The sequence below is a fragment of the Aristolochia californica genome, unplaced genomic scaffold (genome assembly GCF_029961685.1).
Source record: "Aristolochia californica isolate CCGP_79_NKW_82.1479 unplaced genomic scaffold, dmAriCali1.0.hap1 SCAF_3, whole genome shotgun sequence".
Classification (NCBI taxonomy): domain Eukaryota; kingdom Viridiplantae; phylum Streptophyta; class Magnoliopsida; order Piperales; family Aristolochiaceae; genus Aristolochia; species Aristolochia californica.
In genome coordinates this window covers 465,341-524,335 of record NW_027181992.1, presented here as the reverse complement: position 1 = coordinate 524,335, position 58,995 = coordinate 465,341, and the positions used below count along the sequence as shown (strand labels likewise).

The 58,995-nt window shown below is 39.3% G+C and overlaps 5 protein-coding genes across 6 annotated transcripts; 2 read left to right on the top strand and 3 right to left on the bottom strand.

Annotated features, from left to right (window-relative positions):
• Nucleotides 1-2,683: 2,683 nt before the first annotated feature.
• Nucleotides 2,684-26,669, bottom strand: LOC137960007 (uncharacterized). Of its 2 annotated transcripts, none has more exons than XM_068807449.1 (8): nucleotides 26,244-26,669; nucleotides 17,002-17,113; nucleotides 15,928-16,175; nucleotides 7,007-7,174; nucleotides 6,744-6,900; nucleotides 4,997-5,136; nucleotides 4,830-4,865; nucleotides 2,684-3,772 (listed from the first exon to the last, which is right to left on the bottom strand). In XM_068807449.1, the coding sequence occupies exons 2-8, from the start codon at nucleotides 17,075-17,077 to the stop codon at nucleotides 2,927-2,929; spliced, it is 1,671 nt and encodes a 556-aa protein (XP_068663550.1). In that variant the 5' UTR covers nucleotides 17,078-17,113; nucleotides 26,244-26,669; the 3' UTR covers nucleotides 2,684-2,926. The 2 variants fall into 2 exon arrangements, with proteins under 2 accessions (XP_068663550.1, XP_068663549.1); XM_068807448.1 differs by lacking the exon at nucleotides 26,244-26,669 and adding an exon at nucleotides 22,928-22,973.
• Nucleotides 26,670-29,502: 2,833 nt separating this feature from the next.
• Nucleotides 29,503-43,078, top strand: LOC137960374 (uncharacterized). The gene is made up of 6 exons (XM_068807979.1): nucleotides 29,503-29,778; nucleotides 30,436-30,606; nucleotides 37,491-37,706; nucleotides 38,617-38,706; nucleotides 39,022-39,141; nucleotides 42,751-43,078. The coding sequence occupies exons 1-6, from the start codon at nucleotides 29,605-29,607 to the stop codon at nucleotides 42,793-42,795; spliced, it is 816 nt and encodes a 271-aa protein (XP_068664080.1). The 5' UTR covers nucleotides 29,503-29,604; the 3' UTR covers nucleotides 42,796-43,078.
• A 775-nt stretch (nucleotides 43,079-43,853) lies between these two features.
• LOC137960496 (probable lysophospholipase BODYGUARD 4) lies at nucleotides 43,854-45,659 on the bottom strand. The gene is made up of 4 exons (XM_068808132.1): nucleotides 45,244-45,659; nucleotides 44,748-45,097; nucleotides 44,437-44,633; nucleotides 43,854-44,343 (listed from the first exon to the last, which is right to left on the bottom strand). Exons 1-4 carry the CDS (start codon nucleotides 45,656-45,658, stop codon nucleotides 44,004-44,006), a joined length of 1,302 nt encoding a protein of 433 aa, XP_068664233.1. The 5' UTR covers nucleotide 45,659; the 3' UTR covers nucleotides 43,854-44,003.
• Nucleotides 45,660-46,497: 838 nt separating this feature from the next.
• On the top strand, nucleotides 46,498-51,457 carry LOC137960351 (zinc finger protein VAR3, chloroplastic). The gene is made up of 5 exons (XM_068807946.1): nucleotides 46,498-47,120; nucleotides 47,368-47,485; nucleotides 48,775-49,055; nucleotides 49,276-49,374; nucleotides 49,466-51,457. Exons 1-5 carry the CDS (start codon nucleotides 46,675-46,677, stop codon nucleotides 51,255-51,257), a joined length of 2,736 nt encoding a protein of 911 aa, XP_068664047.1. The 5' UTR covers nucleotides 46,498-46,674; the 3' UTR covers nucleotides 51,258-51,457.
• Nucleotides 51,458-56,054: 4,597 nt separating this feature from the next.
• On the bottom strand, nucleotides 56,055-58,780 carry LOC137960005 (transcription factor MYB52-like). Its single transcript, XM_068807446.1, has 3 exons — nucleotides 57,834-58,780; nucleotides 56,849-57,283; nucleotides 56,055-56,551 (listed from the first exon to the last, which is right to left on the bottom strand). Exons 1-3 carry the CDS (start codon nucleotides 58,222-58,224, stop codon nucleotides 56,283-56,285), a joined length of 1,095 nt encoding a protein of 364 aa, XP_068663547.1. The 5' UTR covers nucleotides 58,225-58,780; the 3' UTR covers nucleotides 56,055-56,282.
• Between the last annotated feature and the right edge of the window lie 215 nt (nucleotides 58,781-58,995).

The following is a 58,995-nucleotide window of genomic DNA, read 5'->3' as shown; positions in this document are numbered from 1 at the left end:
AACCATTAGCCATCTTAAGAAACGAATATAGAAACCAATGTTTGCCTTCCTTGTAGCCCCTTGTTCTGTTCTTCCCGCACTTCGTATCAACTATGGGGATTCATGTTTGTTTTCTGGACGGCCGGAGAGCTTTCACCATTTGTTATCTGAGGTCCCACGGCTTCCCTTCGAAGCAAAGCAGTGTAAACACAAGATAAAATAATTTTACAGGATACCATCATTGCAGTTTATCTTCTGGAAAGGTTGCAACCGAAAGAAGATTTTGGAGCATTTGTGTTGGAGTTTCTGGGTGGTAAGATTCACCTCAAAACTCATTTTTCTTCATATTTGCTCGTTTATAATAGTTATGTCAGGTCATTACAGAAATATCACTGGTTACTGTGGAGATGAACACGGTTGTAAATCATCTTTATATCTGTCGTAACTCAACATTTTTTAAGAGATTCCCAAAGTCATTTGTTTCCATGTATGCAATGCAGATTTGCCAGACTGGAAGCCTCACAATCGTCCAGATTCTTCAACTTCGACAGAAATATGAACTCCATTTTCACATCTAATGTCTTATACGTCACAATTCTGGATCTCTTTGTGGTCCAATTTCCCGTCCTCTAGTGAAGTTGGGAAGAAATTACTTTGCCACTGCTTCTCATGAATGCCCAACTGAGATCCAACAAATATTACCGGAAATAGGTTCATTACTCAGAGATTAGGTGCTTTTGATGTAGTTCCTTTTGTGCTTTTAAAAAAAGATCAACGTTCAAGCTGCATGCGAATGGAGTACTGAAGACAGACAGCTAAAATTTGTCCACTTGGGGTAGACTCTGGTTAATAAAACTACAGAAAACAGACGCCAGTATACTGGTGACGGAGACATGATCAAGACGATCGATTAGGGGTTACCAACAGATCTTCAATTAGGACGGTGATTTTGTATCTATGATCATAGCAATACCGGAGGTAGCAAGCCACAGATTTATCTTCAAACCTAGTGTTTAAAGCAGAACTTAGGCCTTGGAAGCGATCGACCACTGTCCGCACCCAGTCTTCCTTCTTTCTTTTCTTCGGTTCAACTCGCGGAGCGACAATCTCAGTTCGATTGGCACCGTTCTTTATCATTCTTTCAAACAGATTGATCCGGTCCCGAACAGACAACCGTCTTTCGGTCTCCGGCAGACAGAGCGGGTCTTTTGCTTCGTCACCGATGGGCTGACCGGAAACAGCTGGCTTGCGTTGGACAGTGAGTGCTTGTTGTTGATGGGATTCACCGTCTATGGCTTCCCATGATGGGTTCGTCAAGTCGAATCGCTGTAGATGTGGTAGAAAGATTAATTTGTTGCTATCTTTCCTGCATGAATAAAAAACGCTCAGATGAAAAGAATTATTTAAAGAATTGAGAAATGAAGAGGATAACCATTTATTCATTTATTACTTCGTATCAATTACAATTAGGGCACTCACCGAGCTGATTTAGCTGCCGCCGGTAAAAAGGTCTGACCAGTTTGGAGCAGAATAGAGTCGTTCGATCCTCCCTTTGCAGAAAAGCGGGAGTTATGGTTTTTCAGTATTAAGATACGACCGTTTAGTGTAATCCCACCTGAAATATTATAAAAAAAAAAGAAGAAAATCAAAGAAAACATGAAATTTTGAGATTGAGAAAATTGAATACGAACTGAATCCGCCAAACTCTCACCTGAAACAGCAACAACATATCCAACGAGAACACCGTAAGAAAATGTGACAAGGCAGACAGTGAAGAAGCTGGCAGGCATCATTTCCGAGTACTTCTCTCCAGTGCAGTCCACCGACAAGGGATCGTTTCTCGTGTACGAATTGCGAAATGCAAGAGAAAGAGTAACGACTAGGAGGACGAAGGCGACGTAGATAGTGCACATCCGACGGAGCTGCTGCATCTTCTTCGAGGCTATTGGAGAACTTTCTTGCAAGATTTGCAAGTGGTTAGGGAGACCACTGTGATCATTTATTTCGAGTGGGAAGAGAAGAATTTGAATTCCCCGGTGAGAGAATTCCTGCCTTCCGTCACGGCCAGTATTGAATCAGGAGATTTTAATGGAAATGTCTTAAGATTTTGAAATAAAAACATCCGTTTGCATGTCAAGCATTAAAGAAGACCGTTATTACCCGCCTTGTTCGTTTTGACTGTTGACTTTACATTTGCAATTCCTGCGGAGATTCAGTCCGGTTCCGTTGGGGGGGATAGTTTTTTCTCAAAAATAAAAAATTTAAAAAGTACAGGTTTCCTGATTTAAAGGATTTTTATTTTATTTATTTTTATAATGCGAAGTGTTTTCTTGTTAACTACCAGCACAAATTAGGTATCACGATTAAGACTAAATGAATATTTTAATATGCTAACACAGCGAAACCTACGCTAGGGTTTGATACGGGTTATGTGGGGTTGCAGGCTTGCAGGAGAGGAGCATTTAAAAAAACTCCTTGGTCAGTCGTCTAGAGTCATCATTGGAAGACGAAGAACGAATGGTTAAGAACCAGGTTCCAAAATGATACCCGGGATACTCATTCCCACTCCTCACGAATACGTAAATCCCCTAGATTTGATGGCAGATCTATCCAGTTAAGAGACGTGAACTTGTTCCAAAGAGAAAAGAAAACAAAGAGCTCCACAATGTATCCTGTTTTCTGGGATAATTGGCAACCAACAAGCTCCTCCAAGCAACCAAGGCCCCACCAACTGAAAACTGGTATGATATAGATACATGGAATAAGTTAAAATCGGAAACAGGGAGCAATTTTGTGCATCAGTTTTTCCGAGTAATACTCGAGTACTCGGCTACGCTTCACTGACCAAAGTTCACCAAATTAACTAGAATCTAAACGAAAATTAAAAAGATGAAGACAAATGTTACAAAAAGCTACTAATTTACAAAGTCCCATTCCTCTCATTGGCTCATTGGCGAGGAACTGGAGGGGTAGTTGGCGCATGATTCTGCCCATAAAATCCCATTCCTGGAGGCGGCTGGTAGAACCCTGTTGTGACTGAATGTTGCTGCTGTTGTAGCTGTGACTGAGTAGCTGGCCTTAGTAAGCCTATGAGCATATTACTAGGTGGAGGCGGCGGAGGTGGGAGGCTGCTGCCACTGCTTGTGTTGAATGCATACGGTGTTACACCGACCATCAAACCATTTGATTGCACAAACTGTTGTACGTGAGGTGGGCCAGGTGGCAAAGGTGGTGGTGGTGGTTGAAATGGTGGCTGTGGCTGATTGTTTTGTAGCATAGAATTCAAGTAGGTGCTGCTTGTTATTTCAGACACAGGCATGGGCTTTTCAAGCTTGGGTCGCTTCTCTGGTGGGAATACGGACAAAGTGGTTGAGAAGGGGCTAGATTTTGACCCCCCACTGCTCAACGAAGAAGCAGCAGCAGCAGCTTCTTCTGCAGCAAGAGACGACAGGACAGATGAGAGCATCTGAGCTGAGGATGTAGATGCAGCAAGCTTTGCAGCCATAGCAGCTGCTGCTGCTTTCTTATGCTGTTCATCTGTTATTGAGGTTGCAATTGTAAAAGATGTGGTTGTTTGAGGATGTGGTGATTGAGGGGCAGTGCTTGACTGGACTGGAGTTGGGTTAGGCTCTGGAGCAGATGCAGAATCTGAAGGTGGGGTAGAGGCAGCAGCAGCAATGGAAGTAGAAGTAGGGGTAGGGTTAGAACCAACACCAAGGCCAGAGATGAGAATGGAAGATGAAGAAAGCCTCTGTCGCATGCTTGTTGCTAATTCAGTCTGCACTTGAGCAATCTGCCAAACAAACACAATCAGCAAACACAAAATAGTCCCATGGAGAAAAAAAAAAAAAAAAACACCCATGCAGAACTGTATGCACCAAACCACTCGCTCCAGTGTTATCAAACCAGGACCTGACCTGGCCACTGTCCAAGTCTGAGGGTTAAACCCAGGGAGGAAGAAACCAGCGGATCCGGCCAATTTCCCCCCTGGCTACATATATGTAGTAATAAGCTCCCCCATCACGGTGTCCCAACTAGGGCACCGACTCTCATAGGTAGAAATGGGTGATAAATACCTGTCATTCACAAGATGGCGATGTGATACATGATAAATGTCTGTCATTCACAAGACAACGATAAAATACGTGATAAGTGGGTAATACCTGTCATTCACAAGACGGTGATAAAAGACCCATGGATACATAAAAAAGTTTCAATGGACTTAAAACACCCATAACTGACATCATCACAAATCAGTTGGTGGTCAAAGCCAACTGAACCTGGTCAGCACACCAAGTTAGTCTTATAACATTTGGCGTGCACTGGTTCGGCACAATCCTCAAAAATTTTGGTTGATATCTGCTAGATTCCTTCAAAGTTTTAGGAAAAATTTCTTAAATACACGTTACAATACCTGCCTTTACACTGAATCATAGAGGTATATGTATTATGTAACAGTGTTTACACTAAATCATGCTTTTGTTATAAATTTATTTTAAGACAAACTTTTAAGGCTATGACCAACTTTTTTTTTTAATTTGAATATTGAATTACAGAAACTACACCTCAAACCATGATGAGACTTGAATTCAACAGCTCAATAGTTCATACTAGAAACCCTACTATATAACCATCGAGCCAAAGACCCAATCCACTATAACCACTATTGTAAAAAGAAAGGCCACGACTCTTGGAAAGACTGGTGGACAGCATAACAACAGTTCAAATTTGTCATGAGCAGAACATAAAAATTGCAAGTAAAATGACTGATGATTGAGCCCTTTCTCTATATATATAAAAAAAAAAGAGAGAAGCAGAAGTTGATGATAGTGACGACTGAAAATACTCACCTGCACCTGAGTGCAAATAACCTCTAGCTTTGATTCCTGAAAATTTGCATTCAAGTCCAGATTACATGAATATGTAGTTTGTATGTAAGATAAATCTCCTCACCACTAAAACAAAAGGAAACCGTACTGCTAAAGAACATTCAATTCCATTTTAATAAAGATTTTACCTGTTCTTGAAGTGCTTCTTTCAGCCGAGCAATCAAGGCACACCTTTTTGCTTCTATACTTCCTAATTGTTGCATACATTGCTTGAGAGCAGTTTCCAACTCTTCAATTTCATTGGCCAGTGAAGACTCCTGCTGATTACCTGAGATAAGAGATCACGTGATACTTAACTAGTCAAATACATGCTTTCAATTCATAAAAATGCGCTTGTAGTCGACTTCACCACCACCAGCATTGCCTTATCATAAATTTTTCAAATTTTTGTACCATAAAAATATGGTAACATAAATTTCTGTGTTTAACATGTAAAATTAATTTTCTTTTATGAAGAATTAATATCTTAAACCCAAGCAATGAGATATATATAAGTCAAAGAGAGTACTTGTCCAATATAGTCACACAATAATGGCCTACATTATACTGCAATCCTGAAATAACATGTTTGTTAGTCCTCAAACTATGATTCATTAACGTTGTTCTTCTTCCAGTAAAGTTAATAATGTGAAGTTTTTCCGGCACCTTTCTCACATATAGCATGTGAAAAGATGGTTCAACCCTAAAAGTAACTTTTCCAAAATGGAGGCGACACAAAAAACTACAACCGTTTAGAACCGTCTAGAACTCCTCGAGTAGTCTTTTTGTTAAACCCCAAAGTTAGGTAGTTTTTCTGCCTTTAAAATTGAGTGAAGTGTGTTTTAGACTATAACCGTTTTAACTGGTGTATGGAGAGTCTCTTTGTTAAGCCCTAAAGTTAGGCAATTTTTCCTCCTTTAAAATTAAGCAGTGTATTCTAGACTATGACCGTTTTGACTAGTGTATGGGACTTTGTCGTACGGCTAGAAGTAATTTTCTTCTCTCACATTGTGTTTTGTCCAAGTTGGGTCTATATGTCCTTTTTATCCAGCTTTAGGGGGAGAAGTAGATGAAGAAGTACAAGAAAGAGGTATTTTGTTCCATATATTGTGGTAATTTTTATATGACCAAAATACTTAAGAAAAGGGGAGCACAAAAAATGAAGTTTTTGCATCTATGAAGAATTTCTTTTCAGCAAAAGAAGATTGAAGACTAAGAATATATTTCCTTGCAAGCTAAAGTTTTAAACTCCACCTTGAGGGGGAGTGTTAAAGAACAACTATGAAAAAGTCTTACATGACTCTCACAGCAAGAAATCTCACAGAGCGAGAATTATTATAGTGGAGTCTTGTAGGAGTCTCACAAGATGAGATCTCATAGAAGAGTCTCAGTTAAAGATGTTTTAGTTATGTTAAGTTGTTCAATTATTCTAAGAGTTATCTTTTAGTGTTAAACTTTGGTGTAAGTGGGATAAGGGTAGTTTAATTGTAATTGGATTCTACTTATTTTCTCTATTATAAATAGATGCATGTACTCAAATTACAACAAGGTAGTGAAGTTTTTCTCTTTTCCAGAAATTCAAAGTTTTTCACATTAAATATTTTGTAACACAGATTCCACAAAAACAAAATGTCACCACCATCATCATGTCTAAACTATGTTAGCATAGGCCACATAACTTCATCCTAATGAACCATATGTGAGGTGCATATCTATTGGCTTCAAATCCTTCCTCATAATATCCATCTATATCAATTTTGCCCTACCTCTACTTATTGGTGGTCTATGGACCTACATTTAAAAAACTTCTCAACAATGCATCTTCAGGTCTACAAACATGTCAAGATCCTTGAAAAGATTAATACAAAAGAAAAAGATACTAAAAATAGGACTTACCATGAGTACAAGCATCATCAACATCTTTTTCCATCTTTTCCACACGACGAACAACAGCTCTACATTTGCTCAAGGTTGTATCTTCATTGACATGTTCATCGTGAATAGATTGAAACGCAGTTACTATTTTCTCAGGCATGCCTCCAACAGCTATTTTCTGAATAAAAATTCACATAAGACTCAAATGATATCCACATTCAACTGAGGTAAAAGACGTAGAGTGTGGAGAGGAAGTAAAGGAGTTGAAGCATAAAAACTCTCACGATTCTTATTGAATTTGCATCCTTCTTCACTATTTTGATAGAATTAGAACTCTTTCCATTGTTCTCCACTGAAACTGGAGGCTCCTTAGGTGGGTCTGTCCCAAACGTTTCATCTTTGAGACCTTGACCACGAGATCCAAAAACTTTCCTTTCTTCCCATATATCTACCTAAAAAAATCAGCACAATAAAAACAGATAAGATAAGGAAGTTCTACATGTAATTCCCATAAAGAAGAATACCTTGCAGGTGACAAGAATCAATATTCCACATTAGCGACTTAAAAAGGAAAAATAGAGATGAAGGAAAAAAAAAACATAAACAGTTGGGAACCTTTTGCACTATGTAGTTACAACCAAAACCAAAAGTTCAAGCTTCTTGCATTACAAGCTTTTTTTTTTAGAACATGCAATATGAACATTTTAATCAAGATAACTGGATCTTATGTTTAAATAAAAGGTGAGGCCAATGGACTTGTTCTTTATAATGATGGAAAAGGGATTTTACTAAGAAAGCTCCCGAAGGAGAAAAGTGCAAACAAGAGAAAAGCACAAGTGCTGGAAGGTAAGTGCTGACAGAGAGAGCTAATAATGTAATCAGCTAAGCTAATAACCAACTTCCAATTGCTCATGATAAGGGATCCATGTTGTGATGAAAATGAAGAAGAAAAAAGCTTTTAATACAATTGCTTAAATCACAACTACAATTACAATTTTTTTTTTTTTTTATAAAGATGTAATTCATTAAAAAGGCGAAAAATTACAAAGAGATAGGGAGCAAATCACAACTACAATTACAAAATATACAACATAGGATGCTGAATGAAAGTAAAGTTGATTAACTCCTAGAGTTAAAGTAGACTCTAATATAGGAGAGATTTGAGCAAAACAATAAGAGAATGAATCTGGACATTATTCAACAATGAATCTACCCCTTCAAGCTGGTTTATAAATGTTGAACATTCCCAGCTTGTCACTTAGGAAGTCAAATTGCGTGATTGAAGACTCTTCATGAAGATATTTGTCACATATTGTTTGGTAGGAATAAACAAAATACACAATGCTCTTTTATCTAGCTTATTTTTTAAGAAATGTTGATCGATCTCAATGCGTTTTATCCTCACATGTTGTCCTGGATTATAGGAAATGCTAATATTTGTCTTGTTATCTAAGTATAACTTCATAAGTTGGTTAAACACAACCTTCAACTCACTTAGAAGCTGTTTTATCTACAGAAGCTCACATATCCTTTGTAATAGCCTAGAACTCATATTCAACACTGTTTCTAGCCACCACAATCTGCTTTTTGCTTCTCCAAGGCACTAGATTCCTTCCTACAAAATTGCAATATCTAGATGTAGACCTCCTATAATCTATACTTCCAGCCCAATCAATATCATTGAATGCCTCAACACATACATTGTCACTCTTCTTGAACACTAATCCCTTTCTTGGAGTGCATTTAAGATATCTAAAAATCTTATAAACTGCATTTAAGTGCTCTTCATAAGAAGAGCGCATGAATTGACTCATAACACACATTGCAAAAGCAATGTCAGGTCGAGTATGGGATAAGTAAATCAATTTCCAACTAATCGTTGATATTGTCCCTTATTAACCTCTGCACTGGCATTTGCACCCATGGGTGTTTAGTTGGCTTGAACCCTAGCATACCGGTTTCATTGAGAAGATCTAAGATATATTTTCATTGAAACACAAGATTCCTTCCTTAGTTCTTGCCACCTCCATGCCCAATAAACACCTCAAAGATCCAAGGTCTTTGATTTGAAATTCTTTGGCCAGAAAGAGCTTCTCCTGTTCAACAAGATTATCACCTGTTAGGATAATATCATCCATATACACAACAAGTATAGCAATCTTCCAGCCATTAGTGTGATTTGCTTGACTCTGACCAATCAAACCATGCTCTAGGGAGATTGTTTAAGACCATATGGTGACCTCTAGAATTTATAGACCTTTTTTGCACCAAATAAACCTTCAAATCCTGGCATATTCACTTCCTCTTCTAATTCATCATTGAGGAAAACATTCATCACATCCAACTTGTAGCAATGGTCAGTCCATAATAACTACAAGAGACAACAGGATTCTGATATTATTCATTTTGCAACAAGAGTAAAAGTCTTCTGATAATCTATTCCATACATCTGAGTATATCCCTTTGCTACCAGCCTTGCTTTGCACCTTTCCATTAACCCATCACCCTTATATTTCACTGTGCAAACCCGGTTACAACCAACTGGATTTTTTCCTTTGGGAAGACATACCAACTCCCAAGTCCAATTCTTCTCTAACGCCTTTATCTCCTCAAGAACAACCTCTTTAGACTCAGGAACAGCAAGAGCATCTTGTATAGACTTAGGAATTTCTGTTTTAGACAAGTTAGAAACAAAAGCTCCAGAGTTTGAGGGCAATATGTGATAGAACACAAAGCGAAATATAGGATGATTTGTGCACAACCTTATGCCTTTTCTATGAGCAATGGAGACATTAAGGTCTTGAAAATCAAAGATTTTGGACACAAGGAAGAATCTGAATTATCTGATGTACTCGGAATTGAATCCTGGCTGTTTATTTTAGGCTGCTGCTCCTTGTCAGTTATGCATCCTTGTATAGACACTGTGTTTTTCTCAATTAGTATTTCTCTCCCTGAATCAGATTGTTTAGTTTCTAGCACAATAGACTCGTGTTCAAGAAGACAATTTGTGATAGGGAAAATCTGGGGTTAAGGAGACGAAGTGGTTATTTTTTTACAAGAGGAAACAAAATAGACAAGCAAGGGGACAACTGTTTCCCACAACTTTTCTTCATCCAAATGATTCTCCCCCTAAAGAGAAGTTTGGGAGAAAAAAGATTGATCTTCAAAGAAAGTAACATCCATACTCAGATAGACCCGGTTGGTGGCAGATCAAAATACTTTTATCGCTTTTGAGTTGATGAGTATCTAAGAAAGACATATTTACGAGCTCTTGGGTCAAGTTTACTACGGACATGATCATGTGAACATGAACAAACACAACATAACCATAAACCTTGGGAGATAAATCATTGAAGAATCATGCATGAGAGAAGATCTTGAAACTGACTTACTCCGGACGGCATTCGATTGATGATGTAAGATGCAGTAAGAACAACTCCCTAGAAGTGTTTAGGAACCCTAGTGGTAAACATAATTACCCGAGCTACGTCTAAAAGGTGTTTGTTCTTACGTTTAACAATACCATTTTGTTAAAGTGTGTCGACACAAGTTTGGTGTACAATAACTTTTTCTATGTGAAATTGGCCAAGAATGGAACAGAAATTTTCTTTGCCATTATTGGTTTTTTGGATTTTAATTTTGGTATGGAATTGGGTTTTAATCATAGTATAGAAATTTTGCACTTAGGTAGCCTCAAATTTTTCTTTCAAAAGATACACCCAACAAACCTAAGTATGGTCATGTATGAATTTAATGAACCATTGTGTCTCCATTATATTTTTCACTCTCGATGACCCCGAAATGTTGCTATGTATGAGAAAAAAGGTTGGGATTATTTGTAAGTGTTGAAAAACAAGAACAAGGGCATTTTGGTCATTTTACCTTGTTGTTACATGATATTAGATATATAGAGAATTAGGGTTTCACATGTCAAACTATGTCTACGAACCAAATTTCATGTAAAGAGAACACGTAGAATAAGATATATAGAGAATTAGGGTTTTCACATAAAGTAGGGGCAATGTTGTAAATTGACCCTACCTACTAAACCCTAAATCTATAAAAAGAAGCTGGAGGTTTCTCACAACAACAGCAACAGGAATAGATAGTCGTGCCATACATTGGGAAATCTGTTGTTGTTGTTGTTAAATCAATTTATGTAATTCATCAAGTGTACCAGGTGGGATTGTAGTTTCAAACCCTGGTGTTGTACCTTCATGTGTACTAGCATTTACCCAAGGCTTCCCAAAATTTTCCCAACATCTATCTGAGTAATGATTGGTGCATCCACAGTGAACATACTTGTGCTAAGATTTACCATCTACTTGGCTTTGGCCTCTACTAGAATTATCTCTACCTCTGCCTCTATCAGCCCCTGTACATCCCTTGGACGTGTCAATAGAATTAGATGTTATAGCCGATGTATTAAGGGCAATAGCTTCACCAGCTTTAGTATCTTTTCCAGCTCTAGGCACAACAAATTTGTCAGCTCTTTGTACCCTATTAAAGGTAGTAGAGAGGTTAGTTATTTCATTTGAGGCCCAAATTTATACCTTTATTCTATCAAATTCAGCACCCAATCCATCTAGAAATTTCGCCACAAAGTTGACTCTGTTGTTTTCAAAGTTCCCTTTCATCCATAGTAAAAGGATGAAAAACATTAATTCCCTGCCAGATACTCAAAAAAGAACTATAGAAGTCTGTCATAGTTTTGTTACCCCTTTTCAAGCCAAAAAAATTTGTATATAATTCATAAACCCTGGAAAGATTGCTCTCTTGTCCATAAAGAGCTTCCAAGGACAGCCACATAGCCTTGGAAGTTTCAAAGTTCATAATTTGGCTCCTGATATTAAATTTCATGTTGATGACAAGCCAAGTCATCACTTGACTATCTTCAACCTCCCAATCATCATCCTGATGAACAGGATTGTCATCTCTAATAAATTTTAACTTTTTCCTGCCCTTGAAGTACATTCTAAGATCTGGACCAAGTAAGGTAGCTATCACCATTCAACCTATCAGAGGTGATAGTGATAATATATTTACCATCAGGATTATATGACCCCTTTGTTGGAGTGTAAACCTCACCAGAGTCAGCAATATCAGATATAAAAGATCAAATAAAGCCTACAAAAATTTCCAAATCAACTAGCTACAGTGGGCCCTACCACGTAACAAAATACAATTAGGGCAGTTCCAAGATGTGCGCAGATCAAAACAGTCCAGAAATTCCAACAAGGGAATTAGATTCAAAAGAAAAAGTGCATTGGAACCTACTCTAGGGCTAATGTCAGCAAGGCTCATATGACATCAGCAATTACAGTTCTGGAATTTTGGCGCACACCTCCAAATCAGCATAAAAGAGCCTCTTTTGGCAGATTAGAACATCAGAATATGTTCTTAGAACAATAGGACCAGTAATCCTAGGGTTATGGCAGAGAAAAAAGGAGAAAAAAATTAGATTTTTACTAACTAGTAACCAAAAATCTGGAAAAAGATTTTCCTTTATATAAATTTCTGCTTCAAAGAGGAGAAAAAACTCACAAATATCCTTCCCAGGTGCGATTTACTGCTTTGATACCATGTTAAAAGTAAGAAGAAGAAAGGTTGAAGAGAGAGAATGAGAAGGAGAGAGCCTATAGAAGAGAAATTGAGAAATGAAAACTCAAAATTCGTGGTTGGACTTCCTCCAGCTTCTATTTATAGATTTAGGGTTGAGTAGGTAAAATCAATTTACAACATTGCCCCTATTTTAAGTGAAAACCCTAATTCTCTATATCTCCTATTCTACGTGTCCCTTTTACATGAAATTTGGTCTATAGACATAGTTTGACATGTAGAATAAGATTACATCACGAAATATAAATAACGACAAGGTAAAATGACCAAAATGCTCTTGTTCTTGTTTTTCAACAATTTCATTTTCAACTTTTAAATACTGTGTAGTCCCAACTTTGTCTCAAGAAAATTTTCTTGTGTTGTGGAATTGCTTGTGTCAATCCCATTGTTAGAGTTCATTAGGTTGTTGTTTTGCTATATATAGGTGATTTTTTGCTCTTAGTGACTTTTATTATTCCCCTTGAGTGGGTTTTTGTCATCCTTTAGTGACTAGCTTTCTTTGCTTAGTGATTATTACTACTAATTTGTATTTGTATACCTTTATGTCAGTTTCTAATTTCCTTATTTGTGTCACCATATTTCCTTTATCATTTTCTTGGGTTTTGTCCTCTAGGGTTGTGAAAGTTTGTACCACTTTAGTATTTATTAAGTGGAAGATGGAGGAAGATGACTATAATAGTTTTTTTTATATTCAAGTTAGGATCATTGCCATATACTCCTGAGATTGAGGGAGAGAAAGGAATAATTTATATTCTTAATACGAGTTCAAAAGTTGAAGACATCAGAAGCCACCATAAATTTTGAAGTTGTCGAAGCCACATAAATCACAATTATTTTTAAGACCAATTGTTTGATGAAGATTAATTTTTGTATTTCTTTTTATGCTTAAAATGGGAATTGAGAGACAATTTTGTAACAAGTTGAAGCTATGTGCTCTAGCCTGAGGGGGAATGCTGGAAAGTATATTAGAGTTCTGTTTAGTTTGTTTTCAAGGAAAGTCACATTCTAGGGTTTAAGGGAGAGCAGGGACATAAATGTATTGTTCATACTGTTTAAATTATAAACAGGGGAGAAGGGTCTACAAACCCTAATCATGCCCATCTCTTTTCTTCCTACAAATGTCAACAAAGTGAAGAGGGCAAAGCCAGAGCATGAGGCTGAAAGGGAACAACATTGCAGGCTATCACATTAGTGAAGGGAGTAACCTCATTTATGCTCACATTTATGTCAAATACCGAAGGTTTTGGCTAGCTCATTTGTTGACAAGAGTTGAGTCAATATACAGATAAGAGGGTGATAAGAGTCTTAAACTGTAAGGGGTAGAACTGTCATTTTTGAATTGTTAGACAGCACAAGTATGCCATTAGATGGGGGCGTTGAGGTACTTTGTGAATATTAGACGTTGTGGTTGGAGTTAGGTCAGTAAGAGGGCATCCACTGCTTGTGGACCCACCAAACAGTAGTAGCTTGTGATTATATTAACACAAGCACTCCAAGGAAGCACCAGAATTGAAAACCCAAAATAATTTATTTTGTGTGTCTATTTCTCTAGTTCTCTATGCTTCCATTTAATCCTGAAAGCCTAGCCTCTCTCACAACAACCTAGCCATTAATACAGCCAAGACTCAAGTTTAGATCAGGACATCTCCATTAAGCCTAGGCTTTTAATTGGTATCAGAGCAGTGACGGGCCAAGGGTGACATTTTCGGATCAACTGACAAGAAGTTCAACTCGGACAATGGTGGGTATTTTGACATCCTTTTTGTTTCTGCAGGAGACAAAAGGCCAGACAGCCCTAGCCTTGTAGTGCTCTCTCTTTTTTCTCTACAAGTTCTATTGAGGACAACAGTTTTCTGAGTTCATGCAGCATTGTTTCAAAATCTCAAGGCAACTCATATCATCCTTGGGGCCACATCTCTCTTGCTCATAGAACCTTCAATGGTTCTAAAGGAACTGCAGTGCCGCTGTCCATAGGAGAGGTTGCCATGTGACACTGGCATTCCAACAGAAATCTCAGACTTGGGAAACATGTAGGGTAGGCAATCCACAACATATTGTCCAATCCAAGATACAAAAAGCCTAATTTGGATCAAATCCAAGCCACCTTTAAAAATCATGCAAAAATTCTGAATACATGACAACCAAAAAAAACGAAAGAATAAAACAAACCATTGGACTTCTTTTAGCATGAGCTTAGATCTCTCCTTCCTGGGCCAAAAGATTTTCTGCATTCAGAGGCCCCCTACAAGAGGAGGGTGATTCCATGGTTGTTGTTAGTTGGTGACTCATCGTGATGCCTTTGGACATACTTGGCTGAAGCTCAAGGCATTTGTTCTAACTTTTCTATTTCTTGGTATGGTACCCCTGGATCAGCAAATAGTCTAGCCAAATCTCTTGCTAAAGAGGGGATTTAAAAATGTTAAGGAATAGTCCCACATAGATTAGTGAGTAAAAAGATCTTGAGTTTATTAGTTGGTAAAGAGGTTTTGGCTAGTCATTTTGGGATAGGCCTTGGACCCAACTTAACAAGAAACAACAACTTGTTGCATGGCAGCTGGCCTCATCGGCCTAATTGTTTTTGCTGCACTTGCAGCTTTGTTCTGTTGTATTCTTATCATTCCACAAATAAAGGACTTAACTCATCCTATGCTGTAGAAAATATTTAATAATGGGGATAAGTATAATAATAAAAATGAAGTCGTTCATATAATTTATTTTTTGAAGTTTAAACCCTCGTTGTAATGTTCATACCACACATCAAATAAGTAGGAAAATTTATATGAAGAAATAACACATCAACAAAACTGACATGGGTTCTCACACAACCAGGGGGAGTACAAGAGCCCCTCCCCATGTTGAGACAAAAGGAGGAGGTATATAACAATTCAACCGACAGTATTTTGTGCTTGAACTGCACATGGCCACCTTTTCAGGTCAATATCGAGACCAGTTGTAATAACACTGATGTAAATGAAGTAAGTGTTAGAGAATTTTAGTAGTTAACCTACTTCTGTATTTACATTATCTGTTGTTTTTCTTACTAGTTAATTTTTTATTTGATTTGGGGCCTACACTATCAGTTGGTTAATGGTGTAAAATTATTAGAAAGCACCAAATGAGGCAGCCTAATTTCAAACCCAAAGTGGATCATTAGGACTAAGAGGGTTTGCTCTCGTTGAATTGGGCCAAGGTCCTGAATTCCACAAACTAAGCCACTACGCGCTCAATTTTCCAGAAATTTTATCCACTTTTGGTGTTAAGTAAATTCGTCAAGACAATAGTTTGATCAAGGTTTATAACAAGTATGCTTCTTGTACAAAATAAAAAAATAAAAAATAAAGAAAGAGCACAAGCAAGAGAAATGCACAAATTATGTCAGCAGGAATGGCCATTTTTAATTTTCTTCCTCAACCAATATAAATGGCAAATTTTACCATTGAGCTGGCAATTCAGATAAAGATCAAAACAGGATAAAAACTAAAAAGTAAAGAGATTGCCTTTGACCTATCACTTGATCCAAACTAACTGAAAAGAGAAAAACATCACTACTCTTAAAGCAAATAAGAAAACAAAGATAACTGATTACCAGCCTAGCAACCACACTCTTCTCATGCTCATCACCATTCTCAACTACATCTTTCAGCACCTTTGGAAGGACTTTCCAGAACTCATTCACAAATTCACTTCCCTTCCGTCTACTATTCTGTAAGATGTCATTCGCCAAGTATAGAAAAGGCACACGCTGCTCCTTCTGGCAGCTATTGAACAATTTCTCCCATGTTTCAACTACCTGTTTCGCTTTCTTCCGGTGAACAATGCACCAATGTGACAAGGCTATTTCAAAGTTAAGAAAAACATAAACAAAAAATTGTAACCAACAAAAAAAAAAATCACTTGTCCTTATAAGAATACAAAATGCAGAATGGAATTACGAGACAACAGTAAATGTATGGGCATAAAGAGAACTTTATAAGTAATCAACAGTATAAAAGCACTGTAAAGAACCAAAATTGGATTTTACAGAGACTTACAGAGTTATCTTTATGAATCATTCATCTTCATGGAACCGACCATTGAAAAAATTCACCTCTATCTGTACAGGGCTTACATCAGTCTTCTCCCTTTCTCTTCTTCCTTCTACCCCACCACCATTTTTTTCCCTTCCAGGTCTCCCATCCCTTCATTCCGGCTGCAAATATTTTTATTTTTATCAGCTTCTTATTTTCACATACACTGGGGATAAGCTAACTATCCCGTGCTGTTGTTCATTACTAGTATTATCCCAACTATTCTCAGTTGACTGTGACTGAAACAAATTTCTTCATGCCATGGAGATCCTACATAACTCCTCCCTTCCCCCTTCGCTCCACCATCTCCACCCTTCTCCCTCCCACCCAGCTCCTCGAACCCAAACTGCCACTTTTTCCACCATCCCTTCTGTTCTGCCTACTATTACTGTTTCCTCGTTTTCTCCTCTATTGGAGCTACTGCCACCAATCTCAATGTTGTTCATAATTGATTTTATTTGTCATAGCTTTAAGACCTCCAACCATCAGCTGGAGTGTTTTTTTTATTTTTTTTTGCAGTCTAACAGCAGCAAGTCAACCATTCAGCATTAAACGTTACATGTAAATAAGAGACAACCAAATGAGGAGGATACTTTCAATGCTTTGCTGTGAATTGTTGAGTTTAGAAAGCTTCTCAGCTAAAATCTGGCCATTAAACACGTTATTCATCTTGTCTTTGCCAACAATCAGGCAAACAAAATAATCCTGTACAATGCATTAATATGCAACCAAATTATTTTCTATGCAAAAAAGTGAATTAACCATTCTAAAATTTAAGAAGAAAACCTGACACTCTTTTTTCGAATATTAAGAAAAACTTAAAACAAAACGAAAACATTTATCACAAAAACACTTATACATGAATATTACTTTTTCAGAACCATGATGCCCGCAAGAACAAAAACATAAATGCGTTCCTTAACCAAATAAAAGGAGTTAAAATTCAAAGAATTCCAAAGACCTCATACATTTGATGTTTTGTCACAAAGAGGACAAATTAGGTCTTCTGTAATAGAACCCCAACATAGTGCAGATTTTGTTATTTGCAATATAAGTAGAATATAATTACCAATCTAAGCTTATAAAATACATCTAATATGTATGTGTGTGTATGTATATATATATTAAGAAATATTGAGAGAAATAAGGTTGAGAGTGAGAGGAGAAGAAGAGAAGAGGAGGAGGCAACTTTTGGGGAAGTCATGAGTTCTGGATTAGGGGAAAAGTTCGAGCCCCCTAACTCTTTCTATTAACTAAAGTGAATTGTGGAGGAAAAGACTCCTCAACCCCTCTAACATATATACCTTATATCCCCATATATACAAGTCCAAATATTATAAAAAATGGACCATAGGCATTTCTAAACTTCATTAAAGTAATGTCACTCTTCTAGATACAATCAGAAAAATGTGAAATGATCAAACTACCCTTCCAGTATATTTAACAGTTCCCCTCAAGTTGGAGCATATATATCAGTAGTCCTGGCTTGGTATAAAAAGTCCCAAACTCTCACCTATCTAAAACTTTAGTAAATACATCACAAAGTTGATCACCTGATCGAACATAAGGAGTATCAACTCCTTTTTCATTACTGCATCTCGAACGAAATAACAATTCACCACAATGTGTTCGGTTCTTTCATTAAAATATTGAGTTGCTAGCAATAAAAATGGTAACCTGATTGTCACAGTACATTGTCATCAATACATGGACCTGAAAATTCAACTCTTGCAAAACTTATCTCACCACTTCATTTCACTGATTGTATGGGTCATAGCTCTATATTCGGCTTCAACACTAGACCGGGCCACTATATTCTGTTTTTTGCTTTTTCATCAGACTTAGGTTACTTCCTACAAATACATAGTAACCAATAGTAGATTTCCTAACTAGTTTAGAGCTTGCATGGTTAGAATCTGAGAAGACATCTATTTTCGTATGATTGTGGGATTTAAAAAATAACCATTTCCAAGGGAGCCCTTGAAGCACAATAATATTCTTTGAGCTACCTCTAAGTGAACCTTGCAGGAACATTCCATGAACTAGCTTACTGTGGCTTACCACAGTAACTGGAAAAAATATACTTGGTCTTGTGACAGTGGCATAGATCAGTTTTCCAACTAATCTACGACATACAGTATTATCATTGAGTTCTTCATGGTGCTCATCATGAAGGTCATTTCCAACTTCTATGAGTGTTTCTACAGGCTTTGCACCTAGTTGACCATACTCTTGTAGCCTGTCAATGACATTACCCACTCCCTAAACAAGTAACACTAGGGGTGGCATCGAACCGAGCCGGTTGGCGAGCGGCTCGGTTCCGACTCGGTTTGATTCGATTTATCTGGATCTTGAACCGAGTTCGAGATCTAGATAAGGCTTGTTTGAGTTAACGAGCCGAGCTCGACTGAACCATGGTTCGGTTCGAAAGCTCACGAGCCGGCTCGTTAACTTAACGAGGGTCTGGAAGGCGGGAGCAGGAGGCGTCTTCGACTCTTCAAGTTTGACTTCAATTTCTTCCTTCCCTTGTCTGCCATCGCCGATCCTTATCACCACCAAGCCCCTCCCATCCGTTGTTGTGGCCACCTCCATCGCCGTCGACAGTTGCTCATTGACCGCCTTCGTCGCAAACTCCCTTACCCCCGCGTCGTCACGATAGCCGCTACCTTCGCCGCCGCCTCCGTCACACCAGTCAGCCCCGACGACAACTCCTCGTTGGCACCACTAGACCCCCCTGCCCCCCGCGTCGTCTTGGTAGAAAACCAGACACCTAAGTTATGGGAGAAATAATTTTTCCCCCCTGCGCGCGAGAAGACATCGTGCGATTTCGCACGTGCGAGATCACAAGCACGTGAAAAAAAAAATTGTTTCTTGAACTCCAACTGTCTCTTCCTCATGGCTCTTGAAGAGACTCAAATTGTTTGAGGTACTCTCTTAATGCTAACCCCACTCAAGTTTTTCAGAAGAACAGATTGGTATCATTTCAGAATTGTTGCTATATGAATCCATGCTCCGAAGAAAAAACAAAAATGGGCATGTGATTGAGTCATCCAAAACCATTTTTCTTAAACTTTTTCTCTGTCTCGATGATCTGGTTTTCCAATCCTTGAATCAGAACAATCTGATTCAGTACAAATGGACAAAGCTAGCATTGCTTTTCAAAGGAATGTTTTTGTGTTTGATTATTTAATAAATTTTATGCATAATTATGCAGCTTTTGTGAATAATTTTATGCAATGTATAGATAATTTTATGCAGGGTTAATATACAGAGGTTATGTCCACTTTTAAGTAGAGGTTATACCCAATTTTATGTAAAATGTATGCATAATTTTATATACAGTTTATTTGACTTGTATTTTATGCAAAATTTTAAATGTAGGTTGGAGCTTGAACTCGGCTCAAGCTCGAGCTCGATCACAATTTTAGACTCCAGGCTAGGCTCGGCTCAAGCTTAAGTTCGAAATATTTAAATCAAGCTCGACTCAAACATAGGCAGGTTTGGGCTCGGCTCGATTCGATGCCACCCCTAGGTAACACAGACCCATAAGTCAAGTGTAACATGCTTAACCAAAGAAGAATCGTTTAGACCAGCAAACAAGGATGACATACCTGACCTACGAGTAGATGTTCCCGAGTCAATCACCCAGGAGGATCCAAGACGCACATATAATGCAGACATACCTGAGTTGGCCAGAGTGGTCATAGTAAGTGGAGGTTGTGCACTCGATACTGAAGATGAAGGAGGTGAGATAGATGTAAGATGAGTCATGCGTTGAACCAACTGTTGCATCTCATCAAGGGCTCTTGGGGAAAATACCACCTATTTGTCCAATAAGGGCTTAGTCTACTCAAAAGAGAACTTGTCCAAGTGGGTTTCCCAAACTTAATCCGGCATTCGTTTAGAGAAATGATTAGTGCATCCATAGTGGAGACACTTTCTCTCACTTTTACCATTTGTCTGACCTCGGCCTCTACCTCGAGAACTACTTCCTCAACCTCGAGTAGACTCTGGCTAACCAAAGGAATTCAATGCTGAAATATTAACACACTTATTGTCCTTGTTTCCTCTATAGACATAACCGGAATCTTTGCTCTCATAACTCAACCGAATGTTGTGGAAAGTAATGACACATCATCTGAAGCTAATAATTGAGGCCTGACTGGATCAAATTCTGATCTCAACCCATCTAAAAATTTTGCAGTAAAAACTTGCTTCAGTAGTAAATGGGTGGAACTTGTATCAGTAAGAAATTTTTCTAAATTCTTTGTCATCAGTAGTAAATGGGTGAAACACGTGGTCTCTTGCATAATACCTTTTAGTTCACTGTAATAGTCCATGACTGATCTCTCCTCCCTGTTAAGGCTAAAGAATCTAGAATATAGCTCATAGAACCTGGACAGGTTACTCTCCTGAGCATATGTTGATTCCAAGGATACCCACATCTCCTCGGTTGTTTCATAGTTAATAATCTGGTTTCTCAGCCTCGAATCCATACTGTTCGATAACCAAGTCATTACTTAACAATCTTCCGCTTCCCAATCATTCATAATGAGGATGGGAGGATCATCTCGAATAAATTCAGATTTCCTTTTGGCCTTGAGGTAGATTCAAACAAATTTGGACAAACTCAGATAGTTGCATCCGTTCAACCTCTCAGGTGTAATTAATATGGAATCTTTCCCATCTGAATTCACAACATCTGTCCCTGGGGTAATAATTTCACCAAACTCAGCCATAGGGACAAAGTATTCTGCAATTAAGTGACAATTTCACTTCCGACGCAAGTGTATCAACAATAGCTATGTGGGCCCCACTTCAAACTAGAGTTAGGTAAAAAAATCAATGTGTGCCAAACAGCCAATACCAGAGAATGTGACCTATTCTGCAACTAAACCAAAGATATGCAGCAAAATTCCATTAATGAGGGCTGACTTTACGCAATTAATGATGACACAAGCAATAGGTCATAGAATAGGGTGCGCACAGTGAGAAAGAAGTCAATCGTACTTCAGCAAACCCTCATGAGGGAAAAAACAGACATAATACTGCTTAATCAGCAGTAAGAACTATCAACCCTAGGGTCATGGCAGGAAAGAACACAAAAAGATGAGATTTTACCAACCAGACCACACCGGACTTGAAATCCCCCTTCTTATGAGATCATGGGCTTCAAGAGAGAACAGATATGCTTCAAACGCTGGTACTATGGACCGATCTGCCCTAATATCATGTGACATATTGAGAGAAATAGGGTTGAGAGAGAGAGGAGAAGAAGAAAAGAGGAGGAGCCAATTTTGGAGAAGTCGTGAATTCGGGATTAGGGGAAAAGCTAGAGCCCCTTAACTCCTTTTATTAACTTAAGTGGGTTGTAGAGAAAAAGATTCCTCTACTCCTCTAACATGTACACCTTATATCTCCATATATACAAGTTCAAAAATCATGAAAATTGGACCATAGGCCTTTCTATAATTCATGAAACTAATGATACTATTTTAGATATAATCAGACTAATGTGAATTGACAAAACTACCCTTCCAGTACATTTAACATTATATATAGAGAAAGAGAGAGAGAAAGAGAGAATTACTTAAAGATATAATATTACCAAATAGACACCTTTTTTTATGTTGAGCCCCATACCCTGGTGAAACTCAAACCCAATACCTCATACTAAAAACCCTGTATGTGATCCTTGAGCCAAAGGCCCAATCCACAAGGGGCAACTAATTCCAACTCAGCCACATTCTATATCTTTCTACTTAACCTTTTTGTTCCTGGGTTATTGTAGAATAAGTGAACTATCAACTTCAGATTCAAGTGGACAAAGGCCTAAAATAAACAAGTGACAGAGATAATGAACCTATGAGCATATGGCTAGTGCTCAGCACCTACTGCTTTCTTATCCCATTTCATCTCAAATCACTCCTTTGTTATTTCCATTATTGACAGCCTTCTCAAGGCAACTGCTGTTGCAAGGATAAAATAAGGTATTCCACTGAAATGAAGGAGGTCAATGTTGTGGTGTGGGATCAGTAGCATCAGCTCATTCCCTGTTGGGATAGAGTACTCTGACACACATTGGTTAAAATATGAAGATATGTAATACAATTTCTGTCTAAATAACATGAACCTATTATATTCATTTAAATGTCGGTTAATTATATAATAGAAAAGTGGACGATGCTTTTGTGAGGCACCCAAAAAAATGATTTCTGGGATCACCTCCAATAATGGGTGTCTATGCGGAAGCTCACAACCCCCCAACCCAATATATGAAATCTCTAACAAATTTCCTGTTTGCCACTTGTGAAGAGCTCAATCAAGTCTTTTCAGTATCCAGCTACCTGAAGCTGTAAAAACATACTGCCTCATCATTGAAGTACCAAATAATTCTATTCCACATCAAGCTACTTCAACATTTGTTGATTTCATATTACCACCAAGAGAAACAATCAGATAATATTAACAAAAAAGCTCCCACTGAGCACTAACTTCAATCGGGCATAGTTTGCCTACCAGAGATGACCTGTGAAAGTGATCATTTCTGCCTTTAGACATTTGATGATGCCAAAATCATACAGGCAATACCCTCTTCTTGCTTTATCCATTCTATGGTTAACTGTCAAAAGACAACTAAATCAAATAATGAATGCTTACCGCAGGCTATAGCTGAATGTTAACAAGCAGTTGACACTGGTTGTAGACAGCACAAACACCAATTACCAGAACCCTAAAATAATGTCTGCTCTCCATGTATAGATGTTAGAAAACAGTATCGGGGATAGTTTCGTCATTTTACATGTATATATTTTCTAATGAGGACATTATGTTACTCATCATATCGAGATGTGTCTATGGTTCAATTTTTTTGTAATTTGGATATGTATGTTAGGAGTTATGAGTCTTTAAGAGTATTGAGGGTATTTATGTCTTCATACCATTTTTGCTTAATTTGAATAAGAGATTTGGGGTCGTGCACGTACTCCAACAAAAGCTCTCCCATTGCTCTCTTTTCAGAAACTTTACTCTCCTTCTCCTTTCTTCTCTCAATCTCCTTCAATTCATCATTTATCAATAGACTTTTCCTTTCAGCAGAAGAAAGAGGATCTTTCTTCTACCGAAAAAGTAAATGCTTGGATGGGTTCAGGCTGTTTAAATTTTTTTTTTTTTTAATGAGGATGTTTAAATACTTATGGTATACTTTATACAGCATGGGTTGGTCTTTTGGTGCTGTGCATAACTCTTCAGGCTAAGGCCTTCTTAGAAGATGTAATTTTAGTTTACTATATTTTCCGAGGTTTCTCAGAAAGTAATGTTCTTATGGAATCTCGTTTCCTAGGGTGCAAGGGGAAGCAGTTGTAATTTGCTACTAAAGTTTATAAGTTATGAATACAACTGCTACTAAAGTTTATAAGTTATGAATAGGATAGAGGGATCTCTAACTGATCCATCTAACAGCCTTCTCTCTTTTCTCACATTCTCTCCTTCTCTTCTCAAATTACTCATCCTCTCCCACTCTTCGTCAGTTTCACAAATCTCACATGGTATCAAAGCAGTGGTTCTAACTTCAACATACAAAAGAAGACAGATGAAAACGAAGAAGAGAAAGAAAAAGAGGAAGAGAAGAGGACAAAAGGAATAAGAAGAAGAAAGAGAGCAGGAGATAAATTTACCAGTTTCTGAGTTTTCTCTTTATTGATTTCTTCTTATACTACTTTTTATTTGACCTCTTCTCATTGTTTTTTTTCTTCATTGTGATGGGTCATTTTATTAGCCAAAGTTGTGCTGGTCTGGTCTCTGGTCTGTTTTGTTACTTGTCATCTGGTCTCGTTATTGCTTGTTGTTTTCTTCTTGTTCCAAAGCATGAGTTAAATGAACCACCCCCACCCGCCCAACTGTTGCTGTTATTATTCAGACCACCCTTATTCTCAACAGTTAGTTGATCCACTTCCTCCTAAATCTGACTAAAAGCTTGAAAGGATACTTTCATCTTTTCTTTCCCCAACCAAACACTCACTCCCCAACCAAACACTCACTCATGACCTTGGAGGTGTCAAGCGGGACACCTTGGGACCAGTAAAAGTCAAACACCTTGTGCTTGTACTTCTTGACTGATGCCAGTTTGGGTTGTTCGGAATCTATTAACGATTTTTAGTGACCATCTCCAAGCAGAATTGCCTACTTGCGTTCCAGTCCTCATGGACCAGATGGAGAACAAGATAACTAGACTGAGTTATACCATCACATTCACCATCCAAAGGATGTAGCCTCTTTGAATTTTCTCTTGTAGCAGTCCCCAATTACATCTCAATTTGTGTAGATAACTCTCTATTTTATAGAAAGTTCCCTTTGTGCTTTGGGATGTGATAGTCTCAATCTATAGTTTGAGTTCCTTGAATTGGTCTCCTTGTTGAGTGGTATACAGGGTGATTCCGTGTTTGTGTCAAACTCATCTTTTTTTGGTCACCCATCTTTTTCTACTTTTTCTACTTTTTCTCTTGTAATGCCCTCTAGTTACGATAGTGAGAGTCCATCTCTAGACTCTCTAAGCTATTTTTTGCTCTATGTGCGTTGTCCAATTAGAAGTCTTGAGATAGTGTGCAAACAGTTACTTGTAAGTTGAAGGAAGAAGTTTAATATTAACATGAATCTAATGTTCTCAATCTGGTTCTCCAAGATATGTACTGCCCAACTTGAGGGGGAGATATCGTATAAGTGTGTGTTTGTGTTAATGGAATTACAGTACAAGATTCTATGGTATTAGTGAATTTGGTGTAAAAATCAATAATCATTTCCCTACGTAGTGCAGACAACATCAAACCCATGTAGCAATTGCATGCCGGGTATTCAATAAGTGCATTTTGAATATCAATTGGGAGATCTTTTCACTTATGCTTAGAGTGGGAATAGTGTCACTTATTTCCTCACTAGTAGAAGTTATACCCTCAATTTTTGAGGGAGAGTGTTAGAAAATGTAATTTTCATTTACTTAATTTTCTTGGGTTACTAGGAAAGTATTTTCTTGTGGAATCTTGTTTTCTGACGTGTAAAGGAGAGCAGGGGCATTATTGTAAGTTGCTACTAAAATTTAAGTTATAAATGGAAGAGAGTGGTCTCCAACTCCTAATATCTCCAACAGCCTTCTCTATCTTCTCTCTCCTCCCACATTCTCTCTCTCTTCTCAAGCTACTCGTCCTCTCTCTCTCTCTTCTTGAGTTTTACAAATCTCCACAGGCCTTTTGGCCCATCTTCTTCTATAAGCATGTTTTTTCTTTTCTTATGTCATATAATAGAAAGCCTAGGCTTCCAAAGTTTCAACCTACAGGATGAAAAATCGGCCATTGCCATTCTCCATGTTATCCACTTATCCACGTGATGTCCATGTAGACAGTAGCACCGGTAAATATTACATTAATTTTCATAAATTTCTGCTTATTGACCATTCAAAATAAGTTGAAAACGCTTCCTAAGGAGGGCTTTTTATTATCGAGAAAGTTATGTTTTTTGCCATATAAAATGTTTTCCAATCATGTGAAGAAAACGTTCGCAAGCAAGGCATGTCCCTAAAAATTCTGTCCATATTGCTGTTAGTTTCATGGTACAATGCCAACATATTCAACATGACCGACTCCTACAGGTTTCTAAACACTTGCCAAGAAAACGCTATGCATATTGAAACATGCTCTCGTCAAAATCGCGACCAAGTAAGGCCGTAATGACCAAACTTCAGCAAACTGGTCAGCTACAAATAACACTTACCAGCGAGACTTAGATAAACCAAAAACAATTGAAAACACAGAAACTTCTCCAATGAAAAAACGGGATAACTAACCCGGTAGCCAATCGAAATGCCATGCAGAATAACCAACTATCCAGCCTTCTAAATTTGCGCGCAGGAATGTGAAAAAAGACCGAACAGAATTCAAGGGGCAGACCTCAAATTCCAAATTGTGGGCAGCTTCTGACCGATAAGCTTTCAGTCCTTAAAAGCTAAGTAAGTTCAAAACTTTTAATGGGGTAAACCCTAGGTCCAGAGCATCGCATATAGGTGTGAGTTGGAGATTCTCGCCGAGCCCTAGATCCTTTCGGGTGAAAATCTATCGAGAGTGTGATTCGGGTTTTTATACCACGGACGATAATGAGGAGATGAGATATAACGTATCTGCAGCTGACAAGCCGCAAGACTTTACGTTTCTTCGTTTCGGGTGGTTTGCTGCGGGTGTTTCAGCGACACGAGGAGGTTGTCTTTGGAGCCGAGATAAACGCTTCATATGAAGGCACTTGCCAGTTGCCACGCTACGGTACTGTTAGTAAGAACGACGTTCAGGCACAATGCACCCGGGCAACCCACACTAGTTTAGAAGAACCCCGGGCTCTCTCTCTTTACTTCATTATGCCCTCCATTATGCCCCTCTCTAATGATAATCATAAAATCTGCACAAAGAGCATGGAGATGTTTATCTCGTGAGTTTTATTAATAAATAAATAAAATAAAATATAACAATGACATACTAATGTTATCTCAAGTCAACTTAGGGGGGTTAGTGCACATTACTCAGGACGTGATTTTCATGCGCATTACGCAGTTCATGTCCTGATGTCGTTAGAGAGCGCCGAAATTCATGTCATATATATGAATATACATGACTCAAGAGTTCATGTCTTAAGAGTAACGGGCGGAAAGCACTTTCCGCCGATTTTGAGAATCATCCACATGACTTTCGCGCGGGCTCTCTCCGGCTCTACCGTGTCACTCGTTTTTTTTTCATTTCGCTCGGTTCGTTCCCGCACAGACACTCTCGTTCCCGCAGCCCTCTAGTCGATGCTGGTTATGCAAATCTATGAGGATTTTTTGCTCCATATCGAGGAACTCGATATCATTTGCAATAATTTGGAGATAATATTCCTAATAATGAAAAAAAATTATTCAATTGAAGACACTCGTCTTTGCGGAATACTATTGAGAGAACTTTTGGTGCTTTAAAAGCTCGATTTCAAATGTTGAAAGGCACTCCTCCATTCTCTTTTAAGGTGTAGACAAAAATTGTTTTTGCTTGTTATATATTGCACGATTATATACGTACAAAGGATTACAATGATATATTTTATTTGGAAGATGATGATTCGGATGATGAGTTTGGTGGAGGAGGTGATGGGGTTTAATTATGTGCGACGGACGATACATACAGCGATGATAGCGATGGTCTTGTGGAAGAGGATACCCAAGTAACAAGCTTTCGGAGGCAGTGTGCATTAGAATCCACAAGAGCCACACAATTTTGAGATGACATAGCGATTTGCATGTGGAATGATAACTGATGATTGTATCTTTTATTGTATTTGAACATGTGTTGTTCTTATGTACTAAACTTGTAATTTGATGATTTTAATGATAATCACAAAATGGTTATTATAATAAAACTCTATTACATTAGTAAAAAAGTTGTATATTTATTTATATATTATATTTATTAAATTTTTTTACTATATTAAACTAGATATTTAAGTCTGATAAATAAAATATAGTTACAATATGTATTTGATCAATTGATTAATTTTAATTTTTTGGAAATATATTATCAATTAATACTACGCATATTACGTTTTTAATAAAATAATTATTTATTTACTCGTTAAAATTATTTTTTTATTTATTGTATTATATTAGTGATTTAATAGTGGTAATATTACGTACAAATATATAGTGTATTAAAGTTATGATTAGATCAATTTTTCCTCTTAAAACATTCATTTTTAGGTTATATTATATCATATGTTATTGATAAATTAATAGGTAAACATATTACTTTCGTTTTTGTTATTTATAACGTTATTTATTTATTACTTATAATTAATCATGTGCGTATTTCATTGCCTCACGTAATTACTATATTAATGCACAATAACATATCTAATTCAATTAATAAATATATTAATATATTTTAATTATACATTAAATAAGTTACTTGTGCCGTAATAATGACGATTTTACCTAATTTGGGGTTCGAGGATTATGTTGTAATTATAAGTGTGCTATACAGGTTTAGGGATTTTCTTGTTTTTTATGTTTTCTAATCAGTGGGCACTATTCACTGAAAACTGTTTTCCTATACACGAAGACGTCAACACTAACACTAAATGCGAAGATGATCTTCATGTACATGACTGACATGATCTTCATGTTGGACATGAACTTGATATTCAAGAATCCATTTGGGGCACTAACCCCCCCTATCAAAGTTAGGTGGTCCCGATCCACCTGGGTTAAGTACTCTGCTTTCTACACCTAACAGATTGGTATTTTGGGTTGTATTAGCTAGGCGTTTGAAACGGTATCAGAGCTAGACACCACGTTCCGCATTCAAATCCTAGCTGAAGCAGTATGGAATGGGAACGGTGGGTGTCAGAGTTAGGTGGTTCCGGTCCACCTGGGTTAGGTTTCGTCCACCCTGGTCCACCTAGGTTAAGTACTCTGTTTTTCGCACCTAACATACTGGTATTTTGGGTTGTATTGGCTAGACGTTTTACATCTCCTTTCATCCTTTAAGTTTTATTCTTCTTCCTTTCTTCCTTGTTTATTATTTTATTTATTCTTCTTATTTCTTCTTCTTCTTTATTACCTCACTTGCCTAAGGTTGTTACATGGAGTCCTCCAAATTTAAAAAATAAGAAAATATTCCCATGAACCAATTTTTTGTTAGCATTTGTGCCTTCTTGTGTGGACGAAGATTTTATTTAATTTTGATCTATTTCTGTTGTCTTTAAGAAATATTAAAATTGATGGTAATAATAAGTTATTTAATGCTCTAGTCAGAAATTATAGAAAAATAAAAAAAACAGTACTAATGTGGTTTTGATCACTCACCTTTTAATTTAATATCATTTTAGTTATAATATAAACATAAACACTATAACTAGTTTTCAATCATTTTTAATGGTGTCACAAATACAAGAAAATCGATAAAAGTCTTTTTTAATAATTTTGTTTCTAATGATATTTTTGAAAAGAGGAGAGGTAAAAGAGCTCCCCCATGAAGGCCATGGGGGGGAGGGGTTTATTTAAGGGGCTTTCTTTTAAGCGATCAGTGCGACCGTATTCGAGAATACAGCATTGAGAGTGCCGTATTTTCTCGCTAAACAAATTTATGGATCGAAGCACGACCTGAAAGGCGAGTGATTTTGGAGGGAAAACCATGGATGAAACGCTATATCTTCAACTTCACAAGCTCTGGCCATTGAAATCAGAGGAAACCCTTGAGCACGTTCTCCAGACATTATGGAAAACCCGAAAAACTGGTCTCACTTCCATGCAAAAATCTTATATTCAGTCCCTTCTCGATCTTTCCTCTGTCGAAGAGCTCGACCCGGTACTCTCCTTTACCACTATAGCTTCATTAGTTTACTTCAGAAAAATTTCCCCAGGAATTTACTGTATTATACTTTCAAAACCGTAGGAACTTACCCGTTCATGAAATGAAGCTGTGGATTAACTATAAATTTGTTGCTACATACTATTTAAGTGGCTATTTTCCTCATATTTCACGAATTTTCTCACGGTTTATTCTACGCAAGGTTTCAGGGTGACATATATTGACTACTTATTAATGTTACAGTCGAGTTTTCCGTTTACACACAAATAGGAAAAACTTCGTTCCAGTCGCATTGTGCAAATAGTCTTGGCTCACTGATAATTTATCATTATTTTTTCATTGGATGAACTGTTTGTTTGACGCAAATTGACGCTCTCGTGCGTTTAATGTGTTCTAATCTACATTGACAAGCGTAGCACCCTAAATACGGGGTTGTTGGACAAGCAAACTTTCCGAAGGGTGCTCGCTGCATATTGAATTGGGAATGAAATCATTAGAATGTTGGTCATTTCCGGAACTCACTTGTAAATAGATAATGGTGTCTATATTTCTTACAAATGTTTTCTTCTGATATTGTAACTAATTTATTATTGGTTGAGCTTGCTTTAATTTGATTTCATTTTATATGTAATGCCTTTGGACTCTTGACTGTAGGTTTTGGCATGCCTTCGTTCACTGATTAGAAAGTGCACACATGAGAACCTTGTTGGAGATGATATCCAAAAGCTATTCCCTATTGACCTCTCTCTTGAACTCCAGAGTATTCTGGCACTGTTACTGCAAAAATATGAGCATCACTGGAAGGAGGAAACCTTGAAAGATCAGGTATACATTTGATTAAGGTTACCTTAGTTACTATTTTTTTTTTTTGCGGTTAACCTCTTGCACATGGATTCTGTTAGTGCTCTTTCAATGATGATAAGCATGGAATGTTCTAATCAATCGAGAAACATTAGGGATGCCCAGATATGCATTTTTTTTTTTCCAAATGGAAAGTCTGATTGTATATCTGGATAGGTGTTTCTCCCCTAACGCCAAACCATCCAGGCATGTTTGACTTCTTGACAGGCATCTGGATGGATATGATTAGTTTCAAAGAAAAATAAAGAAAATAAACAATGTTGTCGAAGGCATCTAGGTTTTCTGCTCTTAGATGTACGGAGTGAAGTATTTACGCCGATATAGAATACTTCTGGTTTGCTTTAGAGAGGCTTTTTTTTGACTGTAGAAAACCTTTTGATATTCTCTACATTATCTAAATCTATACAGTGACGCTTCTTTTTGTTGCATCCTTCTACTTATTACAGGAAATCATGATTGATACATACACATGATATTATGTGTATGTATTTAAGTCTATGTCTGCATATATACATCATACATTCATATGTTACGCATGAACATATGGCTCTTGCTTTTTCTGGACCTTCAACCCTCGTAGTTCTCGTTCCCTCTGTCTTGACCATCTGAGGCCGACGGGTGCTCCTTTGTGAATGAATCTCTTCCCATTTGCTGAGTCATAGTTCTATTTCACTGGATTGCTCTTTAGTTACTGGTTCCCTTTGGTTCTTGGCCTTAACACTTACTTTCAGGTGTAGGTTCCCTTACCTCTGATCATGGATCCATCCTGAGACAGAATTAAAAAATTCTTAATCTAACTGCTGTTGTCTTTCTCATTCTCAGTCCCTCTATCTATACATTTATACTTGTGCGAAAGTGAATTGAAATCTTTGTATCTGTGTATCACAATATATGCATATGATTATTCAACCTAGGAAAGGAAAAAAAAACATAAATTGGAAAATAGGAAAATAAAGCAAATGCTAAGTGCTACTGTTTTTTTCATTTCTGAAAAAAAGAAAAATTACAAATTAAAATAAGCTTTTATTGTTGACTATGGACAACTACAACTAGTCACAAGTTTGAAATAAAATAATAGCATTTTTGTCAGTGTTGAAAAAGTATTAGTGGATCGAAGGTGAGCAAATCATGGAGAAGACAATAAAAATAGAGTGCTTGGCTTGCTTCCCTTTAGAGAGCTCACACAATATTCAGTAAATAGATAATAGCCACAAACATCAGCTTTGTCAGTTTCTCATTTGCCCTTTTTTCTACTTCTTGGTTCATTGTCATAACATTCTAAGAACTTTTGTGCCTTCAGAGTTGGCTACAAGAATTATCCTGCATTTGCCAAACTCTTCACTAATGCTAAAGTGAGATTGTCCTTTGGTAGACCCCTAATCCGTCAAGTCTACAGCAGAAGGGGTAAGGGGAATAAGGCAGACAAAGGAAAGTGGGTCTCCTGCAATATAGAGACTGTCCTTTAAAGGACAGTTGGTTGCTGAAACATGAATAAAAAGGGGGTCGTTGGGACGGAGAAGTTAGGAATCAAAAAGATAGTTGGAGGTTTTAGACCCTTGAAGTCGAGAGGAGGATTTGGGCACAACAGCAACTCTGAGTTCTTATGGTAAACCCTAAACCCTAAATCCTTATCTGGTTTCCATCATTCTGGTATCAAAGTAGTTTGGGCTGGGGTATGGTGAAATCGAAAATGGAAAGCTGAGTGGATTCATTGGAGGAGGAAATTTCGGAACTGAAGAACTGAAATCCGACATGATGTCAATTCAGGAGCTTCTAATGGAGGTTTGAGAAGGGATGCACACTGGAATGAGAGGAAAATCACCAATCGGACAAACCTCGACAACTCAAACTAGAAGACGCTACGGGGGAGGGCAAACTGGGGAATAGAGCATGGAATAGAGGGGATGGAGATTAGATTTACCGATTTTCTCTTGAGATTACCCATGTGGGTGGCTATAACATCCTGATTGCTACTTTGCTGTGAACGGAGTTGAGGAGGACAAAATTCCATCTGTGGTGGTCTGTCTGGAAGGTAAGGTTCTAAATTGGTTCTAGATGGTGGACAGAGAGCTCTGATGCATCACACTTACGAGTGGTGCTCCTTCGACAGTTCAATCCCTCTCAAACGAGAGATCTGTATGAGGTCCTCCTTGCATTTTGGCAAGACAACACCATTGTTGCATGCCAGGAGCAGTTTGAGCTACTCTCAGCATGGTTCGTCGACGACTCAGACGAGCTCCTCATGGGGTCTTTTATCAATGGCCTTTGAGACAATGGTCGAGCCAAGCTACGAGTCAACCCGCTTGAGTCACTACTTGCCTCAGGGAAGCCGCTCACCAAATTGATGAGCACAACTCGGACTTGGGTTGCACATGCGATTTTAAGTAGTGTGGGCTCAGGATGGTGGGGTTGGCGTGGATCATGGGACTGAACAAGATGTCTCCATCCTGGATCACACCTAGCATCAACCTGCTTTCCCACCGACACCTCTGCGACACTAGCCACTAGCGATGACGACAAGACGTGATTTTGGGTACAAACACCTCTTCGATGCAGAAATTTAGGAGAAATGGGAAAAGGGGTTGTGCTTCCACTGCGACGAGAAATTCTCCCTAGGACATTGCTGCCGGTTGCGCTAGATGCACGTCATGATCGTCTTCGACGAAGAGGATGCACCACAAGATAACGACGATGCCTCAACCATAGAAATGGAGCCCCTCTTCACGGAGGGGTCACCTTGAGCAACACTCTCAAATTATAGGGCTCCATCGGCCAGCGGGACGTCATCGTCCTCATTGACAGCGGCGCCTCACATAATTTCGTCAGCATCGATCTCGTCCACGAGCTAGTTCTCCCAGTAGTGCATAGCCGACCCTTCGATGTTATTGTCGTCGATGGGTATTGTATCAGAGGTAAAGTTTTGTGTTTGGATCTTGAACTCGTTATCCTAGACATCACCATCAAGCAACACTTCCATCTCTTCGCCATGGAAGCACCTGATGTGGTCCTTGGGGTGGCCTGGCTCTGACTACTGGGTGGTGTTTGCCTGAACTAGAGAAACCTCTCCATGACATTCAAACTACAGGTAAGGAAGGTGCAAACCAGGCGACCCGACATTAGTTAATGTTGAAGTGTCAATGAAGGTGATGACCAGAATTCTGGAGATTGAAGGGCAGGGATGCCTCCTGGAATTTCATGAGTTTTACGGGGAGCATGAAGACCTGTCAGAGGAGGTTTCATTTGAGATTGTTGGTCTTCTCACTGATCCCCCAGGTGTTTGAATCCATACCCGCATTGCCACCAGCATGACCCTTCGACCACTTCATTCCATTATGGGTTGGAGAACCACCACCCAACATCTGAACCTATCATTACCCCTTCTATCAAAAGACTAAGATCGAGAGGATTGTACAAGAGATGTTAACTGACGGGATAACCCGCCACAGCAACAACCCTTTTTCTAGTGCAATGCTTTTAGTTAAAAAAAGAGACTAGTGTTGTGTTGACTACAGAGCCCTCAACAAAATTACTATACCAAACAAATTCTCTATCCCAACCATTGAGGAACTCTTGCATGAACTGGGAGGAACACATCTTTACAAAGCAGGACTCGCAATCTGGATATCACCAGATCGGGGTGAAGGATGAGGACAACTCAAAACAGCACTCCGCACTCATGAGGGGCACTATGATTTCTTAGTGATGTTATTCGGCCTCAGCAATGCATCTTCCACTTTTCAAGCCTTGATGAATCTAATCTTCTAACTGCACCTCCGTAAGTTTATATTGGTCTTCTTTGACGATATTTGATTTATAGTCTTGATCATGTTGCACACTTGTCCCATTTGAGGATCACTCTCCAACTATTAGGAGACAATCACAGGTTGTGAAACCCAAGAACTGCTCCTTTGGCAGGCACTAGTTCAATTACTTGATTTCATCTCCATATAAGGTGTCTTGGTTGACCCTTCCAAAATCACAACCATGTTCCAATGGAAAACCCCCATCAAATGTCAAGGGTCTCCGCAGCTTTCTGAACCCCATCGGATACTATCGTTGGTTTTTAGAAAGATACTGTAAAATTGTGGAGCTCCTCACCCAATTGCTCAAAAAAGATGCCTTCCAATGGACGGACAATGTCCAAATAACATTTGACAAGTTGAAGCACGCCATGACTACAGTGTTGATGCTTGCTATGCTGACTTCTCTAAACAATTCATTTTTGAGACTGATGCCTCCGGCATGGAAATTGAGGCTGTACTCGTGCAAGAAAGGCACCCTCTGCGTACTTAAGTCAAGCCCCCTCACATAGGGCCTGTTTGAAATCTGTCTACGAGCATGAACTTATGGCCATCGTCTTCATTGTCCAAAAATGGTGGCATTATCTTCTTGGCTGACACTTTATCATCTACACTGAATAGAAGAGTCTACGTTTTCCTTATGGATCAACATTTGATGGGAGAGGAACAATAAAAATGGTTTACAAAACTCATGACGTTAGATTTTGAAATCAATTAAAAAACCAAGTGTAGATAACAAGTCTACGTTTTTCTTATGGATCAACGTTTTTCTTATGGATCAACGTTTGATGGGAGAGGAACAATAAAAATGGGTTACAAAACTCATGGGGTTTTGACTTTGAGATCAATTAAAAAACCAGGTGCAGATACAAGGTTGCCTATGCACTATCACACAAGGAAGAATCCATGGACATATCAGCTCTCTCCTTGGTATGTTTTTCCGGTCTCAAAGAACTTGAGCATGAGATCCACAAAGACGACAGCCTTCGCGAAATTCTGCAAGAGTTGCTAGTAGACAGCACTAGCCACCCTCACTACCACATCGTCAAAGGCTGTTTGATCTACAAAAACCACTTAGTGCTTCCATCTACTGCTGTTTGTATTCCCCGCTACTCAAGGAATTCCATTCTGTCCCTTCCGAAGAACATTCAGGGTACTATTGCACCTATAGGTGCATTGCCAATGTGGTATATTGGACATGCCTTAAACGAGACGTGCAATGCTTGGTAGCAACCTGGAGGGTCGAACAAATATAATGCCCTTGCACTGTAGGACTGCTCCAACCGTTCCCCATCCCCAACCAGGTATGCGAGGATATCTCCCTCGATTTCCTCGGAGGTCTCCCCAAGGCCCAAGGGTTCGAAACAATTCTGGTGGTCGTTGACAGGTTGACCAAGTATAGCCATTTCCTCTTCCTCAGTCACCCCTATACTGCCACTCAAGTCTCATCCTTGTTCATCCACGAAATCATTTGCTTGCATGGGTTTCCTCAGTCCATAGTGTCTGATCGAGAACGGATCTTCATTAGCACTTTTTAGAAGGGTGTCTTCAAGTAATCAGGCACTCAACTCTGCATGAGCTCCACTTATCACCCACAAATAAATGGACAGACTGAACTAGTCAACAAATGCTTGACCACCTACCTTCATTGTTTTGTGAGTAGCCACCCTCAGCACTGGCCCAAATGGACAACTTGGGCTGAATTCTGGTACAACACCACCTACGACCGAGCTGCCAGCATGACTCCTTTCCGGGCTCCTTATGGGAGGGATCCACCGACACTCTTCTGGTACTCCATTGGCACCTCTCCGGTGGTTGAAGTCAATCAGCAGCTCTAGGATTGCAATGCTATTCTGGTAGAACTCAAGGCCAATCTAGACAAAACTCAAGCGTGGGTGAAGGCCTATTCTGATGGCAAACACAAGGAACTGCACTTCCAAGTAGATGACCTTGTTGACCTCAAATGACAGCCCTATTGACTCTGGTCCTTGCCTCGCAAACCCAATGAAAAACTCAGCCCCGTTTTGGTGAAGTGGCTTATCGGCTCAACTTACCCCCATATTCCCGCATCCACCCCGTTTTCCACATCAGCCAACTAAAAAACCCAGCCAATCATCCCCATTTCCAGCCAGCCCTTATCCCGATGCTTAACAAATGATATGGTTCTCTCTATCCGGCCAGCCCACATCCTCTGTACCCGGCAACTGCAAGATGACACCTATGAAGTGTTAGTCCAATGGAAAGATCTCCCTGACTCTGAAGCTACATGGGAACCCTATGCCACTATCATGTTCCATACAGCAGCAGAAGTTGGAAGGGGAATAAGGCAGACAAAGGGAAGTGGGTCACCCAAAGGTCCACTGCAGAAGCTCCACCTGGCAACAGCGAAACTGTCCTTTAAAGGACATTTAGGTACTGAAACATGAATACAAAGGGGGTCGTGAGGACGGAGAAGGTAGGACTAAAAAAGATAGCTGGAGGTTCTATACCCTTGAAATCTAGAGGAGGATTTGGGCACAACAGCAACTCTGAGTTCTGGTCTCGGTTCGTCTACAGCAGCAAGTACGAGCTCTTCAACCTTCTGGTTTCCGTCACCCTTCTCATACCATTCCCCACTGCTTCCATCTTGTCATTTTCTGTCTTATTTTGTTCTGGTCCGTCAACTTGCGTTGACTAGACCCTTGTCAATAGTACTTTATTATGCCTCTGTCGACATGGCTATAAAAATCTCCATAAAGCATGGCATGTCTAAAAACTGACTTTTCTCTGACATCACGTAAAGCAGATCATTTGGTGGCCATTGACAATATTTTTCGTCCTTATGATTGATTTGCTATTTTAACCTTCTAAAATTTTTCCTTGGTGCACTTTCCGATGTCTACTTACAATTAGAAAAGGTTTTGGAGCAATGTTGGGGCTAATGTAGTCTTTTTTATGGTCTGGACCTGGTACATGTACTTGATCATTTTTCCTTATATTTTTTCCTTTTTTTTGGTAAACATGTAAACATTCATTTTATGTTACTGATTTGCTGTCTTTGCTTCCTAGCCTCCATGGCAAAGGACAAGAGTTTCTTACCAGGTAAAAGCTAGTAAACCACCTACACTCGCACCTTTTGCAGCTTCAGAAATGCCTGCCGCAATGTGGCCTCGTCAGGATGACCCTATCAGCCAGATTAACCATACTGGTTCGGTTGATGATGTAAATCTTCCATGCCTGGCTCCTATGAATTTGCAGCAGGGTGATGGTCCACATGACAATCTGGTATGACACATGGCTAGCAACTTGTGGTTTTGTTTGCAGAATTAGTATGATGAGGAAATTTGTTCCCTTTACGTTTATTTTTCATGTTGTGGCTTCATAACCATTAAGCTGTCTCTCTCTTTTTTTTTTTTGTGAGAATAAAAATGTGTGAAGTGGGAAAATGTCCCACATGGAGAAGTTTTAAGAGAAGTGAATGAGTTGTAAGGTTGAGTAATAGGTTTCCTAAATAGCTAGTTATTTTGAGATGGAACCGTGTTCAACCCAATAGTGGTATCAGAGTAGGTTGAGTGCATGGGTCGAGGCTCAGTGTGCGATCCCCAGGTTATTTGTGTATCGAGGCCTCTATGAGGTGAGAGTCAGGTTGTTTATATATAGTGGCCACACTGCAAGCCTGTTACACGTAAGCTTAGACGTGAAGGGAAGTGTGAAGTGGGAAAGAAGTTCCACTTTGAAAAGTCTTAAGGTAAGTAACTGAATTACAAAGTGAGTAAAAGGCTTCTTAAGTGGCTAATCATTTTGAGATGGAACTAAGCTCAACCCAACAAAATGGACAAACAGTCATTTTAATCTCTTCGTCTTGCATGCATGAACCTTTTCCATTGTCTTTTTAATCTCTTCCACATCTGGGACATAAGACTACTGAACATTTTTGGCGGCGACTCTTGTAGGGAAATGCTGTGTCCAACCATGGGGACTACACAGGTCCTATAAATAGAATTTAGCATGGAAATTTGAAGACCGCAATTAGTCTTTCTGGAATTTGAAAACAATGGTTCTTTTTGCATTGTTTTCCAAACTCTTGTTTTTCTTTCCTCAATATAATATCTACAGGCTCGTTGATGGATGAACTTATCATCATTATCTTAAGATATAGAATTTGACATCCAATGATTCATTATTTGATATTTAGGTGACTATTCCCTGTCTGAAGTCAATGACTTGGACATTGGAGAATCGGAGTTCAACATCAGCTAATAGAGTGGCAGTCATCATCCTGAAGGTACCTTGCATTTTTTTTTGTTGTTGTTTCATGCAGTCAACTTTTGGGCCATATTAAAACAGTTGTTGGTCCACTTTAGGTATAAGAATCAGTTTTCCTAGAAAGCATGGTGGTAGCTACACCAGGTCATTGTCTCCTGTTGTGGTTCAACAAATGCCATTCCTTGTTGGAAGGCCACATTGTGCTGTTTTCCTGAATGCCCATGTCTCAGTTGCTTGTGTACAATGATTGAACATATTGTATGTTCTCACTACTAATTAACTCTCATCCTGTTCCTTTTGATCTGGATTTGTTTTTGTTTATTTTCTATTGCAGCTGCAAGATTTTAGCAAGACACCATGTGTTGAAACAACGGTGAAGTTTCAGCTCTCAAGAGACACACTGGAGGCCATGTTGAGATCATTGGCTTACATCAGTGATCAGCTGTCTAACAGTGTAAGTGTTTTTTGCCCTATCTTTGTGGTTGGATAGCTAAATCTATCTGGATTTCAAGGTTTTTATGTGAAATTCAAACTACCACTCCGTTATCGATGAAATGGTTCCTGAAATTCTTTTATTTTTCATAATGATTCTTGTTAAATTGGGTCTAATGCCCATCCCAAAATGAGTAGCCATACTATAAGAGAAAAATGTAATATTGAAAATCTAAGAAATGACCAAAATACCCCTGAACTTGTATTTTAATACTCCCCCTCAAGCTGGAGAGTAAATATCAAATAATCCCAGCTTGTTACTAAAGGATACATGTTCATGTCTCCCCAAAGGCTTGGTAAATATATCTCCCAACTGGTCTGAAACCAAACTCAAGAAGCACAAACTTAATCCACTAATTGTATGAGTCATTGCTCGATACTCGGCCTCTGCACTGGACTTAGCCACAACTGTCTGTTTCTTACTTTTCCAACTTTACAGGTTGCCTCCAACAAAACAACAATAGCTTGATGTAGAACGTCTATCTATCTTACACCCAGCATAATCTGCATCAGAATACCCAACTACATCAAATTTCCCATTTTGAATATGCAGAAGACCTTTTCCAGGTGCACCCTTCAAGTACTTCAAAATCCTCTTAGCAGCTTCTAAATGGATTTTTTGAGGATTTTCCATGAATTGGCTCACAACTCCCACAACAAATGAAATATCTAGCCTGGTAACTGTAGCATAGATCAGTTTACCTACTAATCGTCAGTATTGAGTTTTATCCTTGAGTGTAGGACCCTGGGTGTCATGTAGATTATGATTAACTTCCATGGGGGTGTCTATAGGTTTAGCACCTAATAAACCATACTCCTGTAACATATCCAATATATATTTTCTCTGAGGAAAAACAATACCTCGCTTGCTACGTGCGATTTCATTGCCAAGGAAGTACTTGAGAGAGCTCAAATCCTTTGTCTGAAAATGTGTGGCCAGATATTGTTTAGCTTTTGTAATACCATCAAAATCATTACTAGATTACACAATGTCATATACATAGACAACCAAAACCACCATACCAATCTTCCTTTTAAGTAGGAACATAGAATGATCACAATGACTCTTATAAAATCAAACCAGGCCTATGGACTCTGTTTAAGTCCATAAATAACCTTTTGCAACTTACACACCTTTTCTGTCTCCCCCTGAGCAACATACCCAGGAGGTTGCTCCATATATACTTCCTCATGCAGATCACCATATAAAAAGGCATTCTTCACATCGAATTGAAAGAGAGGCCAACCCTTATTAACAACCACAAATATTAAGATACGTACTGAAGTAAGTTGGGCCACAAGAGAGAATGTCTCCAAGACATCAACTCCAAAAGTCTGCGTATACCCTTTCACTACCAGTCGAGCTTTGTACCGTTCAATAGAGCCATCAACATTATATTTGATAGTATAAACCCAACGACACCCCACAATAGCTGCTCCTGCAGGTGGATCACATAGATTCCATGTTCCCCGAGACACCAAAGCACTCATCTCATCATCCATAGTTTGTTTCTATTCTGGAGAGCACAAGGCTTCTTGCACTAAACGAGGTATATGGGAAGTAGACGATGACATAGCAAAAGACTTGAAGGATGGGGACAAAAAATCAAGTGACACATATTTGGATTTCGGATGAGAAGTACAAGATCGTTTACCTTTTCGTAGACTAATAGACAGGTCCAAATCATAGACAACATGATCTGTAGGCAATGAGGAAGCTGGTGGATCATGAGAAGAGAGCTTTGTAGAGGTAACTGCTGGAGGCACTGCGGGAGTACGAGAGCGACGACTGTAAACACGAAGAGGCAATGAAGAACTCGATGACGTTGGTACATCCAAAACTGCAATAGGAACAAGACAGTCTGTAGGAGATTCAAGTGATACAGGAAGCTCAATAGATGATGAAAAATATGGAGTATGTTCAAAAAAGGTCACATCGGCTGACGCATATGTTTTTCGTCGAATAGAATCATAACATTTGTACCCTTTTTGTTGACGAAAATATCTCAAAAAAACACATTTGACAGACCGAGGTGACAACTTATCGACTAAAGTTTCAAACATATGAACAAAACAGGTACATTCAAAAATACGAGGAACCACACCAAATAATTTACAATTGGATTTTAAAATCTGAAGTGGAACTTGACCAATCAAAACAATTGAGGGCATACGATTAACCAAGTAGCATGAAGTTAAAACTGCATCTCCCCAAAAAAATTTAGGAACATTCATATGCAATAATAGTGTCCTTGTAACTTCAAGGAGATGTCTATTTTTACGTTCAGCCACCCCATTTTGTTGTGGTGTATAAGGGCAGGATGTTTGATGGGTAATACCATAAGAATTACAAAATACTAAACATTTATGGTTAAGATATTCTAAACCATTGTCAGTACGAAGTACATGAACACATGCACCAAGTTGATTTTTTATTTCATTGAAAAAATTGAGGAATACATCAAATACTTCGGACATCTCCCGTAGGAGATACACCCAAGTGACTCTACTGAAATCATCAATGAACGACACAAAATACTTAAAACCAAATGGGCTAGGAACCCGACATGAACCCCATACATCAGAGTGGATTCGCAATCAAATGAAATATCGGCTGGCAGAGAAGGAAAAGACTGACGCAACTTAGCTGGTGAGGGATGTCCCAAGCGCAGATGCCACAAGTACGAAGAATTTGTAGTAGTGAGAGCTACAACTTGAGAAACGGATACATCATCCAGCATGTAGAGTCCTCTTGCTTCTTAATCAGGGTTTATGATAGGACAAAAATGCCCCTCAATACTCAAAATTACATATCTCCTAAAATACATGTCTAAATTGAATGAAAATTTAACTAGAGATAAAATAAGACTCTTTATCTAATAGCCATATATCTATCAGAGCAGGTACTCATATGTGGGCCTACACCTAAACTATCTACTTATAGAGCCACAAAAAAGGGCCTACACCTAATCTATCTACTTGTAGAGCCACAAAAAAAGGGTTTACACCTAAACTATCCACTTGTAGAGCTACAAAAGAAGACTTACACCTAAACTATCCACTTGTAGAGCTACAAAAGAGGGCCTACACCTAAACTATCCACTTGTAGATCCACAAAAGAGGGCCTACACCTAAACTATCCACTTATAGATCCACAAAAGAGGGCTTACACCTAAAACTATCCACTTGTAGAGCCACAAAAGTGGGCCTACACCTAAATTATCCATTTGTAGAGCTACAAAAAGAGGGCCTACATATGAGGGGGAGTGTTAAGGAATAATCCCACATATATTAATGAGTACAAAGATCTTGAGTTTATTAGTTGGGAAATAGTTCTTAAGTTTACTAGTCATTTTGGGATAGGGCCTTGACCCAATTTAACAATTCTAATTAAAAATTTTAAAAAGTAATTAGCGTTTTCTTTCAAGGCTAGCAACATAGTTATTTAGGGTATTTCATTTGTTAGGAACATTAGATGAAGCTTTTGTTACTCATATCACATTTTCAGAGGATTTTGATCAATGTGGGTTTTAAAGAAGGCTTTATAGATTCAAGGTAAATTCTCTGGCAGGTGGGGCACCCCTCAGAGCCCTTGCTCAAGAAACAGAGGCAGTAGGCTGAGGCTTTTGTCATGGTCACCATTTTCACATGTTCATACAAGCATCATTCGATTCACTACCAGAAGCAATTTCCTGTATAACAGATTCATCTCGGGTGGCAGTAACCTTTGGTGTGAAGGAATAGGGCTATTCTCCTGTCTTATCTTTAAATTTGTAGACATTGTATTTTCATGCAGTAATTTATAGAGCTATTTTTATTATGATTGATGGTAGTTGCCATTTTCATTTTGAGTAGAATATGCAAAGGCAGTAATTCCAATGTGAGTCTGGATTCTTGAACTTGACATGGTGATGGCCTGATGGGCAAGGCTGACGACTCTAACTAGGGCGTGGGGCTTTTTCTTTAACAAAATAATGAGGAGACCAGTGCCGGTGTCAAAATTTAGAAGCAATCTTCCGATCCATGGCGATCATAAGCAGCCCATAATGACCGAGAGGTTAAACGTGTTTTTCTAACGTTTTGAATTTTTATATTATTCTTAACCTCGCTCATTGATCTATTTGTCCCAACAGAAGTATGTCTTGCTGACCCGTAATTTGACTCGGATGAGTTATCCTAGATTCTAAGATGGGCAACTCGTTTTATGGCCAGACCGGGTTGAACTGTACTCTGAGAACCGGCTTCGGCTTGACTTGGACGATTAGACTTATGACCGTAATTCGTCAGGGTTCTTGAGACCCCAAATGAACCCCTCGTCACACCTTAAGGAGATTAAAAAAAATGGCGGTTTAGATGAATCGGAGAGACAGGGCAAGGTAAGGACTGAGAGGCAGCGACGCGTGATCCTTCCACTGCCGACAGCAGGAGGTTCTCGCGGTGCCCTCCTGTCTAAGAACCCTGTTGCCCAAGCCTTCGTTTGGACATCACGTATCCACTGTGCGACTTGGAACGGGCGTATCGCAATTTGCGGATCAGCCCCAACCCTGGGTTTCCGATAATCCATCCACGCCACCTTAATACCCCCGCATGGGTGACAAGTTCTCGCAACTGAACTCGGTGTAATGTAAACGTCCAAAACCAAAGTATAAACCACAATAGACTCCACTTGCTTATCGATGTGGGATTAAACTTCTAAATACTTCGTTAAAGACGAATACACGAGGAGAAGAGTAAATTGGTTTGAACCAAGGAACGGCTCGGAATGAGACCTGAGAGAAAGGCGGAAGAAGCCAGAGTAGATACGAAAAGAAGACTTCAAATAAGTCACATATTTTTGCTGTTAAGGTTTTCTGCAAGAGACCAAATCTGTTCGAGATCTCTTGTAATATCTTTTTCTCTGCCTAAAACTACAGAGCTGTGCTCAGCATTAGGGATGATTTTAACCTCTGCAAACGGTACTTTCAGCTTTAAATTATAGCTGCATTCAGGAGGAACCACCTGGTCTTTGTCGCCTTGGATTACATTGACCAACATCCCCGATTTGCTCAAAATTTCCAAATAATCGTCAATATTTTTCGCCCCTCCGCAGATCACGTTGTGCATAGAGTGCCAAGCGGAATGGTGGGTGTGTCTGGTCGAGTCCATGATCATGAAGTGCAGATCCCTGAAACAATGAACTCGATGCGATTCAATCTAATTCATTTTAAATATCCGAATTAACATGAAAACCCTTCGGAGGTCAGAGCTCCATTTTTACCTTTTCCCTGTGACCAGCTTCAGAATCCATTCCCATATCCTGTGGTTTCTGCAGATGAGTAAGCACACAGTTCTGCCCAAGTGTTCGTACCATGACATAAAAGAAGAACCAAACTGTGATGGTGGCCACAACCTCCTCTCAGCCAGTTTATTGAGGGCAACGTGACTTGCTTTCTCTTTGGATGATGGGAAGTACGGCTGAAAATGAAAAGCCTCAGTGGAAATTTTTCATTAAACTGTACTAGAAATATATATTGAAAATTATCCAATGAAAGATGACTCGGGAGACGGCAGAACTAAAACTGTACTTACTGGTGCAATCAATGTGATTGATTTTACGGAGCGAGGATATTTTGCTGCTAAGGCCAGGGCAATTATACAGCCCATTGAGTGTGCGACTAAATGGAAAGAATCCAATTGATAAGGTTGAATGGCAGATTTCTCGATCATTTCGAGGTGATCTTTCAATCTGTATAAACAATCGCGCGGTTTTGGGCTCTTCCCAAAACCCAAAAGATCCAAAGAAATGAACCTGTAATGGAGTTTCGACTCTTCGGAAAGGTTGGGAAAGACTGTTTCAGTCCAGAAGGAGGAAGAAGACATGAACCCGTGTAGAAAAATCACATTTCCAACTGAACTCCTCCGGCTGTCTCCGTCGTGATCTGTTAAACATTAACAGCAAGAACGGGAAATCAAAACGGAGAAGGTTCATTGGAACGAATAGAAGACTCACAGAGTCCTCCGCAACAGAATTTCTTTAGAATCAAAACTGGAAAAATAGAAATAAAAATTGGAGCTTTCTTAATACCTGATATTGGTTCCCTTATGACAGAATAGAGCTTCTCCTCTGCCTTTTGCCACGACAGGCAAGAGTCGCAACCGCAGTCGGACCACCTGGGTAACTTCACGGTGCCTTTCTTCCTACTTTCCTCTCTTCTGTTTCTTCTGAGTCCGACGAGACCCATTTGCCTGAACATGTTTTTCCGGTCATACAGAGTCACTGAAAGTTGCTCTTCTCCATACATTCCCACATTTGCTCTGCTCTCGCAGTAACACGGATGCGCATTTTCCTCAACAAAATCATCAATGCATCTGTAACAGATGCACAAAAAGGAATCCAACAGATCCAGAATGCAGAAAACAAGAAGGCTGGCTACTTCCATGAGAATGTCCACTGCCTTTCCGGTCCATTTCCCAACTGAAGAGACCAAACGTTTGAGCATCTTTACCGAAGCTGCGAATGCGAGCTCCAAACAGACAGAGGATTGTCATATATAGAGAGCGTTTGGCGTCCGCTGTTGTGCCACGTCGTGGGATTGTAGATTACTTTGGATTGGAAAATGGAACTTACAAGAGAGAGAAGGCCACAAATTGTGCCAACCTTTTATTCCAAGTCAGGGCCTCGTGCCCAACGGAAGGACAAACAAACCGACGGAAAGACGACGCGGCTTTTTTAGGTTTTTTCTTGACGAAGATTCTCGTTCGTCTTTCCGGGAGAGGATACGTAATCTCTCATTTATTACGATATAATATAATAATTTAATTTGTTTTTTTCTTTTAATAAAATTTAATTTAAGGTGAGTTTGAATATAACGGTTATTTCTAATTAATAAAAAATAAGATAAATATATTTAAATGGTTATTAATCATTTATTATTTTAATTTATTTTTATTAGTTATAAAAATAACTTATTTCTAATCGATTTTTTATTATTTTCTATGGAGAAACTGCTTTTTCATAATAAACATTTTAATTATTTTTTAATCATTTAAGTTTCTATAATGGTACATCTGTCCTTAATGTAAATGTTAAACTCCAAGTTACTTATGAAAATTAAGAATTATTAGTAATTTAAATTCACAATTTTATTTATTAATTTATTAAATTGTAAGTTTATTGATCCCTCTAAAAGAAAAGTATTTTTTAAAAATATTTTTTTATCTAAAAAACAATTTTTTAAAATCTGATCTCATGTTTCCAATAATTTTATACAAAAATTAATACTAATTTTATTTACATTGAAACGCATCCTGTCTATTGGAATGCAAGTTGCAACTCGACCATCGCCGCTCAATCCTAATCCTCCAGAACATCCGTCGTCTCCTTCTCCTTGCGGAACCCCAAGCTCCCTAAACCCTTACCTTATCACTCTAGCCGTCTCTTCGTTCGACCTTCTCTTGGAAATCTTAGTCTGCGGTTAGACTCGGTCTCCTGTCCCGATTGCTGTAGGCGGGAAGCATGGGTGGTGTCTCGAGGTTCCTCATGTTACTTACAACTCCTTTGCCTCTCTCGTGCTGCCGTCTTTCCACCTTCCGTCTAGCACGTCGTTCTAGACTCGTTTCTCTTGCCTCTTTCCCGACACCTCAAATTCGGAGACTTTCCTCCGCGTCTCAGTCTCGAGGAGGCTTCTCCATGAAAGCTGCCGATCAAATTCACACGCAGACTGGGGTGAGGGAAGATTTTGTGGAGTCAAATGGGTTTTCTCCAATTCCTGAGGTTCCCCTTCCGTGGCTGGAGTGGACGCACTTTATCGAGAATCTTAGGATTGGGGGGTACTTCGATGACATAGGTGGCTCCAATGCAGAAGGTGATGATTTTGCGGTGCTGGAAAGTTTGCCGCCCGAGTTTGTACGAGCTGCGAATGCATGTTTGGCGTTTGCTCGCAACCAGCGGGATCTGTTGAGGTGAGGATTTAGTGGGTCCCGTCAAAATTTCTGATATCATTAAAATGTAAATTTTTTCTACCAAAAAATGTAATTATAGATGCTGAATGGTTTCATTTTCACTTTGCAATTGTAGACTCTCTCTCAAGCTCTTTTCTGGCTGGTACAACTAGTGTAATTTAAGATTGGGATAGAGTTATAATTATCTCACAAAAACTGGGAAATTTTGCTTTGGTTTGGACTAATTGAGGACTTAATGCTGATTCAGGTCTCTTTCGAAGCGTGATATTGAGGTTATAGTTGAGAATGGCTCCGCATTCTTGTTTAAAAATGCTTCAGAGTCAACAAGGCGGTTGAGGACCTTCATAGCCAGCAACGGTACCGATGTGAGTTTGTCATTTCATTTTGTTTCTCTTTTCCTTCTCGTTCTTTTCTTTAAGTTTCTACCCACTCTTCTTAAAAGCATCAAGCTCGTAATAATCAACTAATACGCTGTATGACTTGATGAATGCTGGAGTTTGGCTTTGAAAGACTTAAATCCTTGGCCTTTTCTTCATCTTGAAACATAAAGTCTTGGCCTTCTCTTCTTTCATGTTGGGTATTTTGATGTATTTTATTTGTTGAGATTGGAATATAAAAAAAAGAATATGCTAAATGTGGCATTATTGTCTTTGCTTGCTATCGTGTGGTTAAGCTTCTTTCTGTATAATCCTATCTCAGCAAGATGGACTGCAACGGTCAAGTTTATTGTTTTAAGAGAGTAGACATCTTTTCTGAGTCAGTTCATATACTGGCTTTGGCAGCATTCATTAGAAATAGCAGCTTTTGCATAAACTTGTTGGAGAAACATTTTCCTGTATTGAGGATCTATATGAAAAACTCATCAGTCGTTTTCTGCATTCTGGATAGCAGCTTTTCATGTATGCACCATGTGATGATCGAGGTCTCCTTCACTCCAACTAAATGATATACTTGCATGTACCTCAGCTTTTGCACCTTGTTTGTCCATTTTGTGCACTGATTTAGGCTAAACAATACATGATGATAAGGCGGAGTAAAAGCATCTTTCTCTTGTATTATCAACTTATGGCTGATAGATTGTTGGTTCTATTAGTAGAAGAGTTGAACTGAGAGCATGAATATGACAAATAGAACTCTCTGCCTTTAACCCTTTGATATGCTTAAAGAACTTAATGAAAATTGAAGTAAGCTCATTTACTCTCCTGAAGAATTGACTCTGAAATCCTTCATGATTTGGCCGCATTTTCTTTTGGAAGACTTTTTACGTAGGTAGCTTCTACAATGAAACAAATTAGAGATGGTTTCATCTTATGGTAGTCGCTGACTTCTGCTTCTTTGTTTATGCATGATTTGGCCTGATTTTGTCTTGTATATGCACTTTTCTTGCATGGATGTCACTTGTCTGCCATCAATAGAAAAAATCCCCTTGGTTTATAATGAATCTTTTAATAAATTAGGTTATTTTTTTGTTGGTTTATTAAATCTTTTATGAAATTGGATCATTTTTGCTTGTTGGTTTATCTAGAATTAATCTTGTACAGAATTGAATCATTTTTGCTTGGTAGATGTGGGCAAACAGTATTTTGTAAGTTTCCAATACTTAGTTTTGTACTTTGTTGGTGATCATGTTTGTCGCGTTTGGTAAAAATTTTAGGTGTGGGGACAGGAGGCTGGAACTGTGGATGTTATGCACTTTTTGTTGAGTCATGCCTACAATCGTCTGGTTGTTTCAGACCAGAACAATTATCGGAATAAAGAGCTTGTTGAGGCATCTATTAAAAATCTACTTAATGAATTGATTGGTTTGAGTGGGGCGACCAGACAATTAGATTTTGCAGAACCAGCATCAAGGCAGTTGCCAGTAGGATATGGGCAATCGCCGAGGCCATTTGGACAAAACATTGAAATGAAGAGAGGGGATTGGATTTGCTCCAAGTAAGTTATAGCTGCTTCCTGTTCAGTTTGTGCAATTTCTTGACTGCTAATTTCTTGTATTATATCTACTGATGTGCTCTTCTTCTGAGATGTTAATTGTCTTGCCTAGCACTAGATGATAGATCTTAAGTAAATGGAGGTTTTTCTGTGTAAAATGAGGCCAAATTTTGAAAAATTAGGGATTCATTTAACTACCTTGTCTATTTCCACTATCGTGCAGGTGCACTTTCATGAACTTTGCCAGGAACATGAGGTGCCGTCAGTGTAATGAGGACAGGCCAAAGAGAGTACTAACTGGTGGAGAGTGGGAGTGCCCTCAGTAAGTATGCTTTCTGGTTTTGAGTTTGCCATGTTATGCTGCATTCTTTTTATTTAATGATTTATGAAATGTTCAACTTTGAAATTTTCAGATGTGACTTTTTCAATTATGGGAGGAATGCTGTATGCATAAGGTGTGACTGCAAACGTCCTGGGGAAACCTTTGCATCGCCTTCCGCTAGGTCTAGTTTAGGTCATGGTCTGGAAGAGAATACATTGCGACAGTTTAATGGTAATAACTCTAGTCAATCTGATATTGAGAGGAGGCTGGCGGAAAATGATGAGAAGGCAGCGAGATGGTTCAGTAAGGTTTCTCAGGTGGACAATGTTTCTGATTTGAGTAATGTAGCTGATGAAGACTTTCCTGAAATCATGCCTTTACGTAAAGGAGTGAACAAGTTTGTTGTGAGCACCAGAAAAACACCATTAGAAAGGAGGCTTGCTAATGCTCAATACCTAAAAAACTTGGGCAATGATGGTTCCTCTGAGGGGAGTAACAATGTTGATGGAATCAGGTCAAACAAAACTTCAGAAAGCTCGATTAGTGAAAGTCTGGACCGGATATTGGGATGCTCATCATCTGCTTCTGAAGCTGATAAAGAAGTATCTGGAAGGAGCAATAACCCAAGGATTGCTGGGGAGAGTGCTCCTGTCACTGAAAGGTTTGCTTCTTTGCGTAACAGCGGCAACCCAGGCAATCCAGGGAGAAATTCTGGGCATGTGCCATTTGTCCCATTACCTCCAGATATGTTTGCCGAGCCCCAAAAGCTGCAGGCAGAGGATGCAGATAATGCTGGTACCTCTGCAGGTCCAACAACCGTGGAACCGTCAAGTTCTGGTGATGTTTTCCCCACCAGAAGTGCAGCTACTGAGACAGCAAGCAAGAAAAGTGAGGATCAAGCCGATAAGTCTGAGAGATGGTTTAAAAAAGTTCAGGAGCTGCATGATGTAACTGATCTGGCAAGTGCTATTTCTGATGAGGATTTCCCAGAAATAATGCCAATGCGTAAAGGGGAGAATCGGTTTGTGGTCCCTAAAAAAAAGGACAGATCACTGACCTCCCCCCAATATAAGAGACGTCTGGCTATGGAGCAAGCAAATAATTCCAACTTTGTTCCATTTGTCCCTTTCCCTCCCGACTATTTTACTAAGAAGGACAAGCAGCCCGAGGACAGAGGATCTGTCTCAACTCCTGAGGTTTCTGTGACACCTCCTGTATCATCAACTCCTGAGAGCGTTTTGACATCCTCAGAGAACTTCAGAGTAAATGAGAGTGGCATCCATGTCTCAAAAGGCACTCCAGCACCATACGAGAATTTGAAGGACAACAATGGTGGCAGCCATGACTGGGCACCTGCAGGAAGATCTCCCCCGAACTTTGAGAGTCAGCAAAATAACCAAAATAATTGGAACATGGCTCAGTCTGGGGGGAGCTCGAATGAGGGTGGATTGGGTTCTGGGTATGGGAGACCAACTGGGTACTCGAGGGGGCAATCCAGTGCCGTGGCCGGAAGTGGGAGCTCTTCCCAGCACGCTGAGAGTGGTCAAAGTAGCAAAGAAAGTTGGAATAAAGGATTCTCAGGGAAGAGCTTGGAAGGGTCAGCGGTGAAGGAGTCTGATCCTCTAGACATGTCAGAGGAGGCAAAAGCAGAGAGGTGGTTCAGAAGGGTAGCACAGATAAAGGACATATCCGAATTGAGTCAAATCCCTGATGAAGATTTTCCGTCTATAATGCCAATGAGAAAAGGTGTGAACCGATTCGTAGTTAGCAAGAGGAAGACTCCACTGGAAAGGAGACTAACATCTCAGCAGTACAGGAGGAACTTGCCAATTGTGAATTCTGATCCAGGCTCTGCTCCACCTTCAGACAAGAATTCAAGCTGAAAAAGAAGAAAACAAATTGAAGTAAAAATTTCCAAAAGACAATTATAAGTCTTCCCAAGTTTTGTAGCTCTTGATTACTGTTCGAGTTGTCTCAACCTAAATGCAGAGACGCGAAGATAAGATAAGATACAATCTCTTATAGCTCAGATGATATTTATTGGTTGATTCATCCAGGCAATAAAAAGTGAGATCAGTGAGTGTGTAGGTGGTCTTGGTTTCCCCTGATTATTTTACGCGGCACCTGCTTCGTCTAAATGTTTGTTGAACCCTTACTCCCTTTCAGGGGACGGTGGCTTTGATTTTGTGTTGACTGAACTAGTTTTGTAAGCTCTAATTCTAACCATGGCCGGTCAGAAATAAAAAATCAAACGGAAATCTGACTTAGTTAATGTAAAAGAGAAAGATTCATCCAGATTCATCCAAACATGAGGTAACTTGAACTTCAAATTGAATATATGTACCAGTGAAAACAGCTCGGTGTTGAAAAAGAAAGAAAGAGGAACTGGTAATGACTATAAAAAATAGCATAAAGATGTTACATTTTGATGGGTTAAGTTGTTTGAAACTCTTTTGTTAATAATTTTATTAAAGCTAATTCATTATACATGATCCTGAGTTTATGTGACGCCTCCTGTACCATCTGCACCTGAGAGCGTTTTGGCATATCCTCAGAGAAGTGCAGAGAAAATGAGGGTGTCGCGCATGTCTCCGAAGGCGCTCCAGTTGGAACTTGAGGGACAATAACGGTGGCAGCCATGACTTGGCATCTGTTGGTAGATCTCCCAGAAGTTCGAGAATCGGCAAAAGAACAGAAATAGATGGAACATGGCTGAGTCCGGAGGGAGCTCGAATGAGACTGGATTGGGTTCTGGGTATAGGAGACGAACTGGTAACTCAAAAAAGGAGCAATCGAGTCCCGTGAATGGAAGTGGGAGCTCTGCCCAGCAAGCTGAGAATTATTTCATCAGACTGATCTGTTCGTGCTTGTCATTACAATCTCGGTTTAGATGACGTTTGGTTCGCTTATTAATTCATATGAGATAATATCTGACGATAATTTTTCTGTTCAGAAGTTAACAATAATTTGATCGGACTTAAAACTTTTTGAACCATTAATGGAACCTCATAATTAAGTTAACCTAATCATATCTAGAGTCATGCCGATTAGAATCCTATTTTACTTAAAAATCTTCCCTTTTACTACAATAATTACTCTTAATCATCATGGGTTACACATAATTTCGCATGTGTAAACGCTTCAAGCACTTGCCCGAGGCCTAAACTTCCCTAATTGATTTTCTTATACATGTGGGTCACCACATGTTCGATATCATCATCATTCGTCCTTATCGTTACAACCAAAATCCCCATTGCGGATTCATCAATTAAAATTATCTAAAGTAATCCACCCTAACCATGATTAACATCTGGGCATCATCATCCCTGTCGGCACTTGTGGTACAGCCCAAGTGGCCCTTTGGTAAATTAAAGAGATACGCCGACAGCATTATAGAGAGAGAAAGTTTAATTAGGAGAGAATTTAGGGGTTTAGATTGAGATTAGGTCAGAAACCCACTAACTTTCGTACTTTGAGAATTATCAACTGAATTAAAAAATACTGAAAAGCAAACGTCTCTCTCCGACATTAAAGTTAAGACGAAGAAGGAAGATGCATTGAACTGAACTCAGGTGGATTTTTTTTTTTTTTTAATGCCTCGGCATAAATAACGGACTAGAGATGGCTTCTACTCATAATCAGGCTTAATTAATGATTAAAGTAAGGTTAATCAATTGGTTTGGGCCGCGCAGCAGGAATTTTGATGCTGTTTGGAGTCAACAATGACTGCCTCATGCTCTTTCAGAAAAATCACCCAAGACGTGTGTTTTTTCCTTTTTTATGTGAAGAACCCCGAGTGCAATGAATCTGGATGGTAAGACATGATGTGGAGCCCACCTTAGAAAACAAGACACTAGGGGCCCACTCTTGGTAATTTTCTCCACTAAAAAAGCCTGAAATAATAAAAAAAAAAAAACAGATACAGTGGGTCCAGCATTCGGCATGATGTTCACGATTCTTCGCAAATCGTCACGCCTTTTTCTTAGGTTTTTGTTCGTATTTGTAACAGTAACGCCATTAATGTCCCGACTACAGAAAAAAGTGTCGCCCCCCATTCATCCATCGGTCAAAAAAATGCGCCATTGACGGATTCCTTTCCACGCCACGTTTTTTATGATTTCTTATCTACTCTCGCACGTGGGAGGAACCGCTTGTGCTTGCTTACCCTTGTGGTCGGATATGACTTATCTGGACAGAAATGCATGAAGGGTTTTGCCACATCTTTACGTGATCAGGACCGCTGGACGAACAGCTTACGACTGGGTCCACACAGAGTCTCTATGACCCGGTGGAACGAACTTTTGTTAAAGTTGGACTTAAGTCTACAATTAATAATTTTACTATAAGATCGGTTTATAATGATTAATTAAAACAGTTTTTAACGACCCACGTGAGCTATTTTTCGAGTAGGAAGGAAAGAAAAGTCAATCTTGGGCTTCGGAATAACAGAAGAAGAGAATTACATTTCAAAGACGTCTCTCGCTCTCTCTTTCCTGGGAAGCAGACCCATCTCCTGTCACTCACTTGTCTGTAGCTTCTTCCACGGACGGTCATCTATCAATCCAATTTCTACACCTATTTTCAAGCCTCCCAGGCAATCAAACGGGTAGTTTTCATGCCGACCGAACAAAGACCCATCGTCGGCAGAGAATCTCATCCCTGCGTTTCTCTACGTCCTGTCTTTTATGGTGAATGGTAACGATTCGCGGCCATGATTGAGCGAGTCAGGGCTCTCCTGCAACCCCAACACAGGGCTAACCTAGCTGCTGCTCTGCCAGCCTCAGTACAACTTACTTGTGAGGCATCCCTTATTTGCTATTTCAAGACAAAAGGAATCATGACCCATCTAAGAACGCCTATAGTCTTAGCGAATGATGACGAAGTGGCTGTCGTTTACACTCTCAAGTCCGCATTTATTAACCACTCTGGACTGCAAAACCTCCGTATCTGATCTTCCTTTTCACAAGTACTGCTCCAGTAGCTGAGGAAGCCCAGTTTACTACCCGGCAGAGATTACAGCTTCCTCTACCAGGGGCTTATTTATTGAATGGTAGTGGTGACAGAACCCCTTCATATTCTTTTACTTGAAGTGGGTGAGTACCAGACACAAACTATAATGGCGGAGGAGATTTTCTGCTTCTTGTAGATTTTAAACTTGAGATGTGACTTCTGAGCGTCAGAGGTAGTCCTCAAATTTGGGTCTTTCGAAGAGAAAAAATGGTTTTGCAGATCGCCACCGATGACTTCCACCTCTGTAGTTTCCACTACAAGATTGGCTTACGAGTGACGACGTGACAAACGGGAAATACTGTCAAACAACAGGTCGTTAAACTGTATAAAATATATATATATTTTCTGGTTAAAGAAAGAGAGGTGCCGCTGAGTCTCCGCTGTCTCGCTGACTTTAATTAGACCTTAGAGTCTTTCCAAGTAATTTATTCCCGGATTCTTGTTTTTTTCTGCTATATTAACATAAACCCATTAACAAGCTATTATACCTCTCTCTGAGCCATTTTAAAATCGCTCCAGTGTGTTCTCCCAACCATCTCAATGCTGAAGCCAGTGAGAAACACCATTTCAGGTTTTTACCCTTGTTAAATAAAGCCATTTCTGCTGCTTTTGTCCAACTCAAGTAAAAGTACTGGAACTGGTGGGATTGCAATTGAAAGTTGTTTTTCCTCTTCTTGTCTTTTTCTTTTTTCAGGGCTGGCTACTTGTGCCAGATCCTTAAATTTCGATGATACGACTAGAACCATATTGGGTCTGTCTTCAACTAAAAAAATTATTAACACCACCAAAATCAGAACCATAGTGGTCAGACCCATCATAGTTCATGCGCAATCGATAAAAGTTTGAAGTGGGATTAAATGAGCACCACCAACTCCCACCCATTTTGGAGCTACACAAGGACATTTCAATGTATGAAGAGAGTACAATTATCTTAGTCGTGGAGCGTTTGTATTTAGAAAGAACTAATGGCAGTTGCAGGTAATACAACTTAATGAACCATAGCGAGCAAGATCCAAGATCTTCTTTATGCTATCTTACTCCAATGTCACTTTCATAAAATAAAAAAAACGAAAAACAAGGAAACATGTTTGAGATGATGAAGGTTACGTTTTAGATAAGACATTCAGTCTCTGAAACCTCTTTCGAAGATGCCCATGTCCTAACTCGCGAAAGCTTATTGTGGGAAAGACAAGCTCACTTGGAACACTCAAACCTTCAAAGGTGACTACTTTTTTGGCGTTACTCAAGTGATCTTCTGCCTCGAGGGGATTCGTTTATATTTCGTTTTCATTCCACTGTAGTCTCAATTAGACTCCTTTCTGAGTCTCCACAGGGGAGAGACAATGGCCATGGAGCCCGTTAAGGATTCTCAGAGGGCACTGAATATGATCCATTCTTGGCAATTCTGGTTGTTGGGTAGAGATGGAACTGATTGATGTTGACTGGCAGTAAACAATTTGGTTCTGCCATTTAAGAGTCAATATATACTTAACAGCATCGGACAGGCGATTAGCTAGCTCTGGAAGTTCTTCCACCAACTACAGTTTATGTAACGAATCTATACTCACGGATGATATGGTGATTATTTCATTATAGAATCAGAAACCAGGGGAAGATGAACGGGGGCAATGCCGAACAAAAACAGAGACTTGAAATATTGACAGATGATAAACAGCAAGAGAAAAAATATATGGAAAAGATTAAACTTGTCCCTTTGCTTTTCTGATGAAGACCAAAAATATTCCAGACACTCTTTCACCTTTCTCTCTCTCTCTCTCTCTCTCGACCACCGTACCCATACTGCAGTGACACGCATCTTTACCTTTGTCATATTTTAACTTTAGCTAGGGAAGACCCTCCCCATCTCGAGTTAAAACCTGGAACCATCCTGATGTTTTTCATGTAGCCCCCACACCAAGAAAATCGATGAATGGCAAGCTCAGGTTCTCTCTCCCATGATCACGCTCTGCGTAGGCAAACAGATTCCTTTTGTTGTTGGCCACGGATTCAGCAGCCGAGACATCAGAGTTGGAATCTGAATAACCAGATTGATCAACATTCATCGCCATCATCAGAGGCCCACCGAGGTAATAATACCCATTGCCAGATTCATCGAGCTTGTCACGGTACCCATTTCTTACAGGCACGATCTTTTTCTCATCAGGACCTGCAGCAAAGGCAAAATCATCGGAATGCGAACTCGAGAAAACCAGAAAGAACCCATAAGAAAATGATCAATCTTCGACGAAAAAAAGACCTAGGAAAGATCACTACGATCCCATTAAGCCAAAAGCAGCGACGACAAATCAAATTTGGAAGGTAGACACAGACAAAAGAGAGATGATACTATACTGACACAATACTAATTGCTAGAAAACGTTGAGAAACGGAAAGCAAAAACTAAGCACGAACCAGACCCGGCCATTAGATTGAAAAAGGTAAGGCTAAGAAAAAAATTACATACCGGTGACAAATTCAAACGGTGGTTGCCGTTCGGAGGGGCTGAATCTAGTGAGGAACCCGGGGAGAAACCTACTGGAGGATGAATTAAGGGAGAGATCGGTACAAGTCGACGCGGATTCATCTCGGGTGCTGCTGATGGTGGATTCACTACACGCATTGTTGTTGTCGATCTCCATCTTTTTATGGAGGGCCTGAGAGGAAGGCTTTCTCCTTCTGTAAGCGCTTGACTGCTCTCTGTGCTTCCTAGCCATGATCACATGCCAGTGGTTCTTCACAGCATTGTCGGTTCTACCGGGAAAGAGTCTCGCTATCATCGCCCACTTATTCCCGTACAATCTATGTGCAGCCAAAAGCTTCTCCTCCTCTTCTTCACTAAAAGCTCTCCTGTTGATCCTGGGATCCAGCTGGTTAAACCATCTTAACCGGCAGCTTTTCCCTGCAAATAACCCAAAAACTATGAGAATAGAAACACCCATTTAAGAAAAGCTCAGATTCCACGAATCCTTGTGTTTTGAGAGCCAATATTCAAGACGAAGAGCTCAGGTCGGGGTGGATCACAAAATCGCCTTTTTGGGTGCTTCTATCCTACAAATGAGATGCAAACGCCAGGAACAGAATGAAAAATATAGAAGCAGAAATAGATGTCCATACGAACAGCCGAAAATCCATACAAATGGACTCGAGGGGTTCAAAGTAATCGCCGGTAATATATATATCGGTAAAGATTATTGTCTCTTATCGCGGCAAAGCTCAGACGAAATCAAATTTTATGCACCGTGTAATAACGGTATCATGTCCGCTCACAAAACCGAATGAAATTGAAGAAACAACGAGAGCAGGGTTATCTCTCATATGGAGCGAGACGAGCGAACAAAAGTAAAAAAAGCGAAGAAAATACCAGTCAAGTCTCAACTTTGAAGGCATTAAAAACGGGACGTTAAAACTGGCATTTTTATTTTTCTGGTCTCTTGCCATTCTTGGTTTACCTGATCTTCCTTCAAGCTTCTCGGCGATGAGATTCCAATTCTGAGGGCCGTACTGAGCCACAAGCTCCTTGAGTTTTGCATCTTCAGCTGGCCTCCAATGGCCTCTAGCACAGAGCTTGGACTGCCCACAATCCTGATCTTTCCCCGAAAAATTCTCCCCTTCCCCCTTTTTTTCATCTCCAAAATTCACTTCACTCCCCATAACGCCCTTCTCCTCGTAGGACTGAAAGCTCCAGGCTTTCTTCTGTCTCTCCACAGAGGGGAGCAAAACCTGAAAACTCATTTCCAGGCTGTCACATTCTCTCTCTCCTGAACGAACCACGGAACCAAAGCCAGGAGGGGGAGGGGGAGTTACAAAGCTCGCTCCGACACCGGTACTGAAAGCTTCCATGTCCTTCACGGACTGAAACAGCTCAGTTGGAGCTAGGAAAATACTTTAGAGCAAACAGAAATTCGCAAAAAAACAGTGTAAATCCCAAGAGGATTTCCGGTGAGAACCGCCTTGAGCCAATAAAGCAGAGATTTTGAATGGAGAAATCGAAGAACGCAGAAATGGGTACGATTACCGCAACGAGCCTTTCGCACCTGAAGCTTGTTACAGAAGCAGAAGAGACATTGTGACTGGAAAAACAACAGAAACTGAAGAAGCCGACTGGGTTTTCTCTGAAACGATCAGGTTTTGATCAGGAGAGAAAAAACTAGAAACTGGACCTTGGGTTACCGGTCTCTTCTTTTTCTACGGTGAGGCGGGGATTTTGCGTCTGCAATTCTGCTGCTTAAGAGAACTTTCAGGATCGGAGAGAGCATTTAGAGCCGGAAGGAGAACATAGTAAAAGATTAAAAGAAGAAGACATAGGAAAGAGAGAAGAAATAAAATACGAGAGCATAGAAAAAAAAAATGAGAATAACCAAGATAGAAGAAACCCGCACGACTATCTCTCTCTCTCTCTCTCTCGCTCTCTTTATGGAGAGTCCTTACTTTGAGACTGATTTCTCTGTGGGTTTTGCGTTGCATGTAACTCAAAAACCGCTCGTGTGGGTTCGTTCTCCTCAAATCTGCTTGTCTTCCTGCCCTGTCCCTCTCGACCTTGACAAAAAAACCAGAAATTGCTTGTCTGTTTTCGCAACCTCTGCTTTTCAAAGCAAGAAAAAGCAAACATTT

What these genes read in the sequence shown, in the direction of transcription:
- LOC137960007 (XM_068807448.1), bottom strand. Translation starts at nt 22,969, where the DNA reads ATGTCTAAAGGCAGAAATGATCACTTTCACAGGTCATCTCTG. An exon ending in TGATGATGCTTGTACTCATG is followed by an intron (nt 5,137 to 6,743) that starts GTAAGTCCTATT and finishes CTCTTATCTCAG; the next exon opens with GTAATCAGCAGGAGTCTTCA. An exon ending in AAGAAGCACTTCAAGAACAG is followed by an intron (nt 4,866 to 4,996) that starts GTAAAATCTTTA and finishes GCAAATTTTCAG; the next exon opens with GAATCAAAGCTAGAGGTTAT.
- LOC137960374 (XM_068807979.1), top strand. Translation starts at nt 29,605, where the DNA reads ATGGATGAAACGCTATATCTTCAACTTCACAAGCTCTGGCCATTGAAA. An exon ending in CTGTCGAAGAGCTCGACCCG is followed by an intron (nt 29,779 to 30,435) that starts GTACTCTCCTTT and finishes TCTTGACTGTAG; the next exon opens with GTTTTGGCATGCCTTCGTTC. An exon ending in TGGCAGTCATCATCCTGAAG is followed by an intron (nt 38,707 to 39,021) that starts GTACCTTGCATT and finishes TTTCTATTGCAG; the next exon opens with CTGCAAGATTTTAGCAAGAC.
- LOC137960496 (XM_068808132.1), bottom strand. Translation starts at nt 45,658, where the DNA reads ATGCTCAAACGTTTGGTCTCTTCAGTTGGGAAATGGACCGGAAAGGCA. An exon ending in CAATCACATTGATTGCACCA is followed by an intron (nt 44,634 to 44,747) that starts GTAAGTACAGTT and finishes TTTCATTTTCAG; the next exon opens with CCGTACTTCCCATCATCCAA. An exon ending in AAGCTGGTCACAGGGAAAAG is followed by an intron (nt 44,344 to 44,436) that starts GTAAAAATGGAG and finishes TCATTGTTTCAG; the next exon opens with GGATCTGCACTTCATGATCA.
- LOC137960351 (XM_068807946.1), top strand. Translation starts at nt 46,675, where the DNA reads ATGGGTGGTGTCTCGAGGTTCCTCATGTTACTTACAACTCCTTTGCCT. An exon ending in TAGCCAGCAACGGTACCGAT is followed by an intron (nt 47,486 to 48,774) that starts GTGAGTTTGTCA and finishes TAAAAATTTTAG; the next exon opens with GTGTGGGGACAGGAGGCTGG. An exon ending in GGAGAGTGGGAGTGCCCTCA is followed by an intron (nt 49,375 to 49,465) that starts GTAAGTATGCTT and finishes TGAAATTTTCAG; the next exon opens with ATGTGACTTTTTCAATTATG.
- LOC137960005 (XM_068807446.1), bottom strand. Translation starts at nt 58,224, where the DNA reads ATGGAAGCTTTCAGTACCGGTGTCGGAGCGAGCTTTGTAACTCCCCCT. An exon ending in GAAGCTTGAAGGAAGATCAG is followed by an intron (nt 57,284 to 57,833) that starts GTAAACCAAGAA and finishes GGTTATTTGCAG; the next exon opens with GGAAAAGCTGCCGGTTAAGA. An exon ending in ACCGTTTGAATTTGTCACCG is followed by an intron (nt 56,552 to 56,848) that starts GTATGTAATTTT and finishes CCTTTGCTGCAG; the next exon opens with GTCCTGATGAGAAAAAGATC.